Source organism: Delphinus delphis, chromosome 1, assembly GCF_949987515.2.
Source record: "Delphinus delphis chromosome 1, mDelDel1.2, whole genome shotgun sequence".
NCBI classification, from domain to species: domain Eukaryota; kingdom Metazoa; phylum Chordata; class Mammalia; order Artiodactyla; family Delphinidae; genus Delphinus; species Delphinus delphis.
The window spans coordinates 107,015,149-107,086,147 of NC_082683.1; the positions used below are offsets into that span (position 1 = coordinate 107,015,149).

Sequence of the window (70,999 nt, forward strand, 5' to 3'; positions counted from 1 at the left end):
CAGATAAAGACAGTCATGGGCATGCAAATGCACCCTGGTATAGGAGGGAGACCAGTCATTAGATCGTATGCATCCAACCAAAGCAAAAATGAAACTTATAAAGAAAAGGGAAGAGGAATAAATGTCTGGGACCAGTGTTTTTTGTTTGCTTGTTTGTTTTTTTCCTCTCTAACTGATAAGCTGCTTGACAGGAAGCAATCCATAGGCATTCTGGCTGGTCTTCTCTGGATTCAGTTAAGTAGGTCACCACTGAAAACAATTATAATTATTGGAAGACTTTCCAAACATCTTGAGAATATAGCTGCTGAACATATGCAATATGGTATCTCTGGGTAATGCCCACATTGTCCTTCTGTTGTACCTCCCACTTAGTTGAGTCAGTAGGGCACCACTCCCCTTGTTAGAGTAACAGGTAGATGTACAGAAAGTTTGTTGTGATGGCAAGACTATGAAGAAAAAGGCTCTTTCCCTGAGTTGGAAAAATACACTGGAATATAAATTAGCCCACCTATTGCAGTAAAAATAAGAACATAAAGAGATGCCTTCAGCTTCTGACAAAGGTGGAGTGACAGAAATCAGATTTACCTTCCTGCCTAAATCTCACTCTCCCCTTTTCCCCACCCCTAAAGGGAAAAAAAAGGATAAAAGACATGAAATACTGGTTTTCAAGACACTGGAAATCAGGCAGCAAAGGACAGCAACCCCTGAGAGATGAGAAACAAACAAGATGAGTCCTGCCATTGGCCCAGCTTACTGCTTTCAGAGAGTTTCCAGGCTGGGCCCCAGGAGGGGGATCTGAGGTCTATTCCTTGGACTGTGGGGATGAAGCTGAGTGTCGGTGGAGAGCAAGGCAGCTAGAGTTCACGGGACAAAGATCCAGTGATAAGAGAGAGAGGGAGAGAGAGAATGCAGGGATATGACAGGGTCTCCCTCAAGTACTCAGCAGAGTAATGAGCAGGGTATACTTATGAAGAAACTGCCTGAGGCTAAGGAAAGAAACTTTTAAAAAGATCATGGAACAATGCCTGGTGCTTACTCAGGACAGGCAATTGTACTTGCTCTCCCCAGCCAGACTGGACTACACATAATTCATCGGCTATTGGGAAGAACACCCAGGAAACTCTTGTTTCAGTGGTGGGAATAATCAGCCCTGGACTGACCTACCTAAAAAATCATCAAAGCAAGATCCAAAGGGATCAAACTGTTTACAAGGCACTTAACTGTACCCCAGAACAAAACTCAAGAAGTTTTATAGGAATACCAAAATAGCCAGTGCCCAAGAAGGGAAACTTTGACAATGTCTGGTATCCAATCAAAGAATGCCAGGCATGCAAAGAGGCAGGAAAATATGATGCATAAGGAGGAGACTAATCAGTCAATCAAAACTGAACCACAACTGACATGATGTAAAAATCAGCAGAGAGGACTTCAAACAGTTATCATGACTGTTACATATGTCCAAAAAGTTAACTAGAAATATGGAACATGGCCAAAATTAAACTCTAGAGATGAAAACTATAACATCTAAGACAATAAATTCACCAGGTTGAACAGCAGATTAGACATTGCAGGAAAAAAAAAAGATTAGGGAACACAAAGCCATGAACAACTGACAAGATCCAAAATGAAACTCACTGTCAAAAAAAATGTTTTTAATGAACATAGTGTCATTGAGTGGTAGGGCAACATTAAAAGACTTGATACACGCGTGACTGATGTCCCTGAAAATACATAGGGAGAAGAAACAATCTTTGAAGAAACAATATCAGAAAATTCCAGTCATAGTAAAGATTATAAACCCACCAATCCAATGAGCCAAATGAACAAAATGAATGAGCACAAGAAACATGAAAAAACCACATCTAGTCACATCATAATTAAATTGCTCAAATCCATTGAAAAAGAATAAAATCCCCAAAGGGACCAGAGGAAAAAGATAGGGTACATACAGAAACAAAAATAAATGTCAGATTTCTCATCAGAAGCAATGAAAGTGAGAAGACAGTGGAACAACCTCTTTAAAGGACTGAAGGCAAAAAAGGCAAGGTGGAATTTTATGACTCCCCCCCACAAAGTCTTTCCAAAATGAAGGTGAATAATGACATTTACAGACATACAAATGCTGAAACACATCATAACCAGCAGACCCACATCACAAGAAATGTTAAAGGAGTCCTCCAGGAAGAACAACACGGACACCAGACGGAAATCTGGACGTGCACAAGGGATGAAGGAAAACAGAAATGGTATCAGCATGGGAAAAATATAAGATTTTTTCTTATTTAAATCTCTTTAGAAATGTGGGACAGATTTTTTTTAAATAACGATGGATTGTGGGGTTTATAACATATGCAAAGTAAAATGCATGACAACAATAGCCATAAAATCAGGCAGAAGAGAAATGTGAAGAGATACAGTTACTAGTTGCACTCTTTCAGGAAATTCTGGACTCCCAGTGACTTGTCCTGGCAATCTCTTCTTCGATGCTCTTGGCTTAGGCTCTCCTCTTACGCACCAGACACATACAGGAGTCCTAGTGGCGGAGCCTTTTCCGGAAAGTATGTTCCGTGTAGGAAAAAACCACAATGCCTTTGAGTATTTCCTAAAAAGGAGTAGCCTTTCGATTAACCGTGACACGCTAACCCATGCGCCACAGAGACAAAGAAACATTATTTTCCCCGCTTCCCCCGGGATGAACAATCACTCCTTCCGCTCTGGGCGGAGCCTCTCGCCTTTTCCAGGACAGCAGCGCCGGCTCCAAAGCCTCGGACAACAGGAGAGGTGGAGTCCACGCAGCGCGTTCGTCCCGTGGGAAAGCCGTGCGTCGGGCGATTCTGAAGGCAGAAGGGGAGCCGAACGTCCCCGCCGCAGATGCCAGTGCCCCGGAGACGCCCCCGGGCCTGAGCCGAGTGGGGCCCAAGGGAAGCTGAGTGCCCGAGGGGCTCGTAATGGTTCTTTCTGTTCTTTGCTCCGCCTTCATCCGATCTTCTGCGCGGGGGGCGCTGCCCTCCCTCCGCTCGGCCGCGATCGGTGGGGCGGGAGCCTGAACCAGGGGGTGGGGAGGGTTGGTCCAAAGGGGCAAACGCAAGAGGCGGGAAAGAAGCCAGCGAGGTGGGGACGAGGACAATGAGACTTCCCAGAAAGCACGTGCCGGATTTAGGGAGATGAGAATTGGTTTTTGGTTTTCTTTTGTTCTATCATCCTGTATCAGAATTGAAAGGAAAAGAGGGGAAACCGGTGCTCGGGCATGAGAGAGAGAATAGGAATACCTGCAATTTCCAAGAATAAAGCGGCGCAGTGACTGGAATCCTTTTACGTCATATGACATACATCAAGGGTAGTTGTTGTCACTTGGAATATAGCGCGCCGTGATCGTATAGTGATTAGTACTCTGCGTTGTGGCCGCAGCAACCTCGGTTCAAATCCGAGTCACGGCATTACCTTTACACCTGGCGTCTGCTTTCCCTTTTCTTACACCTGGTAGTGGTCTACACTGGGTTCTCAGACATGTGACCGCTAATTTTTATCCAAAAAGGAAATTATTTAGGTGTATTAACAGAACGAAACGCACAAATCATTAACGAATAGCTATTTGATGTGAAATCATCATGAGGATTACGACATAGAAAATTTTTACCAACCAAGTATGGATGAAACACTTTGATGCATGGATGAAGCCCTTTGACACACTTTCCAGGTGATGCCTAGCCACCTGCTGCTACTTGAAACTATTCTGATGTCCACCCCTCAGGTTAAGCTTGTTCTTTCTTCAAATTCACATAAACGAATATATACTTTTTACTATCTAGGTATTATCAAGCAGAGATTCTGAAGTCGAGTTTCTCACTAGTAGGGGAATCACAGAGGTCAGCACATCATGAAGGCAATGGACAAGACTTTGCCCTGGAGAAAGCACCTTCAAGGTCGTGGTACTTCTCCTGCTAGGTAACTCTAAGTACATACCCCACAGGCCACCATCTTTCACTCAGGGTCATCATCCTCCCCTCCACCTGAACCGAACCACTCTCCACAAAGAAATTCTAGCGAAGATCTCCCAATCCCCCCGCCCCTCCCCACACACGCAGAACATACGCGCCCGCCCACCAGACTGACCGCCTTTCGGCAGCAGCTCCAGAATCAGACACCCGCAGCCACTGTGCTGTCTCATCTACTGTTGCCTCTGCTGGCTTGGTCCACCCTGCTCCCCCTCCTCTTGCCTTACAGTGGACATAACATTTATCCTAACAGGTCTTCTGAGTGAGTGTCCAAGGGAGAAGGGAAAACGTGCCCATTGCCTGGTAGAGACCACGGGGATTCAAAACAACTGCAGCTGGAGAAGTTGGGGCATTTACCTAGATCACCATCCTATTGATATTCTGGTGTTGATTTTAACACCTACCTTCTGCTTATGTCGCAGATAACAGCTTTCCCTTGTGGTAGTGAGATGAATTGGAAACTCAAATTACTCAGGGAAATGAATGTGAATGAATGGATTGAAAGAGAATATTTAAAAAACATATTCCGCCCTCCCTCAACTGACGAGTGCATGGAGATGGCAAAGGCCTGGGAGGCCCAGCATGTCCGCTGATGCTGGGCCAGTCATTGGATCTGAACCTGTTGCTACTCGGAACACCTGGAGCCTGGGTCTCTGTCTCTGAGAGATGCTTTGGAGGATCCATCTGCATGGCAGCGACCGACCACACCACCCGGTTTCCTTTTTCTGAGGCTAAGCCGGGATCTTCCTGGATCACAAAGGTAGATATTTTAATGACCAAAAGTTATAAGAAAATATTATTGACATTTTTACTCATCAGGGAAATAAGCATTAACACTATAAGGAGGTATCATTACACACCCTCCAGCATGGCTGTAACTTAAAAGAATTCGTGCTCCAAATGCTGACACAAGTGTGGAGCAATTGCATCTGTAGTGTAGCTGGTTTGAAATCATTCTAAAATACTGTTGGCACTTTCTAATAAAGTTCATCTTGTACCTACTCCATGACCCAGCAGTTGCAACACTTCTATGAATGCACAAGTATACAAAAAGATTGATATGGAATATTCATCAAAACACCAAGAATATTCATCAAGAACACTAATTAACACCACCCCCCACCAAAATTACTCCAATAATACCAAAATTAATAAGTGATATACATAATATGAATATGTTTAATGAACAAAATGTTGCATGAAACAAAAGTCAGTTACCAAAAATGTACATTCATTCATCTGAATTTCAAGAGCAGGCAATAGTAATCTATTGCAATAAACTTCAGAATAGTAATTAACTAAGTGATCTAGTGTAGGAATTGCCTAGAAAGGGGCTCAAGTGACATTTTTAGGATGATGGCAATTTTCTATAACTTGATCTGGGTGGCGATTACATTTGCCAAATTTCAACAAACTGTGCCTATGCCCTAAAGATTTGTGCTTTTTACACTATGTGAACTATAGTTCAATGATTTACTGTTCCCATAAAAATCAGTGCATGGTGGATGAAGGCAGGTTGGTGTAGACCATGACAACTAGTTTGCATTTTATTGTAAACTCATTAAAAACTCGTTCTCCTTTAGTGTAAAAAATCCCACTGATATTTGAAATATCTTTACCAGAAAAGAGGGCAATCACCATGTCATTTTGTTAGTGCAAGCTATAGACAAGGTTCCTTGAGAGGCGGTATTTCAACTTTGAGGATATGTTCTGCTCAACAGTGAGACAAGGAACCATCCTAGGTTTCACTTTGACTGGCGCCCGCGGGTTTGTGCACTGTGGGATTTACTCCTCACAGCATCGTGCTCTGTGGCCAGTGCCAAACTCTGCTCTCCAACCACTGCTAAGGGGCATAGCTGGTGCTGGCATTAAAAGCAAATGGATGGAATATTATTCAGCCATAAAAAAGGAGATATTGCCATTTGTAGCAGCATGGATGACCTAGGGATTATCATACTAAGTGAAGTAAGCCAGACAAAGACAAACATCATATGATATCGCTTATATGTGGAATCTAAACAAAACAAAACAAAAACGATACAAATGAACTTATATAAAAAACAGAGGTAGACCCACAGAGGTAGAAAACAAACTTACGGTTACCAAAGGGGAAAGGGGGGGAGGGATAAATAGGAGTTTGGGATATACACAGTGCTATATATAAAATAGATAACCAACAAGGACCTACTGTATAACACAGGGACCTATACTCCATATTTTGGAATAACCTATAAGGAAAAAGAATATGAAAAAAATAGATATGTATGTATAATTGAATCACTTTGCTGTACACCTGAAATGAACACAACAGTGTAAATCGACTATAGTCAATTAAAAAAAAAAAGCAAATGGAAAGACAGGTCATAGACACTAACTTGCTATAGCTTGGATTTGAACTGAGGTTGCTGCAGCCACTATGCAGTGTTATCCACTATACAATCACAATGCACCACAGGCCTGCAGGTGACTTTCTTGACATAAATATATTCACACTGCTTTTGCTGTTTTCTTCTTGGACACCTACAGATGTTCGTGCTTTTCTCTCTTTCATGCTCTTCTCCGATTCTCCCTCCCCATTCTGCTACTTAATAAAAACAACTCTCGTCTCAGAATCTGGCCCGAACCTCCTCACAGGCTTCCTGGGAGGTCTCGCTGTCTCATCCATGCCTCTGCTTGCTTTCGCTGCTTTTCACCTTTTCTCTTTGGACCTGATCTCTTTCCCGCTGCTGCCATACCGAGCACACCTACTAAACCTGCGGGGCAGATGGTCGGGTGAAGTCGGAGCAAGCCGGGAGCCGTTACAGAGCCCACCGGGCGTTCAGCTTCCCTTGGGCCCCACTCGGCTCAGGCCCCGGCCGTCTCCGGGGCGCTGGCATCGGCGGGTGTGGAGCAATGCGCAGTGGGGACGCTTGGCTGCCCTTCTGCCTTCGGAATCGTCCAACGCACGGCTTCCCCATGGGACAAACACGCTGCGTGGACTCCACCTCTCCTGTTGTCCGAGGCTTGGAGCCGGCGCCGCTGTCCTGGGAAAGGCGAGAGTCTCCGCCTAGCTTGGTAGGCATGCTTGCTCTCTGTGGGCCTGAGGACAAGGGACTCCTCGTGTCTCTGTGGCGCAATCGGTTAGCGCGTTCGGCTGTTAACCGAAAGGTTGGTGGTTCAAGCCCACCCAGGGACGCGTCTCACCCTTTTAGAATGTAAAGAATGTACCAAGATTTCTAGTCTGCGCATCCTCTCCCATGCTCCACTACTAGGCTCCTGCCCCCTGACACAGGAGGACCTAAGTCCAGATAATCACTGAGCCTCAGAGAGGATCTCTGGAGGAAAGCACTGGGAATCCCGGAATTCACGAAAGAGTAGACTCATCATCTTTACCCTGTAAACTCCTTTCACCAATGAAGTTTCTTACACTGTTTGTACTAGTCTTTATTTAACCCTTTCCATATACTTTTGCAATTAATTTGGTACTATGCTTTTCCTATTACACGTAATGCTACAGTCATCATTCTTGTACACATGGCTATAGGGTAGAATCTTGGAAGAGCAATTATTCTATCATAGCTTATACATGGTTTTGCATATAATTCCATTTTCTCGCCTTTGTTGGCTTACTAGTTATAACTCTTTCTCTTGTTATTTCATTGATTGCTTTAGGCTTTAGAGCAGACATCTGTAACTTACCACAGGCTGCCTTCAAGCTTTTGTTGTCATGCATTTTACTTAGCATATGTTATGAACCACAAATCCAAGGTTATTACTTTTCCTTAAACTCTCCCATGTTTTTAAAGAGATTTAATTGATAATAAAAAATCATATATTTTCCCATGCAGATACTATGTCTCTTGTCCTTTCATTCCTTTGCTTTTTTTATTTAAATTTTTTTTATTGAAGTGTGGTTGATTTACAATGTTGTGTTAATTTCTGCTGTACAGTAAAGTGATTCATTTTATATATATATACATATATATGTATATATACAAATATATATATATATATACTTTTTCATATTCTTTTCCATTATGGTTTATCTCAGGATATTGAATATAGGTCCCTGTGCTATAGAGTAGGACTTCATTCCTCTGTGTACATCCAGAATTCCATCTGATGTGAACTCTCTTCTTCTTGGAGGACTCCTTTAACATTTCTTGCATTATGGATTTGCTGGTGATGAAGTCTTTCAGCATTTGTATGTCTGTAAATGTTGTCATTCACCTTCATTTTTCAAAGAGCTTTTTTTGGTGGGGGGAAGGCATAGAATTCCACCTTGACTTTATTTTTCCTTCAGTCCTTTAAAAATGTTGCTTCACTGTCTTCTCAGTTCCACTGCTTTTGATGAGAAATGTGACATAATCTTTTTGTTTTCTGTATGTACTGTGTCTTTTCTCTCTGGCTGCACTGGGGAATTTCATTTTCTTTTTCAATGGATTTGAGCAGTTTAATTATAATGTGATTAGGTATGGTTTTCTTTATGTTCCTTGTGTTCAGGGTTCATTTGGCTCCCTGGACTGGCAGGTTTATAATTTTCATTATGATTGGAATATTTTCTGTCATGTTTCTTCAAAATTGTTTCTTCAAAAAATTTCTCCTAGTATTTTCAGAGACTCCAAACACTCCTATATTAGGCCTTTTAAAGTTGCTCTACGATTCAATTATGCTATGTTCAGTAAAAAAAAAAAAAAAAAAAAATTTAACTGGAGTTTCATTTTGGATATTTTCAGTTGTTCAAGGCTTTGTGTTCCCTAATCTTTTTTCCTGCAATGTCTAATCTGTTGTTGATTCACACATGTTATAGTTTTCATCTCTAAAGTTTGCTTTTTGCCATTTTTGTATGTTCCACACTTCTAATGAACTCTTTGGACATATGTAACATAGTCATGATAACTGTTTAAACTCCTCTCTGCTGATTTTTACATCGTTTCAGTTCTGGTGCAATTTTGATTGATTACATTCTTCCTTTCGCATCATATTTTCCTGGCTCTTTGCATGCCCTGCATTTTTTTGCTTGGATGCTGGACATTGTCAAAATTTCCCTTCTGGATACTAACTACTTTGGTATTCCTATGAATTATCTTGAGTTTTGTTTTGGAGTACAGTTAGGTGACTTGTAAGTGGTTTGATCTCTTTGGATCTTGCTTTATGATTTTTTAGGTAGGTCAGTCTAGGGCTGATTATTCTAGGGCTGAGTGTTCTTCCCAAAGGCTCATGAATTATATGAGTAGTCTAGTTTGGCTGGTGGTGGTGAGTACAATTACCTGTCCTGTGTGAACACCGGCACTGTTCCATGATCTTTTCAAAAATTTCTTTTCTTGGTCTCAGGCATTTCTTCACAAGCATGCTCTTGTCAGAACTCTGCTTAGTACTTGAGGGAGACTTTCATATTCTTGGATTCTCTCTCTCTCTCTCTCATCACTGGACCTTTGTTCTGTGAACTCTAGATGCTTTGCCCTCCACCAACACTCAGCTTCATCTCCACAATCTAAGGAGTTGGTCTCAGATAGCCCTCCTCATGCCCAACCTGGAAACTCTCTGAAAGCATTAATGTGGGCCAATGGCAGGACTCAGCTTGTTTCTCATCTCTCAGAGATTGCTGTCCTCTGTTGCCTGATTTTCTGTGTCTAGAAAACTGACATTATGTATTTGCCTCTTTTTCCCCTTTGGGGGCAGGCAAGAAGGGGAGGGTGAAATTTCAGGCAGGAGGGTAAATCTGGTTTTTGTCATTCCACCTTTGTCAGAGGCTGAAGGCATCTCCTTATGTGTTCCTACTTTGATTTCAGTAGCAGGTGTGCCAATTTGTATTCCTATTTTTCCAGCTCCATGCAAGAGCTTTTTTCTTCATATTCTTGCCATCACAACAAACTTTGTATACATCTATATGATACTCTAACAAGGGGAGTGGCGCCCTCCTGATTCAACTAAGCCCAAGGTACAACAAAAGTCCAGTGTGGACATTACTCAGAGATACCTTATTGCACATGTTCAGCAGCTAAACTTGCAAGATGTTTAGAAAGTCTTCCAATAGTTGTAATTATTTTTGGTGGTGACCTACTTATTCAGGTGCAGAGAAGACTGACCAGAATGACTTCCAATTGCTTCATACTAAACAGTTTATGGATAGGAGGGGGAAAAAACACTGGTCTCAGACATTTATTCTTCTTCCCTTTTCTTCATGAATATATTTTTGCCATCTTGGATGCACACATCTAATGATTGGTCACCCTCTTATTCAAGGCTGTGTTAGCATGCTAATGACTGTCTCTATATGATTCCTTGACAGTGTTTGGCTGTTTCTGCAAAAATTATCCAATTTGAGACAAATCATCGTGACAAACAGGATTCTGCACCTGACAATCCATCTTGTGCAGACCTGGATGCCAAGAGTTACTGGTCGACCTTCCCTGGGTTCTTCTGTTGAATCTCATGAGGCTTTTACACACTAAATCTAGTTCTTGGACATTCTCTCTACTCTCTTAGTGTGTGTCTTTGTCTGTCTTTCTCTGTCCCTCATACTCTAGGCCTCCACCAACATACCTACTTTCTTCTCCTTTTCAGGACATTGCACTAGATTGCCTTCAATCACTGAGCACTTATTAGGCACTTACTAGATGCCAGGCCTTGCTATGGGGGGAGGGGGAGAGAGATGCTGCATCATGAGCCAACTCAAGGTCTCTGCTCTGTGGAGCCCACATCTGGAAGCATCGAAAAAGGCAATGCAGCGGGAACATAATTGGTTTCTGGCAGTTTTTCCCAGGCTTATCTGCCCACCTTGGCCTAGGCGCTCTAGAAGTGATAGAGACAAGAGAAGCATAATGAAGAACAGTAAGATGGATGACTTCAGGCCTAGAGGTAGGTAACCTAGAACCAGAAACATTGTTTTATTAAATAAACAAGCACTTTAGGAAAACAGGAGGCTTTCAGTGACAGCTCCCTACTTCCTGGAGCAGATATTCCATGTGTTCTACAATTCTTGCAATTACATTGATGGCCACAGTCACCAACCTCCCATAAACGTTACCTGAGCCTCCTCTCAACCTGTTCACATATGGCCATTCTTTAATCTATAAAAATGCGAGGTAGCGTCATAGTAGAACAGTGTTTGTCATTTCTATCTCAATTATACAGGCAAAGACCACAAATCAATTAATTTAATATCAATCAAAGAACTTAAAGATAAAAATAGACCTTAAAATCAAAAGTTGAGATGACACATAATAGAGAAATGCATGTTGGAATCATACAGTAAATGATACCCCAAATTGTAAGTGGAATAATTAAGTTACTCTGATTTCTAGACTTATAATAGTAAATCTCCATTTAAAATATATTATATGGTATATTTAATTTACTGGAAAACATGATTTTAAATTTCATAAACTTAAATATTTATTGGATTAAAATTTTCTTGTTAAACAAGTAAAACCAGTATAAAAATTTAGGCAGTTCAATGTTACTAGAATTTTGAAGAGAAAATAAATCCAGGAAAAAAAAAAAAATCCAGGACTTGTGAAACTAGAATACTATGCTACCCATATGTTCCATATTATTGTAATATTTGTAAAACAACATAAAGTAGTTTTTAGACTGAAATTATTAAACTGTTTTGATGCATACAAGGAGTCATCTCTAGAAATATAACATTTTCTGTACAATCATATGTTAATTATTAGAATTCTCTAGAGTGTTAAAAGTATTCGAGATTTATCCTTACTATCAACTTGAATTTTTTTTCTTGTACCTAGCACACTGGATACATACTAATTTATCTCTATGATACAGTAAAGCTAAACTTTTTGGTTTTTCTTCGGAGTTACATTTCAGAAAGAAAGTTCAGTAAAAAGCACCTTGGATGCTATCCACTGGAATCCTTAAAGTATAGAGGCTCTATGAGAGCCCCACTTTGGGAAGTGACACAGTGGAATGAATACATAACTACAAAATCAGGATGCCAGCAAAAGGACACTTCCCTGACCGGGAATTGAACCCAGGTCATGGCGGTGAAAGCACCGAATCCTAACTATTAGACCACCAGGGAGCCACACAAAACGGCCAACTTAGTGTCTTCAGGTGGAAACTGTGAAAGTAAAAATTAAATTCCTGAGATGCCTAGAGCAGGAAAGGAGGCGATTCCCAGCGGCCCGCGGCTGAAGGCAGCTGTGAAAGGCTCCCAGCCCTTGCACCGCTGCTCATCACTTTTCACCTCTCCTGTTCTGGGTGACGCTTTGGGCTCTGAGGCCAGGCCGCAAGGTAAGTGGCTGGGTTCCATCCTGGTCTAGCTTTAGCGCTGTGTGCGGCAGAGCCAAGGTCATGCTCTCTTTCTGAACCTCGGTTTCCTTATGTGTCAGGTGCTGACTTGGCTCTCAGCGGCTGATGAGCGATTCCGTCTACTTCCTCATCTCTGAGCTCACTACAGGGGCTCTCCTGATAATGGCACGTGTAAGGACTCCTTTACGTGCCCCTACCAGCTGCAATTCTGGAGCCTGAAATTCGTCTACGTGTCTTTGGGTCGAGCACCCGGTGCGGAGTTGGGTCGGTCTCTCTTGTTCTGTCACGCAAATCAACGTGTTCCGCAAGCGTGCTGAGGTGGGGTAAGCAAGTGAACTTCACAGGGATAAACTTCTTGTTTCCAGAGACAAAATACGTGTCAGCGTGTAGAGGAGATTTAGGCGCCACATGAGAAGGTGAGGGGATTTCCGAATGTAAAGATAACCTTAACTTGGCTTTGTCCTGGGCCCTTCTTGGTCTGTCTGTGGCCTTGTCTTCAAAGTGACACAGAGCAGACAAAGGAGGGATGGTTGCTAGTGCTGAGCAGGCTTTCAGGCAATAAGGGAACTCCTCCTGTATTTCGGGGGGATAAAAGTACAGCTGCACGCGCTACCTCAATCCATCCCACTCGCCCCGTTTTTTGGCGTTTAAACGTGAATGTTAGTTTCAGAAAAGAATCGACGTGTTTCCGCCTGGTTTCGAACCAGGGACCTTTCGCGTGTTAGGCGAACGTGATAACCACTACACTACGGAAACAGCTCTTTCTCAGGCCCCTTATGACACATCCAAGAACTGTATCTCCTGCCACGACTGGCCACAAATATTTTCGACAGCAGAAGACCCTGGGAGCACAGGCGAGCCCTCAGGTAAGGAGACTGCAGCTCCCGAGAGGCCCTCGTTTAGGGTTCCTCGCCTCCCCCGAAGCGAGGTCCCTGGGGCCCTCACAGCTTCACTTCCCAATCCCGCATCCAACACACAGCTATGCACCGAGTGCAGGGATCGCCCCCGCGGACTCTCCAGCTCCCGGAAGCCCCAGGAGCCGGGGGTTAGGTGAGCCTGAGCCCCAGGCGACCTCGCATCCCAGCAGCGTGGACACCACCACTCCAAGGCTGCGGACCCGCGCCTCGGTGGCCCTTTTCACGGCGCAGGCGGTCAGTGCTCTGGGCTCTCGGAAATGATCGATGCTTCGAATCCACCCGGGAACCATAGGACCCGCCCGACCCGCCCTCCCCTCCCTCCCCTCTGCTCCTTCCTCGAAAGCCCTTTCGTAGCAGCCCTTCTCCGGCGTCTCCCGGCAAACGGGCTTCCTCAGGTTCCTGCCGCTGTGGCTTATTCTAGTCGTCTAGCTGAAGTCCAGTACTTTAATCACACTTTCACGTTTAGCAGGAACCGTAGCAAAGGCTGACGTCTCAGGTCATTTGGCTGTTGGAAAAACATCAAGCATCAACGCAGGCCGAGCTGCGCTTCCCGGCCTGTATTGACTTCGTTTGAAGACCAGGCCCAGCAGAAAGCCGCGGAGGACGCAGGCGCGGTCCACACCCATCTCACGACTGTTCATTCCTCCCTCGTCGTACGTGACATTCTTCTTGAGCAACAGTTTTGTTTTACCTTTTACAATGTCTGAAACGTCTTTTATTTGCCTTTTACAATTTTCCGGTTCAACAGGTCATGGAGAGCGAATTTTAACCTAGGAAGACGAAGAGGTAAAGGCGGTTTTCCCAGAAAGCCGGTGTCTGGAGGGGGTTTCGTGTTCACCTCACAGCACACGGCCAGCAGGCAGACGACTTTCTTTTTGCTGAAAAACTTTACTGCAACGTTGTCTGTCTGTGTGTCTGTGTCTCCCTGTCTGGTTTCCTTTAAAAGTAAAGCTTTACAAGTGTGGGGAAGCTTGTGCCATTTTCTCCAGTCGTTGTTTTCCTTCTTTCTCGTTGTGGCGGTCACCGCGCTTCCTTCACACGTGAGGTTCAAGTGCTGCGACCCCGAGGAAGGCGCGGGCAGCATGCGCACTGACCCCCAAGCCGCGGGGCTCTGCCTTGTCGCGCGTCGACTCCAAGTGCCGTCGAGGGTGCGACCGGACTGCAGCATCCTCGCCAGCGCTGGAGGGCTGAGTCCCCAAAGAGGCGGACTTGAAAATAGCTTTAGATCAGGACATTTCATGAGATTTTCCCCCTTTTCCCTCCCCTCCAGGTTCCAGTTTTCACCTCCCACGCGCAGCCAGAGGAACGGATTCGGTCTTTCGGTCGCGTCCGGCGCGCTGCCGTCCCACGTGGACAGGACGAGGGGGCGGTCGTCCTTTCCCCGACAGGGGCGGAGGGACAGCGGGCCCCCGAGGGACCACAAACACACACCCGCGCCGCTGGGGCCCGCAAACCCGGTCAGGCGGCCCCTGGAGCCTCCCTGCAGCCGCAAGGGAAGGCGCGGGGCTCCAGAGCCGGCGAGAGGAGCACGCTGAGGGCACCCGGCCCCGGCCCTGGCCTCGAGGACGGGCCCGGAAGAGGAATGCAGCCCAGGAAAAAGCGCAAGGGTCGCCCACCACCACCCCCCATCCGAAGTTCAGGGTGAGGGAGCCGAGCGTTACACTGATTTCCCCGCCTTTATCATGAGAGTCGTTTGCCCAAGTCCAGAGTCGTGAAAAGGAGGGACTGTGTAGGCCAAAGTCCACCTGGACTGAGAAGCAAACACGAAGTCCTAACTAACTGCATGTAGGGTCTGAGGAAAACGCTGCGTGAGAGACAACTCTTGGTCGGAGCCTTAGGACCTGGAGTTGGCGTCATCTAAGGCGGGAGAACGGCAGGCGCCGCAGGTAGTGAGGGGAAGACCCGGAATCCAGGTCTGGGGAGAGGTCATGCTCTCTTTCTGAACCTCAGATTCTTTATGAGTCAGGGGCAGACTTGGTTCTCAGCGGGGGATGAGCGGGTCCATCTACTTCCTGATCTCTGACCTGACGCTGGAGGGTCTCCTGATAATGGCACGTTTACCGGCTCCGTTTCCTCCGCGGCCAGCTCAGTTCGCAGAGCCTGACATTCTTCATCTTTGGGTCTTTGGCTCGAGCCCCCGGTGCAGAGTTGAATTCGTTCTCTTTTGTTCTGTCACGCAAATCAAATTGTTCCTCACATGTGCTGGGGTGAGGGAAAGCCAAGTGTGCTTCACAGGGATGTACTACTACCTGGTTTTCAGAGACATAATACGTGTCAGCGTGTAGCGGAGATTTAGGCGCCAGAGGAGGAGGTGAGGGGATTTCCGAATGTAAAGGTACCCCGAAGTCCGTCTTGTCCTGCGCGCTCCTTGGATTAACTGGCTGTGGCTTGGTCTACAATATGACCAAGCAGAGAAAGGAGGGCTGGTTCCTAGTGCAGATTAGGCTTTCAGGTAGTAACGAAACTCCTCCCAAGTATCTTGGGCGAAGGAAAATGCAGGTCCGCCCGCTGCCACACACCTTCTGCCCCCCTTTTTAGTTTGTTGAATGGGAATATAAATGTCAGGGAAAAGAAATATGTTCCCACCCGCGTATGAGGCGAATGTGATAACCGCTACACTATGGAAACAATCGCCTATGTGTGGGTTCAAACCTATGTCCGTGAAAAGCTCAGGTCCTGCCACTACTATCCTAGTCACCAACCTTGTAAACTAAAGAATGAACCTGGAACCACCAGTGCTCTCTCAGCGGAGGAAACTGCGGCTCCCGAGAGGCTCAGCTTTAGGGTTCCTCACCCCACCTCCCTGCCCCATTTTACAGATGAGGTAGCTGAGGTAACTCAGACACTGGAAAGTTAAGTACATTTGCCCAAGGTCACACAGCTAGAAGCCACATTGCTAGTATTCCAACCCAGGCATGTGTCTCCATTTGATTCATATAGTATTTGAGGGAGAACCCAGAGGCCTAACTAGTCCACCATCTAGTTCCCACAGCCCCGCAGGCTGTCTTTGTCTAGTTCTGGGCCTGCCGTGTACATTTCTGCCCTTCTCCTTGCACAGATTTGCTCTTTATTCTATCAGCCTGGGCTTCCCCACTTCACACACTTTCCCACACAGCTTCCTCCTTACCCAAGCCTTGCAGCCGGTCTCATCTTCTCTGCCAGCTCCCCCTCCTCAAACAGCACTTCCTCCTCCAGCACAGATTCAATGAGGTCTTTGTACTCTTCACACTCTGGGGAAACAGAGACGCTGCCTCAGGGGAAAGCTGGACAGGCTGCTGGGTCACTGTCTTCAAGGGAGGAGGCAGGGTCCATCCCGGGGACTGATGTAACCTCGGTAGCAGGCTCTACGCAGGGACTTCCACATCTGATTCCTCAGCCTCCCCATGTTAGAGCTGAGGAAAGAGAAGCTCACAGGCAGGTATAATAACTTTCTCAAGATGATTCAACTGGAATGAAGCAAAGTCAGAATTCACATACCCTGAGTTCTGACTCCAAAGCTTTACCAAGCCTTGCAGCCTCTTAAGTAGAATATTAACCTGGGGCATGGAGTAGGAATTTCCCGTGTTTTGGGGAAGGCTCCAAGGACTGTAGGGCTGACAGTTGTCCCACACTGAGAGTTTCCGTAATCCCCCAATATTTCAAAGATTTAAAAAAAATATATTTATTCATTTATTTTTGGCTGTGTTGGGTCTTCGTCACTGTGTGCGGGGTTTCTCTAGTTGTAGTGAGCGGGAGCTACGCTTCATTGCGCGGGCTTCTCATTGCGGTGGCTTCTCTCATTGCTGAACATGGGCTCTAGGCCAGCGGGCTCAGTAGTTGTGACACACGAGCTTAGTTGCTCTGCAGCATGTGGGATCTTCCTGGACGAGCGCTCGAACCTGTTCTTAACCACTGCGCCACCAGGGAAGTCCCTCAAAGATTTTAAAGTTTATCTGGAGACAAACTCTGTAAAAATGTGTATGAAGGGAAAAAGTCTGAAAGACACATGCTCAAAAGCTAACGGTGCTGTGTGTTAGTCTGGAGGCAGAACAAATACACAGTGTTTGCCGAGGCCTTGTTCTAGTAGATTTTAGAGAATTATCATCCTGTAATCATCACCACTACCTGAGGAGGTAGACACTAGTCCTATTACCATTACAGATGTGGAAATTGAGGCAGAGAGAAGATAAACAACTTGGGTTTAAATCCAGGAAGTCTGGCGCCAGGGTACATGCTCTTAATCACTGCACTGTGTTACCTTTACAAGAAGACGTTGGATGATATCTTTCTTCTGCAGTTTCAAAAAAAGCTGCGTTATGATTATAATAACTGATACTAAAAAACCTAACATTCCCAAACCCCAAAGCTTGTCTTTTCAAATCGTTGACAAGTAGGCTTTAATTTCTACTTTTCAGCCCATGTTAGTAAGTTGGATAGCAAATTTTATCCCCCATTGGTTTATTGAAAAATAATGGTAGAAATTTGAAAGCAAACTCAATTTCAGGGTCAGTAAGAATCCTCCCCTTATATCCCTGTCCCTCTCGTGCCCTCGCTCCCCTGTTCCTCAGTCACTACAGCTCCATCCCTCCACTCTCTGTTATTGATGTTCTCATCTCCAGATATCTGTGGTTCACTTGGGAACAGAGAGCTTTAAACTCCTTTAAGGTAGGTGGGGTCTCCTATCACTTCTTTCTCCCTGAGTGCAGCTAGAACTGTGCTTTGCAAATGGATGCTCATAAAAGTTTGAATTAAATCCTGACATGTTTAAGCCAACAAGGATCTGACACGTATTCCTGGCAGAGAAAAGAAAGTTTAGCGCCTGAACCGAGATCTCAGCCTCTATTCCTCCATACACTCCCACTGCAAACTTTACTCCTTTGTGCCTCAGTGTTTCCATCCTCTGCAAAATGAGGGTAAACTACCCACTTCCACCATTCTAGGAGTATAGTAAGGATGAGATTTATTTGATTTGATTGGATGATGAAGAGAAAAGAAAGTCTGGAGGGTGTTTAGGTGCTTAGAGGGAAGATGGACAATCATTTATCACTTTGGTGACTGTGAACACATAGGACTTACTGTATTTCTGCAGCTGTTTGGCCAGGGAGTAGGCAGTAGCTTGGGACATGAGGAATTTCTCTGTGAGGTCTTGAAAGTCCTGTTTGCTTTTTTCCAGCTGGGAGCGCAAGTACTGGTTGGTTTCCAGGATGCTCATTTCACTTCTCTCACCAGAGAAAGTGGTGAGAGATACTGCCATGCTGAAGCTTATGGTGGAAGAAGTAGAGCCAAAACCTGGGGAGAAGAAACCCAAACAAATAATAAATTAAAAACAAGTGATGGATTCTGGTGATGGCCGCACTCCCTGGTAAATTACTAAAATCACTGAAGCATACAATTATATTGGGTGAGTTTTATAGTATGTAAATTATACCTCAATAAGATTTCATTAAGTGAAAAAATGTATTTAAACAGGTGCAAAGAATGCAAATGTAATTCATTACTTAGTTCAGGCCAGACTTTGTCAGCATTCCACAACTGAGAATCCTTAACCACAAAAATAAGGCACAAGATGCCAAAGCTCAGAGGTCAGGCTCTGACAAGAGTGCCCGAGGGAGGACCCAGTGTGCAGGTAACCGTGCGGCGTCACAGTAACAGAAATGGAAGTTGGCGCTGTCATGGAACCTTGGGAGCCCCTGTCTTCTAGTTGCCTAGGCCACACTGAGACTCAAGGACACCGGGTCTGTTCTGAAGGTCACCCCTGATGCGGACACCCGCTCAGCAGCTACTCTCAGTATCTTGTACTGAAACCACAGGTCTGTCTCTTTCAAAACTTTAATACAATTTTGTACTGTTTATTCTTGCAAGCATAGAAAACACCAAGGAATCGAGATTTTCCCAAATTCTTTCATTGTCTTAAGGACTGTCATGAAGACACTTTTCTTACAGAAAAATTGAAAACTTTTAGTTATACTAAGGGGGTAAATACACAGTCAAAATTATATTATTATTTTTAAAGGAATAAAAATGAAGTATTAGCCTAACTATCAAGGAAAGGAACAAAAATGTGCAACTTCAAAGAAAGCAGAGAAAAGAAAATAATAAAGCAAAAAATTTTTAAATGATGAATCGAATGGTTGCAAAATGTTGTGAATATACTAAAAATCACTTAACTACATACTGTAAAATGGTGACTTTTTGGTATATGTAAATTATATCTGAAAGCTCTAATAAAAAGAAGGAGTCAGTAAAGACAAAAGCAGTAGAATGAAATACACTTTAAAATCTGGTTCTTTTGAGAAAAAAATAATGAAATATAGTAAAATTGGCAACTTTCTGGAAAATTTAATCAAAGAAAAAGGAGAGAAAAAGAAACTTTAAAAAGGAAAAGGGATAAAATAAATATGAAAACAACTTAAATTATAAATGAATACTACATGTCAACCCTTACACAAATTTTAAAATTTCAAAAAAAGCAAAAGGAAAATTGAAAACTTTTAGATAGTCTTGGTGCTCTTCTTTGATTCTCTAGTTTTCTCCACACCATTTTAATATTGTGGGAAAAAAATCCTGAGTATAATACTGTGCTCCGTGTGTGCATAATTAATTTATAAGTATTACCAGCCAGATTGTGTCTTATTTACCTTCTTGCTGGAGACCAATGTTATGGTGGCTTCTTTTCACTCACTAGGGAAGCATGTAGGCTTCTCATTAAACTTGAAATCAGGTTTGACCTCCCTGCCTCCAGTCTCCCCCTCTTCTTCTCCTGTAGGTTGCTTTGTGTTTTAATCTGTATATAAGATGTCGTGCTTGTCACTTGTAAATGTCGTCCTAGCGCCACAGGGTTTCTTTCCAACTTGTCAAAGTCACTGAAATACTTTTTTTATGTTTCTTTGAAACACGCAGTGGCCATCTAATTTGGAATGACTTGGAAATGACCGCTGTTCCTTATGCCCAGAGCAGTTTTCATAGAACTCTGACTGATAGCTTGTGTTGACCCAAAGCTATTGACCTGTGGTTGTATTCTCAGCCAGAGCACAGTAAACATCAAGATCATGGGTCTATGGTTGTTGGTGGTGGCCACAGCACTTCTGAGCAGTGGGATCTAGTGACATAGAAGCTGAGGTTTTAAAGAGGGGCACAGACAGGCAGGACAGAAAGTGATCTCCTGACCTCTGCTTACTTCCTAGGTATCAATGCGTCCCTGGTTTTGTGAGCCTGAGACTAGGGCAACTCCCCTGAAATATCTCTCTCTTCTCGTCAGCTGCCTAGCTTTTCCAGGCTGATGGCCTACACATGTGGGACCACGGCCACCTCCATAAGTTCTACTGAACATTCATGACAAAGTGAAGGAAAGAGGACAGACTACCCAACCCGCTCGCCACCCTGCTTCTAGCCTGTAGTGTTGGTGTGTGAGATGTCGAAATTGTATATGACTTCCATCCCTTTAAATGTATTTTAGCTTATTTTATGTCTTAGTGTCTAGTCTCCTGGAGAATGTTCTCAGTGCACTTGAGAGAAATTCTATTCTGCTCTTGTTGGGTGGAGTGTCTATAGGTGTCTGTTAGGTCATATTATTTAAATCTTCTGTCTCCTTCTGCTCTTCTGCCTGGTTGTTCTATCCACTGCTGAAAGTGTGGTATTGAAGTCTCCAATAATTATTGTTGAATTGTCTGTTTCTCCCTTTGATTCCGTCAGTTTCTTCTTCATGTATTGTGGGATGCTGTTAGATGCACTGTGTTTAAATCTATTACATCATCCTGATGGATTAATCCTTTTATTGTTATAAAATATCCCTCTTTATCTCTGGTGACATTTTATTGTTGTAAAGTCTCCTATCTATTTTGTCTGGTGTTAGTATAGCCACTCCAGCTTCTTTATGGCTATTATTTGCAGAATTATATTACATTACATGGCAAAAGGCACTTTGCAGAGGTAATACAGTTGACCTTAAAATGGGGAGATTATCCAGGTGGACTGATCTAATCACAGGAACCCTTTAAATCTGGGTCAAGAGGTCAGAACTAGGGAGTTGGAGAGAGTCCAAGCTTGTGAGGGATTCAGTGAGGCTTTGCTGGCTTTGAAGGTTGGGGGAGCCACAGGCAAAGAAACAAATTCCTCAGTCCTACAGCTTCATAATTACTGCTACCTACATACATTCACTGACAACTTTAAAAATGCATTTAGAATGCGTGCTGTACAGATTCAGACGGATTCCCACTGCCTCTGACCACCCTTGTCTTCTTTCAGGTTACTGCATCTGTTGAAATTCGGGGACACAACTGCCAGGGCTTTGTTCAGCCTCTTCTCTTCTCTCACGTGTGTATGGCTCTCTGGAGCCAATGACACTGTTGAGGGCTGGGTGCTGAGCACAGGCTCCTGGTGTGCTTGGAAGCCACAGGCTCCTGATACATCTAGACTCTGAACACCACTCACCTGGAAAGCCCAGTACCTTCCTCAAGCTTCCTGTCAGCAATAAATAGATTAGTACATTCAAGCCTTGCCCTTCTGTGCACCCCTGAGGCCATGGCCTCTAACATCTCAGCCACTTTTGGATGGATATGTCCCACCCCAGGGCTACTCTCCTTCCTGGAGGTTCACTTCCTTCATCCCTACAGCACATTGAGAAGATACTGGTGACCAGCCCAAGGGCCAGCTTGCAAATCAGGGTTAAACAGTGACCTGAGGATGCTTTGTCTAGATCAGCCAGAGGTGTAGGTGAATATGCCAAGGAGATTAGTTCCAAATGTTCTACACTACAGAAACACCCCAGAACCGACTTCCCATGGAATATACAACCTGGAGCAGCGGTTGTTTCACCTCAGGCCAAGCACTAATCCCTCCAGGATCACAACCTGGCCCCCAAGGCTGCCAAGCTACTGTTTAGACAAACTCTTGAATATCTTTTATTCCAAAATCACAGCTGGGTTCTCCACAGTTTCTTCAGTTGACAGCATCATTGCTCCTGGCTGCTAGATCTCTACATGGAACAGACTTACCTGTGCAATAAACAGTCCAGCAGAGGTAGTAAAAAGGGTGACTCTTCTAATCTTGCATGCACAATGAAGATTCCCACACATGCTCTGCAGAGGCAGAAAATAAACTGTGGCAGAGTGAATGGCAAACACATACCTTGGCCAGGAGTCAACACTGGGTACTGCACATGAAACCACAGATACTGCCATTGAACTACCGATGTTCTAAATTCAAGGTTGGGTGCAAGCTCATAACACTCCCAATAGTTCACGTTCTGCAACCACCATATCTGGACTTGGGGACACCACAGCTCCCAACTACACTGACAGCCCTTGTGGTTTGGGAGCGTGGTGTGGAAAGAACCAACTGGACCAGAACTGCAACTAGGATCCAGTTCCTCCTCAAGGGTACAAATTCCCACCTGGGGTCTGGAATCCAAAGCTGTACCTGTACAAAGGCCAGGGTGCTCCAATGACACCTCTGAGACTTGACTGCTAAGAATTCCCCAAGCCTAAGTTCCATAACATTCCTCTAGCGAGTTTCCCTAGAGGGATCCTTAGGGGCCTCCATCCCAGCTGCCAGAGAACTGAGTTGAATGAATTCAGAAGTCAGAAGTTCAGACACATCAGAGGACTGCTGTTGGTCAGTTACTCCTTTGATTAGTGTGGTCCAGATGCTTTCAGGACCTTGGCTGATAGCTGAAAAGCAAACATTCGAGTGGTGCAAACCTTTGGAATTTTGTCTTCCAAAAAAGGAGGCGGGGGACGGGAGGCTCCCAGAGTGAGACCCAGTATCATAAAGGACGACGGATGTGGGAACGGGGACGGCCTGGGTGGAAAGGCTTTCTAGGAAGGCCCCAGGGCTCTGAACGAAACTCCGGGTCTTTCCCCTAAAACCTGCGGCAATGGCAGCTTTCCCGCCTTAGTTGGTGATCCGTATGCTCATGCCAAACACACATCTCTTTTACGCCGGTCTTTCTCTCACACCACACTTCCAATTTGTCAGAAAATCGTATTTTTTCTTTGATTAATTGAGCACTTTGATCCACACATATTTTTCTTGGTCTGATTTTGGCCCTCGACTCTCCTGAGAGAGGCGTAGAGATCGATTCAACTCGCGACCCTCGGTCAGCCCAGGGTTCAGGGTTTGAGACCTTTAACCTCGGGAGTGTGGGGCCGGGCCGCGCTTGAGACTTTTCTTGGCTCCGCCGGTCCAAATCGGCCTCTTCCGGGCCTGTCCTCGAGGGCCGGGGGCAGGGCCGGGCCGCCTCCGCGGGGCCCCTCTCGCCGGGTCGGGAGCCCCGCACCTCGCGTGGCGCCGAAGGAGAAGCTTCGGGCGTCGTGGGTTCATTGGCCAGCGGCCCGCGAGACGCAGGGGCGCGGTGCGCGCGGGCGCACACGACGACTTTGTGGTTCTCGGGCACCTGCTGCCCTTCCGGCTCCTCTCGTTCTCCCTCGCGGGCAGTAACGTCCGGACAGGAAGACACAGGTAGTAGAAGGGCAGCCTCTCCTTTAAGTCCTGTCCACTCAGGATCCAAAAACGGTCTTGAAGAGACAGAGGGAGAGGTGGAAACAGATTAAGGGAAAAGAGGAAATGCTATGCGAATTCCTCATCTAAACGCACCGTGAAGATGAGGTCAGCGTCCGCAGGGACCGAGTCGTGCCGGCTCTGGTGAAGGTGAGTCGAGTTCCCCTGAGCAGTTGTCGCCAACGCAGACAACCGTGGCCAGGCGGCCAGCGAATAAGCAGCCCCTCCGCTTCCCCAGATGGGCAGCACTTGAACTTGTAGCACTTGAACGTCTCTCCGTTGGCTTTTGATGGATTCCAAGGATGCAACAGGTTTCTTTTTAATGCACTTAGCGTAAGACCACTTTAAAAGTTTTAGCAAAGAAAACGATTGCCCAGAGATTTCAAAGTGAGGATTTTTGGGTGTGGGGAAACTAGACAAAACAACCATATACTGCCGAGAATGTCACACACTCAGGGGCACCTCAGCCGGCTAGGTGTGACCCCCAGATTGGGCCCATTTTACTTTCAACGCATTGTTTGTGGAACTCACTGAAATATGCGTTATATGTCGGAGGGGGACGACTGTAATGCGGTTTTGTGGTAAGACAGCGAGAGAGATCAAGCTCTACACTGAATACAACAAAGCAAAGTGGGAATTTATAGCCAAGAAGCACGGTGAGGGTTAGTGAATGGAACATTACTAAGAGGAAACATCAGGAGTAAGGGGAGATTATGGCTAAACCAAGCTAAGGGATTCTTGCTGAATGCCGGCCAAAGTGATCAAGCATCAGCTGGGGTACCGGGGTGGAGCAGGAGGAGACTATCATGGCAGGGGTCTGTTTAAAATGACTTAGCAGGATTCTTGCTAAAATTGGACAATGCAAACACAAACCCTGAAGTCTGAGAATCAAGACCTAGTTGAGAAGAGAGTTCAGAGGAGCCTGACCTACAGTTTGGTCCAGGAGAGAATATGTGTCAACAATCAGAGCTCTCATACATGTTGATGTAACTATAAAGTGGTACAACCACTTTGGCAACTTTAGGCAGTTTCTTATAAAATTAAATCTCCACCCTGCCTCTTAGGTTCCATCAACTACTTCCTTAAGTATTCAACCAACAGAAATGGAAGTGGGGCGAGGGGGCTGGGGGGGGAATGTGCTCACAAAGACACGTATAATAAGAATGTTCATAGAAGCTTATTCATAAGAGCCCAAACTGGAAACAACCCAAATGTCCAATAGCGGGAGAATGATAAAGAAATTGGAAAATATCTCTGCAATGGACTGCTCAGGAATAATACTATTTCTTCAGTCTTGTCTGTGCAATAGAGAAATCAGCCTTGCAAAATTCAGTAAATCTCCATTTTGGGGAATCAAAAGCAGTGTCCTGGGGATGGGACAAAAATTCAACCACTGTCCCGCAATTGCTGACATGACTGCCTTACTCTCGTCCCAGCTGCCTTCCAAAACAAGGAAATCCCTGCAGTATACAGCATAGGCGCCTGCACCGTGCTGCAGCGATAATAATCAAACGTGGAAGGAAAGGAGGAAAGCTCTACCACCTGGGTAGAGCTGTGTGACTAGCCAAGGCAGCTGAGACCCCTCTGTGGGAGAGCAGGACTGGCTGAGGCTCTTATTCCCTTGGTGAAGGTGTCGGGATCTAATGAGGAAGCAAAGTCAGCTGCACAGCCGGCCCCACCCTGGAGTACCCGCGGCTGAATTGACATTCAACTGTATCTCAGCAGAGGGAAAAAGGCATTCAGAATTGTTATTAGATGTGAGATCTTATGAAATCTGTTTATCGCTACAGGGAAATAAAGCAGATGATATTATGGTATAATGGTTATTCTCTAACCTGTGCTGCCCTGTAGTGTAGCCAATAGTCACATGAGAGTATTTAAATTTAAATTAATTACATATTATGAAGTAAAAAAAGAAATATTCAATATCTCCTCACTAGTGGCAGGCATTTCAAGCACTCAGTTGCCACGTGTGTCTAGTGGCCACTGTATTAGATAATGCAGATCAAGGTCATTCATCTAGCGAGTCAGTACACATAAGATTTTTAAATTTCAAGGTCCTGACTTCTCACTCAACATTATATTCATTCTAGTCCATTTGGTTCATCCCTAGTACCAGTAGCTTCTGGGTCTATACTGATCTCTATGTGGTCTCTGAGCTCTGATTAAGAGGAGGAACTTAATGGTTCCCAGGCTGGAAAAGAAGAAGCATTCCATACCCTAAGGGCTACTATAGGGCAGTGGTAAACCAGGCACAACCAGGGTTTTCTCACATCGGTCACTCCAGCCCCAGTGCTGCTCTAGATTGCCCTAAAGGCCGCCCCTGCCCAGACCTCCAAGGAATGTTTGTGCAAACTCATGAGCTTTGCTTATTAACTCTGCTATAAGCCATAATAACACCTGTTTTCTTTTTATTTAATTTTAGAATTACATCCTGCTTGTGGCAATTCATAGTGGTATTTCAGTTGTGGTAATGAGAGGTAATTAATTTTAAAAATAAATTTTCCAAATAAAAATGTGAATCAAAGCATGAAAAATGTCAGGTAATCAATGATAAAGGTACATGGATATGGCTAAATATGAAAGTGATCTGTTCATTAATGAACTTAGGAAACCATGCTTTTGTCTGATTTCTATGGGATGTGCTCCCTACCTCTTTTCCCTCGAGGAGCGCTTCCTCTCGCCTGAAGTCAAGGAGGCAGGAATGCTTAGCTGTTCCCTCTAAACTTGAACACAGAAGGCACTGTCACCTTTTTCTGGGAGCCCCTCTGGGAACTCCCTAGTTCAGATCAGGAAAATCAAGGCCCGTAAAGTCATCTGGTTGGAGATGTGATTGCATCCTCTCCAGAGGCATAGAGTCTGTTTCTTTGGGAAGACTAAATGGTTCTGTTTAGTCTCTCTCTTCTTCTTCATTGCATTAATTGGTTCTGAGTGTTTTGTAGGCCTTCCTTTCAATCTTCTTTTTCTCTTTGAAATCTTGGAGGTTGAACAAGAAGGAGGGGATGCAAATCTCACTGAAGTTTTCTCAGTTACCCGTGAGCATGATGGCCAAGGGGAAGGGCTCTGGAGGCAAAGTGCCTGGGTCTGAGTGCTGGCTCTCACTGTCACGGGGGTGAGACCCTGAAAAGGTTAGCTCAGCTTTTCAATGCCTCAGTGTTCTCCTCTGCAACAAGGGGGTGGTGATATCCTACATTATCTTTTAGGGTTGTTATGTGGACTTAATAAGTTCTTGCACAGTAAAGCCCCGAGGAACAGTGCTGGTCACACAGTGAAGCTCCGAGAAATCTGGTATTATTTCCACTTCTACCTGTATCACTGCTGACTTTCAACATTCCCCAGATAAATTAGTGTTTAATGGTTTACCTGATCTCTTCTGCCCCATATTAGTGACCTGCATCTGGAAAAGTGGTTGGTTTTGATGTTGATCTAAGTGGTGATCTAACTGCAATGGGGGACTGGATCCAAATTCATCAATTTCTTGGACCTTGGACAGGCATGATGACTGTTTAGCTCATGGTAGACAATATTTTGCACATGCTTCCAGCAAGAATTTTCAATATACAGTTGGTTAAGTATTATAAGAAAAGTCCAAGTATGTACCAGTGACCCAGTCTTTTTGGTTGCTTTTGTTTGTTTGTTTGTTTTGTTTGTAAGAAATCAAAGGAGGGAAATACAATTTATCTGGAAGTTGTAGAAGATTTCCTCTCTCGGTTATGGTGCAGTGCTTGTAGCAAAGCAGCAGTGACCGTGAAAACAACCAAATGCAGGCTGGCTTAAAGAAATTCTGTTTGAGGTCGTTGGAGAAATACCTATGCACCTAGGACCCCCAGGAATAGCGAGAGAGAGAGAGAGAGAGAGAGAGAGAGAGAGAGAGAGAGAGAGAGAGAGAGAGAAAGAGAGAGAGAAAGAAGCTTATTGGAATGAAACTGATTCTCTACCTTTTCCTCTTAGCGCATTTGCCAGTTCTTGGCAAGGCACAAGTGACAGGGAAGCTGGGGACAGGGCAGCTGCTGAGGGTCAGGGACAACAGCAACACTCTAAGTAGTGTCAGAAATCTGGTAAAAAAAAAAAAAAAGGAGGGGGAGGAGGGCCAGGAAGAAAGGAGGGGTGGAGGAGGGGAGGGAAGGGGAAAGGGAGGAGGAGAAGATGGGGCAGGAAGAAGGGAAGGGAGATGAGAAGAAGAAGAAGAAAGAAAGTAATGTGGGCTGTCCACGTATTCAGACTTAAGGAGCCAATATCCTGGAGTGGCTTGATGAGTCTGTTGGATGCTTTCTTCAGGATTTCCCCTTAAGATATTTGCAAATTAAGCCATGTGCATGTATGACGCTATGAGGGCAAGCAGAGTGTGGCTGAAAGAGAGTGGAATTTCCACCAGTATCATGGTACGAAGGAGATAAAAATGGAAGTTCAGAATTCCTCAAGGGGCAGGACCCAAGGAAGCACCTCAGGGTCTCAGGTGGGAGCCCTAGCCGTCTAGAGCATGGCACTGTGAGAAAACTAGCCCTGGGCTGAGACTTCCCTGCAAATCAGCTCAGTCAAGGACTGGATTGAGGTGATCTTCCCCTCTGCTGCCTGCTGGGGGAGAGGGTGCACAATCTTCAGAGAAAGATAACATCATGACTCTATCATTTTTCACACAACAGGTTCATCCTTCAGTCACAATATTCTAGGAGTATAAAGGAACAGAAGCCAGGAAACGTGGAAGTTGACTCAACAGATGATTGAGATATTGAAGTTAACAGGTAGGAACCTAAAGTGATATGTTTTAACTGTTCAGAAAATAGATGACAAGATCAGTCTTTTTCACCAACGGTAGAGAATCTATTTTAAAGAACCAGTGGAAATTCCAGGAGCTGGGGCGTCAGCGGGGGCGACTCCTGCCCTCAGGTGCTTAGTTGTGGAACTGGAGACACTGCGTTGGATGCGGGATCCCGAAGTTAAGCGAGGGCCTCTCAGGAGTTCAGTCTTTTCGCTTGAGGGGTCGCTGGTGCTTCCCGGTTTATTGTTCGCTTTAAAACGTTGGTGATCATGATACTGGTGGCAGGACCTATGGTTTTCATGGGTGCAGCTGATAGCCCTCAGCACCGTTTCCGTAGTGTAGTGGTTATCACGTTCGCCTCACACGCGAAAGGTCCCCGGTTCGAAACCGGGCGGAAACAAATGTTCTTCCTTTCTGAAACTTTTACCTTCCCTTTCAAAAAAGCGAAACGGCCGAAAGGCAGGGGCTGAGGCAGCGGGCGCAGCTGCATTTTCCATCCCCAAGGGACAGGCCAGGAGTTCCGTTGCTGCCTGAGAGCCTGCTCAGCGCCAGGAGCCAGCCCTCCTTTCTCCGCTCTGAGTCACTGCGGAGTCCAGGCCACAGCCAGCTGACCCAAGTGCGCAAAGGACAAGGCTGACTTCGGCTCATTTTTACATCCGGAAATCCCCTCACCTCCGAAGCAGGCGCCTAAATCTCCTGTACACGCTGACACCTATCATGTCTGAAAACCAAGGAGTTCATTCCTGCGAAGCACCCTTGGCTTTCCCACACCTCAGCACACGCGCGGAGCACGTTGCGTGACAGGCCAAAAGAGCACGAACCCGACGCCGCCCCGGGTGCTCGACCAAAAGACACGTAGATGAAGAACGTCACGCTCCACGAACTGAGCGGGTCAGGGAGGCAAAGGAGCCGGTAACGTGCAGTTATCAGGGGAGCCCCCAGAGCAGGGTCACAGATCAAGAAGTAGACGGATCCACTCATCACCCGCTGAGAGCCCAAATGGGCCCCTAATTTAAAAGGAAACTGAGGTTCAGAAAGAGAGCATGTCCTTGCGTCGGCCGCACGTAGAGCTAAAGTTAGACTAGGATGAAACCCAGCCAGTTACCTTGTGGCCTGACCTCAGAGTCCAGTCGCCCAGGTCGGGAGAGCTGAAGGGTGATGGGCAGCGGGGCAGCGACTTGGGCGCCGCGCACTACCGCGTTCAGCCTAAGGGGCGCTGGGAATCGCCTTCTTTTCTGCTCGGCCCTTCTCAGAAATTCAACCTTTACTGTCACAATTTTCAAGTGGAGAGGCCAAATTTGAGAATCTGTCTCCTGCGCGGCTCCCTGGTGGTCTAGTGCCTAGGATTCGGCGCTTTCACCACCGCGGCCGGGTTCGATTCCCGCTCAGGGAAACCTCCTTTCGTGGAAGAAGAATCCGACTCTCTTTTCCTCCTTCATCTCAGAAACCTGATGGTTTCACAGAGTTTTCATCCAAAGACAACCTGCGATTTGAGTTCCAAAAACTCATTAAGACATTTGAAACATACAGAACACTTGAAATACAAACATATATTCTGGACCTAACCGCGCAGAGTTAACATTTTCCCACGTTTGCTTTCTCACTCTCTCTCCATATATATGAACTGCGACGCCTTTGGAGTAACCTGGAATCCGTTCTCTCCAGGCTTGTAGAGAAGCTTCAGGCGGTGTTTGATTCGGCTGTCCCCCAAGTGCAGGCCAGGCACGTTCGCTAGTAAGAATCCCCCCGGACCGGCTGCCCTCTGGTCTCCTCCCGGTTGCCTTGGCGGGCAGTGGGGTCTTGGGTCAGCCTGAGCGCTGGAACCGCCTACCTGGGGAAAGGCCCTTCAGGGAAGTGCAGCTGCCCCTTGGCTGTTGCCCGGCTCCCTGGGCCCTGCAGGGGGCAGAAAGGTGAAGGATCTTCCGTGTGGTGGGAGGATGAAGGGAGCAGGTGGGAACTGCGTTAAAGGGAGGGGGAAAGTTCTCAAGAGCTTCCCAGAATTGTCTGCACGAGTAGACAATTTTGTGTGCATCACAAGAGTTTAAGAACTTCTGTCTAAACACTACTTTATGTTGTCTTCCGGATTTCTAATGATGTGGAAAGCATTGCTGGCACAGTATTCTAGCGTGTACACGTCTTGGATTTATTTTCTCTTCAAAATGCTTATGGCACTGAACGGCCTAAATTTCCTCTTCTGGTTTTACTGATCCAATAAGCAAAGTTTAATTCCAATAGCGATTGAAGTTCGTAAAATTTAGGACTATGTGTTCCAGTAAAATACATGTGCCCTAGAATATCTTTTAAATAAAGATTACGTCGCAGAATTCTGTAAAATCATAGCGACTTAATTATGTCAGTTACAATTTGGGAGTAAACCGTTTTAGGCGTCACCCAATATATGATTCTAACATGCATTTTTCTATTAGGATTCGGTTCGAGTTGCCATTTTAAGATCTATTGTTCCCTTTAAGTTCTCTGGCTGATATTAAATTGAGTTAATTAATGTATAATCTTTGCTCGGAGAGTATCTAATTAAGACAGGAAAAACAAAACACTGTCCAACTCGGTATAATGCAGCCGCATATTTTTATAGACTGCAGAGTGGTCAAAGTTTCACAGGTTAGGAGGAGTTGTGGGCATCTTTAGGGGATGATGGTGAACGCAGCCATCACGTCCCCTGAGGAAGAGTAAAACCCATGGCATAAGTGCTCCAGGAAGTAAGCAGCTGTCACTGGAGACCTGCTGTGTTCCTGAGGTGTTTGTTTACTATTATTATTTTTTAAATTCCTGGTTCTTGGTCACCTGCCTGCTAGAAATGAAGTCATCCATTTTCCCATTCCTTCCTATGCTTCCCGTGTTTCACTCACTGCTCCTGCCCTTAGGCTCTGGCAGGTGGACGAGCCTGACTGTGTTCCCACTGGACTGCCCCATTTGGATGCCTCAGGTGCAGGTGCAGTGGCGCAGGGACTTTGGGTTTGTTCACAATTCAACATCTCTCCTGGAAAGGGGCCTGGCACCTCATAAGCACCGAATTAAGTGCTTGGCAATTGAAGGCATTCTAATGCAAGGTCCTGACACGCTGAAGAGCAGAAGACAGTGGGTAAGATTGGGGGCAGCCTAGAGTATGAGGGACAGAGAGAGACAGAGAGACACAGGCACACCAAGACAGAGAGTGAGTGAGAGCAAGGGGGGTGGGGAGAAAATGTCCTATCAGATTTAGCATGTAAAAGCTGAAGAGCTCGGATTTTTGCTCATGAGCTTCAACAGAACAACCATGGGAAGGGAAGGGAAGGCAAAAACACTAAGAACCCAGGTCTGCACAAGATGCATTACCAGGAGCAAGATCCTGTGGTTCCAACAGTTTGTCTCAAATAGGATAATTTTTGTACAAATAGCCCAACATTGTCCAGGAATCATACAGAGACAGTCACGGTCATGTTCATGCACGCTGGTGATATAGCAGGGAGGGCAGTCATTAGATTGTGTGCATCCAACGAAAGCAAAAATACAATTCAGAAGATAAGGGAAGAGGAAGAAATGTCTGGGACCAGCGGCTTCTCCCCACTCCAGTCCATAAGCTGCTTGGCAGGAAGATATCTGGGGTCATTCTCGCCAGTCTACTCTGGACCCCATTAAGTAGGTCACCACCGGAAACAATTACAGTTGTTGGAAGACCTTCTAAACATCTTGGTAGTTTAGGTGCTGAACGTATGCAATAGGGTATCTCTGGGCAGTGCCCACATCGTCCTTCTACTGTACCTCTGGTTTACGTGAGTCAGGAGGGCAGCACTCTGCTTGTGAGCGTGTCAGTTAGCGATGCAGAAACTTTGTTGTGATGGCAAGAGTATGAAGAAAAGGCTCTTACTCTGCGTTAGAAAAATACATTGGGATACAAATCAGCCCACCTCCTATTTAAGTCAAGCTAGGAACACATAAAGAATGCCTTCAGCTTCTGGCAAAGGCGGAGTGATAGAAATCAGATTTACCTCCTGCCTGAAATCTCAGCGCCGCCCAAACCACCATCCCCAAGAAATGAAAAAGATAAAAGACATGAAATACCAGTTTTCCAGACACTGTAAACCAGGCAGCAAAGAACAGCAACCCCAGAGAGATGAGACACAAACAAGGTGAGGCCTGCCACTGGCCCAGCTTACCGCTTTCAGAGAGTTTCCAGGCTGGGTGGGCACCAGGAGGGGCATCTGAGGCCAACTCCTTGGATGGTGGAGATGAAGCTGAGTGTTGGTAGGACAGCAAGGAAGCGAGAGTTCACAGAACAAAGATCCAGTGATAAGAGAGATAGACAGAGAATCCAGGGTTATGAAAGTGTCTCCCTGGAGCACTCCGCAGAGTAATGATTAGGGTATGCTTCTGAAGAAACGGCCTGAGGCCAAGGAAAGAAACTATTAAAAAGATAATGGAAGAGTGCCTGGTGCTCACACAGGACAGGCAATTGTACTCGCTTCCCCCAGCCAGACTGGACTTGGACTACTCATAATTCGTGGGTCATTGGGAAGGACATTCAGGAAACTCTTGTTTCAGTAGAGGGAATAATGAGCCCTAGAATGACCGACCCCCAAAATCATGAAAGCAAGATCCAAAGGGATCCAACTGTTTACAAGTCGCTTAACTGTACCCCAGAACAAAACTCAAGAAGATTTAGAGGAATACCACAATAGCCAGTGCCCAAGAAGGGAAACTCTGACAATGTCTGGCATCCAATCAAAGAATGCCAGGCATGCAAAGAGGCAGGAAAACTTGAGGTGTGAGGAGGAGACTAATCAATCAAAACTGAGCCACAACTGACCTGATGTTAAAATTAGCAGAGAGGACGTTAAGACAGTTATTATGACTGTGTCGCATATGTCGCAAGAGTTAAGTAGAAATGTAGAACACATACAAATGGCCAGAATCAAACTGTAGACATGGAAATGATAACATCTGATATTATGTAATTCACCAGATAGAATTAATAGCAGATTAGACATTGAAGGGGGAATTTAAAAAAAAAGAAAAAAAAAAGGATCAGGGAACGTAAAGCCATGAACGACTGACGGTATCCTAAAATGAAACTACATACAAAAAAAGTTTTTTAATGAACATAGCATCACTGACTGGTGAGGTATGTTTAAAAGGCCCAATATAGGAGTAAGTTGGAGTCCCTGAAAAGACCAGAAGAGAAGGAACAATTTTTAAAGACACATTGACAGAAAAGTTTCCAAAGAGCCAAATGAACACTATGAGTGCAAGAAACATGAAGCAAAACACACTTAGCCACATCATAATTAAACTGCGCATGACTCCATTGAAATAGAACAATATCTTCAAAGCAGAGGGAAAAGACACAGTATATACATAAAACAAAAATAAAGACTATGTCAGATTTCTCATCAGGAGCAGTGAGAAGACAGTGGAGCAACATCTTTAAAGAACATGGAATTCTATGCCTCCTCCCCAAGAAATGTCTTTCAAAAATGAAAGTGAATAATGACATCTACAGACAAACAAATGCTGAAAGAATTCGTCACCCGCTGACCCACACTATAAGGAATGTTAAAGGAGTCCACTGACACCAGATGGAAATCTGGAGGTACACAAAGGGGCAAAGGACAACAAAAAAGGTATCTGCCTGGGAAAATACGTAAGATTTTTCTTATTATTTAAGTCTCTTTAGAAACATGGGACCGATTTTTCTAAAGTAATAACGGTGGATTGTGGGGTTTAGGACACATGCAAAGTAAGATGCATGATGACAATAGCACAATGGCCGGCAGGGAAGAAATGCGAAGAGGTGTGGCATCGCTTGAAGGCAGACTGTGGTAAGTTACAGAAGGCTGTTATAAAGCCTCAAGCAGTCGCTAAAATAAGAAAAGAAAGAGTGAGACCTAATAAGCCAGCAAAGGAGCAGAACTGGAAGCATATACGAACCATGTCAGCACTATGTGATCGAGCAACTGCTTCTCCAGGACTCTTCCCTCTAAGAAGACCTTATACAAGGGGCCAAAGATACCTGTACAAGAAGGATGACTGCAGCATTATTTGTAACCGTGAAATCGTAGAACCAACTTAATTTCAAAAGTATATGGAAAGGGTTAAATAAATACTAGTACGTGCAAACAACGGACGGAAGAAAGTCCATCGTGAAAAGGAATTCATAAACTAACGATGATAGCCGTACTCTTTCTAGGATTTCCAGACGACCTCTTCCGATCGCACCTTATGTCCTCGTGTTGTGAACACGACACGGGGGACAGGAGGGTAGTAGTGGAGGACCCTTTTTCGACCTTTACAGGAAAGGATGTGCAGAGCAGAAAGAACCACGAAGACTTTACTTTCTAAAAGAGGCGAGAGAAAGGCGTCCCTGGGTGGGCTCGAACCACCAACCTTTCGGTTAACAGCCGAACGCGCTAACCGATTGCGCCACAGAGACACACGTGCAACTCCTCGCTGTCACCCCTGTAGTGATCAAACACCGCATCCGCGCCAGGCGGAGTCACTCGCCTTTCGCAGGACAGCGACGCCGGCTCCAAAGCCTAGGACAACCGCAGACGTGGAGTCGATGCAGCGCGTTCTTCCCGTGGAAAAGCCGAGCGTCGGGCGATTCCGAAGGCAGAAGGGCAGCCGAGTGTCCCCGCCGCAGATGCCAGCGCCCCGGAAACGCCCCCGGACCTGAGCCGAGGGGTCCCCGAGGGAAGATGAAGGCCAGGTTTGGCTCCGTGACGACTCCCCATTCGCTCCGCGCGCGCCGCCCGCCCTCCGTTCGGCCGCGGTCGCCGGGGCGCGAGCCGGAACCAGGGCCTGCGGAGGGTTGGTCCAAAGGGGCAAACGCGAAGACGCGGGAAAGAAGCCGGCGAGGTGGGCACGAGGACAGCTTGACTTCCCAGGAGGCCTGTGCAGAGGCACGTGCCGGATTTGGGGAGATGAGAATTGGGGTTTGGTTTGGTTTGGTTTGGTTTGATCATCATGTACCAGAATTGAGAGGAAGGGAGTGGAAAACGGAGAGCGGGCATGAGACAAGACTATGAATACCGACATTTGTCCAGGCACAGCGCAGTAATTGGAATGATTTTACGTCAACATCGTAAGAGCAAGAATTCTTGCCGCCGCGGGGACAGTGGCGCGCCGTGATCGTATAGTGGTTAGTACTCTGCGTTGTGGCCGCAGCAACCTCGGTTCGAATCCGAGTCATGGCAACCTCCTCTGTCTCACGTCTCACGTGGCACGGCAGCTCCCGTTTTACTTTGTCTTGAAACTTGCACCGGCCTGGGGGCCAGAGAGCACTGCTTTCCCCAGGCCACCTGGCGGCAGGAGGTCAGGAGAAGGGAAGGAAACCCCACCCAGGCCACTCACCTCGTGTCTGAGCAGAAGGAAACCCAGGGCAGTGGTTTCTCTTCGGTCCTGCTCCAAAATAGGGAAGCCCGGCAAGGAGCCTCTTTTGCTGTAACTGGTGAAAAATGTTGTTTCTGTGTTACTCAAAATCTGCAGGATCTTAAAGACCAGATAAAAAATTTTATCAGATAGGCGACTCTCCCTGCCTAGACCTGTTTTGCTGGTTTAATCTTGGCTCCTGGGAATCTCTGCTCCGAGGACTTTTTCAATCCTTGGCTATTGTTCCCTTTAGAGTCACCGAAGTAACCTCTCTAGTGCCTTTCTATACTCTCAAGGATTTTAAGTGCCTGTCGGCAGCCACTCAAAAGACAAATGGTATCCAACAGGATTGGACAACTGGAAGACCTTAACAGTCACCGCAGAAATGATGATAACGGTGACTACAGCACCCTCCGCCCTGACGACACAGCTAGTGGACACCAGCGAATATGTGTGATTCTTCTGCCTGACTGCATCAATGCTGGTACCCGAGAGTACCGTTAGACTGAGAGCATGACCAAAAGCGGAGAGTTGGTAAAAATCAGACACAAATGGAGATCACACTTGAAACTTCCCTGAGCAGACAAACCCGTTTAGTCATATAAGGAAGAGCTCATTTAGCTTATTTTGCAAAACAAGTGAAACTCACCTTGGGCCACTTCTTGTTTATGCCTCTGAAAATCATAAACAAAGCCTAAAACTGTTCGCCAAAATTGATGGGAGGTAACCACTTTTAACCAATTCCCTATCACGAGGAAAACTCTAATGTTATAACCTGTCACTGCGAAGGACAAAACAGCCACCGCCCCCTCATGAGATAAGTTGCTTTCTAACAGTGTAGCACCTCTGAGCCTCCTTCCATATTCCGTTGGAGTGCTCCCAGTTCCTGAACGGTAAAGCTTTTTGTGCACAGTAAACCTTCACTAATTACTGTTTTGGTGATCACCGGTGGTTTAACGTCTGCTATATCTGAACTTTGACGGTGCCTCGACATTTTCATCCACCAGATTGGACCAACAAGGGAACTCCACATCATGCTGCTGTTGTCCCATTGCCTGGACTTAGTGACTACCCAGTCAGTCACGCAGAACCATTAAAATCATTGCCATTGTCCTCTGTTTTATTTGTTAACAGTCACTGTCCAGACTCCTTTCACTTTACCTTTGCCTCTTCTAGAATGTCATGGAAATGGGATCATAGCGCACACACTCTTGCCTGCACACCTCTTCATCTTTGCACAACGTCTCTGACTTTATCGATTGTTGAGTAAAGCAGATGTCATTCCTCGTTCATTGCTGAGTTGTATTCCATGGCAGTAACATAGCACAGTCTGTTTACCATTCACTCGATAATGAGCATTTGAGCTGTATCCAGTATTGGCTATTGTGAATAAAGCTGCTTTGAAGAGTCTTTCCAAAGAGATCTTGTGGACGTAGGTTTTCATTTCTCTCGGTGAAGAATAGCTGGTACCAGGGCGTAGTATACGCTCCACTTCATAAAAACCACCAAAGCCTTTTCCAAAGCAGTTGTACCTTTTTATGTTACCACCAACAATATGACGGTTGTGGTTATTCCACATCTTTGCCAAGATTGTTGGTGTTTCCTCTCCTTATGATTTTAGCCGCGCTACTAAGAGTAGTGGTATCTCAACATGGTTTTAATGTCCGCTTCTGTGACAGCTAAAATTATTGAGGACTCCTGGTATGCTTCTTTGGCCATGTGCATATCTTCCTTTCTGAAGTATCTGTGCATATTTTTTAACCCATCTGAAAAAAAGTGGGGTTTTTGATCTTTGAAAAACTTGTTACTGGGCTGGAGGAGCTCATTATACTTTATAATGACAGGCGGTGAGGGTTGTCAGCTATGTGTTGTGAATATTTTCTCCCTGTCTCTAGCTTGCGTTTCCATTTTAGTGGCCTCCTTGGATGAGAAGATACGGCTAACGTTGATGAACTCTAATTTATCATTTGTCTTTGTTTTATACATTCTTTGGGTCCTGGTTGGTAAATCTTTGCCTACCACCAAATCATGAAGAATACTCAAAATGCCTTACACCTTTAACTTTTATGTCTTGGTCTATGATGCACTTCAGATTGACTTTTGTCTCTAGTGTGAGATAGAAATACAGCTGCCCCCCTCCCAATATGGAACCTATTTCCTTTCCGCATTGAACTGCTTTTCTTGAAAACTCATTCACTAATTGAGCTATGGGTCGGTTTCAAGTCTCTGAACTCAGTCCATTTTCCAGTTGTGTACCCTGATGCAACTTGCACCCTGCTGGTCTATGTTGGGGGGAGCGGTCACAGTAACTCGTAACGTCAGGTAGTGCAAGTCTCCCCATTCCGTTCTTTTCCACACAGAGCGATACATTTTGCAACATGTAATAACTCAGGTTACCATCCCCCAGGTCAAGATATGCATGCCATCACATCATACTTCTCATTTCCTTGGGGGACACAGGCCCTCCCTCCCATGTACTGGCTGCCCCCTTGTGGCCCAAGAGCCTCTATTTTACTCTCTGGAGATAACAAACGCCCAGTTGCCTGCAGGGCAGCTGAACCAAGCCAGAAAGATCTACAAGACTCGAAACAGTCGGGATTTTCGGATGCAGGGCCGGGGGCGGGGGGTGGTGGTGAGGGGGCGGCGGGAAGTTAGCTCACTTTTCAGGCCTTTGGTCTTAGCGAAAGTTTCCTTTAGTCATTCCTAACCATGGAAAGTACAAAGCTTTGTGCTGCTTAACATTTCCTCTTCTTTCTAGGCAGAGAGAGTCCCACGGAACATACCTAATTTGCGAAATTGTTCGCTGGGTGTGATGTTGAAAACTGGAGGCTGAGGGAGAGCTCTATCATGTTTTGTTTTGTGTGAATAAAAGAAAATGAGGAAGAAGCGGAGATACAGAGAGGGGAATAATAGGCTGGATGCTGAAAAGCGATCGTAGGGTCAGGCCCTGGATGTCAGATTTTGGAGAAAGAGAAGACATTGATGAGCATATCCAGGGAAGGACTTCGTGGAAAGAGCAGACACTTAAGGCTATTTTATGACGTTTTCCATTCGTTTATATGTACTTCTCCTTTCCCATTGTTGTAGGTAAGGCACAGGTGAGCTTGATTCATTCGTTGCTTTTTGGAATGCATGCTTAAACAAAAGTGACTTCCACACTTCAAATATTTATCTGTGAACCTCCTCTTAGGCGCCACCACCTGTGCATTAAAAGTAAAATGGGTCCAACCTGGGGACTCTACCTGGGAAAGTGCAATTAATATTAAGGGGGTGGGTGAGAGAGAAATGAGACAGTCTCAACAGTGGTTGCTTCCCTTACTGCAGTGGTTTTCATATATGCTCCACACCCGATCGATCAATCCTTTCCTCAAGTCCTTTCCTCCTTTTCTCAAGCAGTTGAGAAAAAGAATTCAGTGAGTTGCATCCTGGAAATGCATGGATTTCATGGCTAGGGAAGTTCAAGTATTCCCAAGTGGGAAGATTGGGGACTGCCTACTCACTGGTACCCGGGCCATCGTTGTCTGCTGTGTCTACTTGGTCTGGACTGGACAAGGGGACTCCACTCGCCTTCGCCAGCCAGGGGGAGGACGCGGTTCCAGAGGCGGTCAACTTCATGGTGACTCCAGATCCTGAGGCCTCATAGGATTTTTCTTCACTTTCCCTCTCATGTCTCTTCTGCCTGCCCAATAAGAGAGGATTCACTGCCTTTCTCTCTGTCAGGACCCATTAGGGTGTCCCTTGTGGACAGGACTGAAGTGGGCCTCTGGTTCCCCCTAGGTGTCCCTCCTGGCTTGGGCGTCTCCGGAGCCTAGGCTGGCCCAATACGGAACCCCCGGCTGGTGGGACCGCGGGGAGCCCAGAAGGCTACACTAGCGGTGGTGGAGGTGTGAGCCCCAGGTGGCAGGCGCCAGTCAAACCCTATTCTTCCCCGTGCACCTCCTCCTCGGGGATGCACGGGGCAGCTGGAATAAAGCGGCCCCTAAAACTTCTCTGCCGACTGAATCCAAAGAGGCATGAAGTCCCAGAAGCAGGGAGAGGAACCTCACTGAGCAGACTCAGACTTCTTCCCGGCTGCCTCTCCTGGGCAGGCTCAAAAGAAGCTGATGTCGAGGATGGAGCCAAAGAAAAGGCTTCATGGCAGAAAACCCTGCGATCTCGAGAGACATGAAAGTCTTAAATCCTAACGTCTAGGTGAGCAGGGGGCCAAGTTGAAATCCACCCCTGTGCCCTGAACAGGAGAGTCATCTGCATGAGTTCAGAGGCCAGGAACAGGAGCGAATGTGCACATCTCTGGTTCTCAAACGGGGGCGATTTGGGCTCCCACCCTCACCCCTGGACCCCTCTGTGACACTGGGCCTTGTCTGGACACATTTTTTTATTGTTAAGACTGGGGGAAGGGGGACGGAGAGTTTCCACTTGGCATCCAGTCAGTAGAAGCCAGGGGTGTCACTAAACATGCTTCGGTCCTCAGGCGGAGCCCTCCCCCACAAAAAATGATCCCGTCCAAAATACCAACACTGTGGAGGTTGAGAAACCCCGGTGTAGATCAATGTCCGCACACTTGAGAGACGAGAAAACATGAATTCCTGACTACTGGGATGTGGGGTCTGAGGAAAACCGTGGCATCAGAGAGAACTCCAAGATCGCTGACCTGGGTATAGAGAACGATGGAGTTGGCATGGACTAAGGCGGGCAAACTGCAGGTGCACCAGGTTGTAAGGGGGAAGATCTGTTATCAAATGGCACTCGGGTCCTCTGGCCCATCGCACAGCAAAGCCAATCAACGGACACCAGGTAGTGGTAAGGAAAGTACAGCGTTTATTGCAGGGTGCCTGAGCAAGGAGAACGGGCAGCTAAAGCTCAAAAGACCCAAAATCCTGGATGGCTTTCAGGACAGTGTATTTAAAGGCAGTGTGAGGGAGAGGGTCTCAGGGTGCGTGATCAGCTTCCACACAGTTCTCTGGCTGGTTGATGGTGAGGTAACAAGGTGAAGTTTCAGGGATCAACATCATCAATCTTCTGGCTCTAACTGGTCTGGGGTCTATGTGCTTGTGGTCAGCGGTTTCCATCTGGTGGGGAATCTGGGTTCTGTAAAAACCACTTGGGAATGTGCATCAAAGAGTGTTATCTATGTCCTTCAGGGAGGGACTACAGGTCCCGTGGCTCTGCTATATGACTGATATATTGTGAAAATTCTTACCAGTTCTCCTGCCCGACTGCTGTTCTTTGTTTCTGCATGTTTTCATTCCTTTAATCATTAATTCTTGGGTCAGACTTTTTGCAACTCAGGGAAGGCTCAGGAGACTGAAGTTTTTCTTTACGGAGAGCTGGGGACACGATGGGATGGGTTAACCGACAAAGCCCATCCGGGGATTGCTCGGCTTTAGATCCGGAATCCAATTTAGCGCCTTGGAGCCTGGCTTAAAAGGGTTTTCCATCCAAGCCGTCTCCGTTGCTGCATCTGCCTGAGTCCTTTTGGAAAATGGAGATGCCGGCTCTCGGTGCGTGGCCCCTTCTCACCCCGGGCACATTCCCTCCCGCCTCCTCCCGGCCACCGTGCCCCTCGCACGCTCCCCGGGCCTCGCTGACCTTCTCTCCACACGCGGCCACCTCACAAAGACGCGTCACAAGGCTAGTTCTCAAGACTAGGTGCGGCCGGGATGAGGCAACTCGCTCGGGACTTGCGGACCCGGCAGGCCCCGCGGGCGTTCGGGCTCCTTTTTTGGAGGAAGCACGGAGGGAACGGCCTTAGGGAACGATTTCTGCAACGACGGATGACCCCTCCGGAAGACTCAAGGCCTTCCAGAGCAAAGGGAAAAGGTCACTGTAGTCAGCAGCACGAGAAAAGCCATCCACCAGCAGCTCCCTGGTGGTCCCGTGGCTAGGATTCGGCGCTTTCACCGCCGCGACCGGCTCGGGTTCGACTCCCGGTCAGGGAAACCTTTTGGGCAGCTTTCCATCCCCTGAATTGTGTTGCGGCGTGTGCCCCACACCGAGGAAAACCAGAGTGGCCGATTCCCAGGGCACCTAGGTCGTTCTCATCTCCAGGGCAGCCCTACCCCACCCGCGCCCGCACAGCGCCACATCCCCTCATCTCCACCGCACAAGTGGCTTTCCAGGGCCTCCGAGCATCTTGCTCAGGTTTACACAGCCCTGCAGAGGTTCAACTCCCTGTGGGGTTCAAACCCACGCCCGTTGCCAGCCGGGGCGCAGGTCATGTTGAGTTCTGAATAACCGAGAGAGGCCAAGCCGAGTCTTGGTGTTAGTATCAATAGATGCCCTGGATGAAATGCTTATTAGGCGCTCGGCAGAGGTGCCTGGAGGCGATATCCACGAGGGTTGAGAGGAAGGTGAGCGCTGGGTCGGATCCTGGTGGTTGTTCCACTTGTAGATTAAGCGGCGTAGGGAGTTAACATCATTTAACTGACGTAACAAAGGCAGCAGGTGAAGTATGCGCAGAATGGAAAATTGTAACACTGCTGCCGTAAGCAGAAGGTAGGAGTAAAAATCAACACCGCTACGTCAAAACGATGCTACCCACCACAATCAAGTCCCACCGTTTCTACAATGGCTGTTGCATTTATACCCTGCACACTCTCCCAGGCACTGGGTGCGTTTTGCCTTTTCCCTTCGACGCTCACTCCGAAGACCTGTTGGGATAAATGTTGCGTCCACTGTAAGGCAACAGGAGAGAGAGCGAGAGCGTGGCAGGTGCTGCGGACGGAGCCTCAGAGGCAGCAGGTGGCGTGTGTAGATGATGAGACAGCGCAATGGCTGCGGGTCGGTGGGTTGGGCGCCACTGCTGAAAGGCGGTCAGTCTTGTAGGCCGGGAAGTGGGATCTTCTGTGTGTTGGGTAGGCGGGAGTGGGCGATCGGTGGCTTTTCGGAGATCGGTTTTTAAGAACAGCGAGGGGAGGGGAGGGCAGGGTGTTGACCGTGCCTGCGGGGTGCATGCTCATAGTTACCGGGCACGGGAGAGACTGTGGTCACGAAGGTAGTTTTCCCAGGACGAGGCTCGTCTACTGCACTGGGGCGTGCTGATGTAGGGATTTGTGCTAATGAGAGATTGCGTTCGTGCTCTCCCCTGATACCTCTCGGTTCATGACAGACGACGTCTCTTCCGTGGTGTCTCGCTGCGCTCCGCTCCCCGGGCGCAGGGCGAGAGGCGCAGCCCCAGCCAGCGCTCCACAGCTTGGGAAATCGGGTCTGCACCCGCATCTTCCGGGCTTTCCTGTTTCGTGACCTAAGTGTATGGATGGGTCCTATTCTTGAGCCACGCCTCCTGTCTGTTCACAGGTGCTGGACGTGCCTTCTCCTCTAGCCCGCTTCCGGCCACACGCGTGTGTGTGCGCGCGCCGGGACCCGCCCACTGGGCCCCGCTCTGGTCTGGGCAGTTCCCGCAGGCTGGCCGACAGGCATCTGTAGGAGAAAGGCCACGCGGCCGCGGTGTTGCGAAAGCGTGGGTACGTTGCCCGAAGGTCTCGCGCTCCACAGTCCCCTGGGGGCCAGATCGGAAAGAGGCAACCCTTCCAGGAACAAGGAGGCCCGAGGCCTGCCTTCGCAAGGAGGCTCCCGGAGCCGGCGCGCAGTATCCTTGCCTGGGCTAGCCAGCCCTTCTGGCCTTCCACCCGGCCTCGCCTTCCTCCTTCTCCTCTTCCGCCCCAGCCGTGTTCCTGCGGAGAGTTAGCGCTCCCTCCACCCGCCCCTCGGCGCCCCCCGCCCTCCGCACCCCACCCCACCCCACCTCATCCCACCCCAGCCCTCAGAAATGATCTAGCTGCCTCTCCGGTGCTTACGGCGGGAGTTGGATCAGTGTTTTCCTGCAACGGGAGGAGGGAGAACCTGCGGCTGCAGGAGGCAACCCGTTCCCTTGCTGGTTCTCTGGGCTCAGCCCATCGAGGGGACTAGCTCAGGGGCCTGGGTCTCGCGCGGCCCGAGGAGCCGGCCAAGTTGGCGTCTCTCCCACTGCTCCTCAACGGGAACAGCAGGAATATCCTGTGGGGTCCACTCTTACCCAGAAGAGGCACCCGGGAAATCATCCAACACAAGGCCGGACGCTGCGTGATGGACCACTTGGGAGCAACGCTTCCGTCGGTCTGTCCTTCCCTCCTAGGGCTTTGGGGAGCGGAGAAATCATCTAGGACGACGCGCTCTTCAGCGTCCTGTCTGAGACAAAAGAGGGAAGGAGGGTGTCTTCCAAGAAGGCAGCAGCGCCGAAGCCTGTGGTCGCAGAGAGGCCTGTGGATCAAGGGCGCCCTCTCTCGACCAGTGTTATCCAGCTGCTGCGGAAAACTCACCTGGCTGAGGCCCCCTCCTCCGCCTCCTCCCCATCTTCCGCCTCCTCTGCCCGCCCCTCCTTCGCCTTCCCCTCCTCCTCCCCCCCTTCCTCTTCCCTCGTCTTGTTTTCTATCCTGGGGTTCCTTGAGTGCCTACCTTCCTTTGTGCCAGAGGACCTCTCACCTCCGCCGGAGGGCTGCAAAACATACAAACAAACAAAGAAACAAAACCAAAAACATATCCTGTTGAGGGCAATTTCTTAAAGTCTTCTTGGGAATTAACTAAATGGGCACACTTGCCATTTGCCTCCCTTTACCGCCGTCCCCTCTAGTGAAAACTAAGAACGACACAAGTTGCCCTCAACAGGATTTTTTTTTTTTTTTTTGCAGCCATCCAATACCGTGAAGAGAGCATGTTTTTGAAGCTCCAAGTGTGTCTGCTGGATCTCTGCGGCTTGGAATACTTGAAACTGAAACCATTGTTACTATTATCCTTTCTCCTATCCTATTCTTGGGCTATATCGCACTTGGAGTGGGGATGAAGAAATGAAGGTCACTGAAGGACTGTAGCTGTGACGGGAGGGGCCTCAGCGGCCCAGGGAGGGGGACGTTTCTGGGGAGGAAATCGTGCGGAGATGCAGGAAGTTGCGGAGTGGGGCCTCTGACCTTGGTACGCCTGAGTTTACCGGTCTTGGTATAATTCAGGACAAGGAACGACCTGTCTATGCCAAGGATATTGCCCATGGAAAAGGGGAGAGGCAACCGAAGAAAAGCAAGCATTGGCCTGGAATCAAACCCGGTTCTACCGCATGGGAGGTGAGAATTCTACCCTTGAGCCACCAACGTTTCCACCTGTGCAGCTCGACTAGGATTCCTCTGGAAGAGGCTCGGGAAGGACTTTGAAAAGAGTTCTGAAAACAACAGGCCTCTTTGGTAGACATGCAGAACAAACTAAAAAACGAACAAACAAGAAAATACCCAGAGCAAAAGCTTGCATAGGAGGCTTACGTCAGGCAATACCATCAAGCTGTGACTTTCACATCAAAATACTGCGGGCTTCATTTCCTCACTGACGATGCAGTCATTCTCTTTGCTCCCCCCCCCCCCATCGCTTGGTGCCTCCCAAACCTGTCGAGGCAGAGGGTGGTGTGTGATGCTGACAGGGAACTCACTGGTGTGTTGAGTTTTAGCATTTGTGACTCTGAGACGCATAGGGGGCATGGATTTGTGATTTAGGAGTTGTGAGTGGAAAGTGCAGGTTTGTAGTTTAGAAAGGGGTGTGGGAATACATGTAGATCTGGTCGATGTAGTTGGTAAATGAAAGCATGATGGCCAGAGCTGGCGTGTGTCTTTGGTGTTGGGCAGAGGGCAGATAGAGCCAAAGGTCTTCAGGGTCAAGGAGATGGTTGTTTTCCTTGTTGAGTTCAAGTTTCTGACTCAGCCTCCACCTAGCTTGGCTTCTCAGCAAGAGAAGCATGACTGCACGTCTGCAGCTCCTATCTTTCAGAAAGGCATAATGGTTCCTAAGTCCCAACATGTGGGGGAGCCCCCCTGCCAGGTTCCTTTCTTCAGTGTAATTTCCCCCAGGAAAAATTGGGAAAGAAATCTCTCTGTATTTCAATTTCATCAAAGGACCAATATGTTAACCTCGACACTATTCTAAAAATTAGTCTGCTCCTTATATAACCAAAACACCAAAGCCTATGTCCCACATGCATCTCAGAGTCACGAATGCTAAAACTCAGCACAACACAGAGTCCCGTTTGGGAGATTAGATTCTCCCATATAATCAAACATTGGTTGCAAACAATAGTAATTAACCTTTTAATGATTATGATATATCACATCCTTCCAAATGCTTTGAACACCTTAAAAAGCAGACGCATACTATTGTTATAACGGTTACAAAAATGACTCACTATTCTTGTACAAAACAACGGTGTGTTTCTTCGTTACCTCTCTTTTGATTCTGGCCCTTTCCTTCTTCTCATTCCAGTCTAATTCTGCTTCTGTTTCTTATTTCTTGCCTGGATGAGAATTTCACTTGCTTAACCTAGCAAGTTGGATTATTTTCTCAGACTCTCTAAGGTAAGAGTTTGAGGTTGAGAGTTGCAGGTATAGGGTCATAAACAAGGGATCTGGATGAATTTCCGATGTTTTTTCGGCAGGGGTCTGTTGTACGGTTAGAAAGAGCCTTTTTCAGAGTTGTGGTGTGAGCTGACGAAGCCGATATTTTGATATTTTCATTTGAATGTTCCCACTTCATGCTGTTGCCTGCTTGTAGGCCTTTTTCGCAAGGCTTTGTTCCGAGTGCCTGTCGGTCTGTGAGCTCTGTCTTTCAAAGACAACGCTGTAGGCCCATTTTGGAACCTCTTTGTTTTGCCGCCGCGGGTCCCTCGGTCGCCCTGGAGATGCTTTCTGGAGAGCCGTCAGAGGCTTGCACGGAAAGGGGCATTGGTGGTTCAGTGGTAGAATTCTCGCCTCCCATGCGGGAGACCCGGGTTCGATTCCCGGCCAGTGCAGAGTGTCTCCTCTTGATCCCTTTTCCGGCCCAGACTTTTCACCCTTGGTTTTTGCCTGCTGCACACACAAGTCCAATGACGTCGTAGTTCTGGCCACAAGGAGTACGAAGATGAGAATTAACACCCGAAGGCAGTCCTGAGCGGAAGACGTTAAGGAGCGTCTGAATGGGGACTTTGCAGAGCCCTGGGGCTGTGAGGGAGTACGATACGGCAGCAACCACCTCGCTGGCCAGTCGGTACCTTTCTACCTGCAAGTGTCCTCCACCTCCTACTCATCCTCCTTCTCCTGGCCCACTTCCTCCCCTCCTTATCCCCCTCTTCCCTTCCCCTCTCCTTCTCCTTCTCCTTCCCTTTCCCCTCTCTCTCCCTCCCCCTCTTCCCCTCCCCCTCCTCTTTCTCCTTCGCCATCTGTAATGTTCCCTCATTGGGATTTCACTTCTAATATCCCTTATTCGTTATGAACTTGAGCACCATTACATATTTGTTAACCATTTGGATTTTCTCTTATAGGTTCTCCCCCACCCCCATCCCCACCCTCAAGACCTTGGTGATTTTCCTACAGGTCTTTTTTTCTTGTTTTGTAAGAATTTATTAAATATCTTCAGTACCAGTTGATTATGCTGACTGCAAGGACATTCGCTCAAGTTGTGACGTGTCTTTTTTACTCTTTAGTCTGTGGTTTGATGAACAGAGATGCTTGATGTAGTCCAATTGATCAGTCTTCGTTAAGAACTGGTCTTTTTTTCCTACATTTTATGATATATTCTTATTAGTTATCCATTATACATATTAGTGTATGTATGTCAATCCCAATCGCCCAATTCATCACACCACCACCCCACCCCCTGCCGCTTTCCCCCCTTGCTGTCCATACGTTTGTTCTCTACAGCCGTGTCTCTATTTCTGCCCTGCAAACCGGTTCATCTGTACCATTTTTCTAGGTTCCACATATATGCGTTAATATACGATATTTGTTTTTCTCTTTCTGACTTACTTCACTCTGTATGACAGTGTCTAGATCCACCCACGTCTCTACAAATGACCCAGTTTCGTTCCTTTTTATGGCTGAGTAATATTCCATTGTATATATCCATTCTTTATCCATTCATCTGTCCATGGGCATTTAGGTTGCTTCCATGACCTGGCTATTGTAGATAGAGCTGCAGTGAACACTGGGGTGCATGTGTCTTTTTGAATTATGGTTTTCTCTGGGTTTATGCCCAGTAGTGGGATTGCTGGGTCATGTGGTAATTCTATTTTTAGTTTTTTAAGGAAACTCCATACTGAAGAATTGGTCTTTTTATCTTATTTTTAAACTCCTTGCTTACCCCTGAGATCATGGAAATACCCTGCTATATAACACCAACTAAAATCATTTTAGGTTTCATTTCACATTGAAAAGATTTTGGTTACTGTGGAGGTAGGAGTCACCTTTCATTCCCCTGTCCCCTCCGCAGTGCATGTGATTGAACTGTGTGGTATAATTGTTGAACATTTAAAATGTTTTTAATATCTTTGTTTCTTGAATCCTCAATTTAATCCAATTGAATCCTCCAATTTAATCTGATTTTAAAATATTTGTATATACCAAATAAACTCAATTCTCTTAATAATTCTAGTAATTCACCTTTCATCCATGTAAATAATTATAGTAGTCATTTTTCATTTTCACTTCTTATACCTTTTCTCTTTTCTTGCCTTTCCTCACTGGCTAAGATCTCCATCACAATGGTGAAAAGATGTGGTCAGAGTGAGGCCTATTTGTCTGATTCCTGAGGGTTCCTGATTGGTAACGGGGGTGGGGGGCTGGGAGCCAGGGGTTTATTACCCACTATAATGTTTGCTGAAGGTTTCTTGTTTGTTTTTGTTTCGGAAGCTACCCTTAGCAGATTAGTGCTGTTCTCTTCTAGCCTATTATGCTAAAGGGTTTTTTTTTCAAAGTTAAATCAATGGTGAATTTTTTCAAATACCTCTTCTGTTTTAGTGATTATGATTTCCCTTCTCTACGTTGTTAATGTGGTGAGTTAGATTAATTTATTCTCTAATGATAATCAACTGTTTTCCCAGGATAAGACCTATTTTTCACAATTAAAAAATGTATTGCTGGATTCAGTATTTTTTTTAACATTGCAGCAATAAGACAGGTCTGTAATTTATATTTTTCACATTGCCTTTGTGGGGGGGTTGTTGGCTTCAACATAAACTCATAAAAAAAAGTTGGAGAAATGTGCCATCTTTTAATTCTTTTAGAATTTGTTTGCTTTGGAGTCATTTCTTCTAATGAACTTTTTTTTGGTCCTGGAGCTTTCTTTGAAGGAAGATTTAAAAATTCTGATTTAAAAAATGTAATGCTTGTAGGACTAGTCCATTTTATTTCCCTAAACTCACTATTGGAATATGTTCATTTCCTCTAAATTTTTAATCAGTTGTCATATATGTGTTTATGATATTCATTTATCATTTCCTTATGTCTTCGAGTTCAGTAGTAATGGCTTCCTTCTTTCCTCTCTTTTTTTTAAATCTATGTATATTTCTTTTTATTTAGAATTTCCACAAACCGTGAAATTGGGGTTTGAGATAACTTTTTTAGCTCTCAAGGATTTTGGAGACCTCTGCTGACATTTAAGAGCCGTACAATGCCTAAGAAGAGGCACTGGAAGTATTTAAGAAAACACTCTCCTGTGTCAGTCCCACATTCGCCTCCCACTCTGGGCTATTATTTCTTTAAAATATTTGTAAAAATTTAAAAAATTTCAAAACTACGAAAAGTACAAAAAATAAATATGCACCCCTCACCTAATTTTAAGTGATGTTATCCTTTTGCCATGTTCTTTTAAGAATTTTCATAAGAACTAAAAATATTGCAGATGTTGCTGAACTTCTCCTCACCTCCTTAATCACTTTACCCCATTCTCCCATTTCCCTTCTAGAAATAACCATCCTCCTGATGCTGGTGTGACATTTCTTTACATGTTTTGGTACATGACAATAAATGATTAAAGACATATATAATATATCCATCTATTTTTTTGTTTTAAGAATTTATATGAACACCATCATACTATGTCATCTTTTGTCACTTGATTTTTTTCACTCAACTTTGTTTTTCAGTTTTATCCATATTGATAGATAGAACTAGTTCATTCATCTTAATAGCTGTAGAACAGTCCACGGAAAGTATAAACCAGAGTTTATGTATCCTTTCCCCTCAGAGGACCATTGGGTAGTTTACATGTTTTTATAAGTACATGCAGTGCTTCAGTGAACCTTCTTGCACATGTCTTCAGAAGCACACGTGTGGGGGGCCTTCTTGCCTCTTAACAGTTTTATCAGTTTTGGTAGTCTTTTCAAAGAGGCAACCACTTAGTTTTTCGCTTCTGTAAATTTACTTCTAATTCTTAAATTCCTGGTTTTCTACATAATTTCTGCACTTATCTGCTTCTGTTGTTGTTGTTATCCTTTTTTGTAACTTTTTGAAGTGGAGATTTAGCTCACTAGCGATCAGTCCTGATTTTCATAATTTACATTTAAATCTGTGTATTGTCCTCTAAAGACCGGTTTAGCTGCACCTTGTGTGTATACACAGTATTTTCCATTTTGTTTGATTCAGAATATTTTCTAATTTTCATTTTCATGTCTGCTTTGATACAAGTGTCGACAAAAATTCTATTAACAATCAAGTTAAGAAGAAAAAAGAGGATTTTATTGGAGTCAAACTGAGGATTATAACCTGGCAGAGAGACTCTCAGAAGCTCTGAGAACTGTTCTGCCTGTTAGAAGTGGAAGGCACAGTCATGTACATTACTGAGACAAAAGGTCATACATCCAAATGACATACTGACATTTTACATAAAGTTCACCAAAGATACATAGTCCAGGTAAGCATGTACAAAGCAAGCAGGAAGTCACTTGACCACTTACGAAGTTGGGAAAGAATGCTAATCTTTTAAGAAGTTACATTGCTAGTGTCTGAAGAAATGAGGGCGGGGGCGGGGGTGGGGTGAGGGGACAATCTCTGCAGTCAATGGGGCCTTTACATCTCTGAGGAGGTCTGGTTATAGTATAATGCAGATGCACTTTTCACATGTAAGTGGGGAGAGAGGAGGCCCAAGAGGACAGAGAGAGAGAGAGAGAGTTTTATGCTTAAATTTTCTCAACCTGCTTTAAAATATAAATTTCATGTCATCACAAGGATTGATAGAATTGTTGTTAAAATTCCAGATGCATGAGATTTCGTTCTTATGTGTTAAAACTGAATTCTAGATGCTAATTGCTTCTCTTGATATGTTATTTGTGGATACCTCTACAGCCCTAGGATGAATATATTTTCCTCTGAATATAGTCTCCTCTGATAGACTCCTGGGGTTCGTTAGCAGCTGGGAAACAACACACCAAGTTGATGTCTTATGGTTTCCCAGACTACCCAGGCTACGAGTACTCAAGGCTAAATCCGCTAGAGGTTGAGTCCGTGGCTACTATTTCTCATGAACTTTAAAACTTCCTTATTCTTTACACTGTTTGTGGCACCAAGGCTGCCTGGTCCAAAGAGCCCTGGGATTTGAAGGGGCAGGACTAGATCGGATGACCCTTACCCCTGAGGGCTTAAGACTTTGGGGTCCCACCTTAATGTAGGGAGGACCTCCTATAAGGCTTCTCAAGTTAGCCTGGGATTAAAACTTGGCTTCTGTGTTCCTTGTGCCCAAACAGAAGATGAAATAAGCTATCTTGGCAATTCACCTCAGACTGTAAGCAGCTTTGAGGCTTCTTTTCCTTTTTTTTGCACTGGCATTGCACTGGCACCTGCAAGCGTTAGTGGCACGCTTGCCATCTACCTTGAGTCTATGCTTTTTAAAGCTACTGATGAAGCTTTAAAAAACAGAGGAACGGGGCTTCCCCGGTGGCGCAGTGGTTGGGGGGGTCCGCCTGCCGATGCAGGGGACGTGGGTTCGTGCCCCGGTCCAGGAGGGTCCCGCGTGCCGCAGAGCGGCTGGCCCCGTGGGCTGTGGCCACTGGGCCTGCGCGTCCTGAGCCTGTGCTCCGCAGCGGGACAGGCCGCAGCGGTGGGAGGCCCGCATACCGCAAAAATAAACAAACAAACAAAAAATAAACAAACAACAACAAAAAGCCCTCTTCATTGAAATTGAAGTAGACTGTATTCTCTTACTTTGAAAACTATACCTTTATAATCACCAAGGATGAATTTAGAATTCCTGGACTTCTTGGAGTGACACACCAGAGAAATGAAGCATAGTGAGGCCCTCCACCACTGCTTGCCTACTGACCTGCTGGAACCAGGTTTTGTCCTGCACCTCCAACACGTCCATGCTACATCCACTAGCTCTCCCTAAAAGCAGCCTCTTGACACTGCACTGCCCACAAGCTCTAGGTCTGAGTACAAAAGGAAACACACACACACACACACACACACACACACACACACAAGTGACTTTTGCCCTCAGTTTGACAATGCCAAGAAGAAAGATCCAAAAATTTTACACATGAACTAAAAGACACTTGGGCAAGGGATTCTGGGATTCTTTGCACATTTTGGGAACGTCTCCTTGGTTCCATACAATCTTTGCCTAATGGAAGAAGGCACGGCCAGAAGAGGGCCACAGTGGGGCCCATGGCAGATCTCTTCTGCCCTGACTCCAACCACAATATTGGCTAGACCAGCATGTGAACAATGGTAGCATTAACATTCCCCAAGCAACAGTGGTGTTGCCAACCATTTTATTGGGAGGCTGTGACCTAAGAACAGAAGAAAACAAAGAGATCAGAATAGAGCACTGGGTGGAAAAATCTCTGTTTCAGCTAATCCGGGGTATTGTGCCAGTTGTCCACAGCCCTTGAACTGAGATGGTAACGAGCTACGGCAATTCGCCCCCCCGGGGGTTTGATTGCTGGCAAAGTTTTGTAAAAGGTATTTAACATCAACAGATTGGCTACAGAGTGGATAAAAGAACAGTCTGTGTCCTACAGAATTGCCAATGATATATGGTAAGAATACTCTCCACACACTGTTTTTCATAATAAAATGGCAGAACCAATTTATTATTCAACAAGTATGTAAGGTTTAAATGTATATTAATATTTTCCAACAATGAAAACGCACTTGTTAAAAAAGAGACAATTCTGATGATTCAAATGATGTTACTGATAAAAATAAGAGGTCACCATTACTGAACATTCGTGGCACTGTTACACACAATTCCTTATTTGAAGCTCAGAACTACCCAAGGAAATGTTTAACCTGTGGTGGAGATGAGAGGTCCCCTGACACAAGGAAAGGTAGGCACTCAGGTAAGGTAGAAAACAAAGAAGGGGGAAGACGAAGGGGGTGAGGAGGAGGGGAAGACGAAAGAGGAGGAGGGGGAGGGGTCGGGAGGAGAAAGGGGAGGAGGGGGAAGAGGAGAAAGAGGAGGAGGGGAGGAGGGGAAGAGGGGAGGAGGAGGAGGGGAAGGAGGAAGGGGAGGTGGAGAGGAGGGGGAAGAGGAGGCCTCAGCCAGGTGAGTTTTCCGCAGCAGCCGGATAACCCTGGTCGAGAGAGGGCGCCCTTGATCCACAGGCCTCTCTGCGACCACAGGCTTCGGCGCTGCTGCCTTCTTGGAAGACACCCTCCTTCCCTCTTTTGTCTCAGACAGGACGCTGAAGAGCGCGTCGTCCTAGATGATTTCTCCGCTCCCCAAAGCCCTAGGAGGGAACGACAGACCGACGGAAGCGTTGCTCCCAAGTGGTCCATCACGCAGCGTCCGGCCTTGTGTTGGATGATTTCCCGGGTGCCTCTTCTGGGTAAGAGTGGACCCCACAGGATATTCCTGCTGTTCCCGTTGAGGAGCAGTGGGAGAGACGCCAACTTGGCCGGCTCCTCGGGCCGCGCGAGACCCAGGCCCCTGAGCTAGTCCCCTCGATGGGCTGAGCCCAGAGAACCAGCAAGGGAACGGGTTGCCTCCTGCAGCCGCAGGTTCTCCCTCCTCCCGTTGCAGGAAAACACTGATCCAACTCCCGCCGTAAGCACCGGAGAGGCAGCTAGATCATTTCTGAGGGCTGGTGGGGGGGTGGGGGCGGGGAGCGCCGGGGGCGGTGGAGGGAGCGCTAACTCTCCGCAGGAACACGGCTGGGGTGGAAGAGGAGAAGGAGGAAGGCGAGGCCGGGTGGAAGGCCAGAAGGGCTGGCTAGCCCAGGCAAGGATACTGCGCACCGGCTCCGGGAGCCTCCTTGCGAAGGCAGGCCTCGGGCCTCCTTGTTCCTGGAAGGGTTGCCTCTTTCCGATCTGGCCCCCAGGGGACTGTGGAGCGCGAGACCTTCGGGCAACGTACCCACGCTTTCGCAACACCGCGGCCGCGTGGCCTTTCTCCTACAGATGCCTGTCGGCCAGCCTGCGGGAACTGCCCAGACCAGAGCGGGGCCCAGTGGGCGGGTCCCGGCGCGCGCACACACACGCGTGTGGCCGGAAGCGGGCTAGAGGAGAAGGCACGTCCAGCACCTGTGAACAGACAGGAGGCGTGGCTCAAGAATAGGACCCATCCATACACTTAGGTCACGAAACAGGAAAGCCCGGAAGATGCGGGTGCAGACCCGATTTCCCAAGCTGTGGAGCGCTGGCTGGGGCTGCGCCTCTCGCCCTGCGCCCGGGGAGCGGAGCGCAGCGAGACACCACGGAAGAGACGTCGTCTGTCATGAACCGAGAGGTATCGGGGAGAGCACGAACGCAATCTCTCATTAGCACAAATCCCTACATCAGCACGCCCCAGTGCAGTAGACGAGCCTCGTCCTGGGAAAACTACCTTCGTGACCACAGTCTCTCCCGTGCCCGGTAACTATGAGCATGCACCCCGCAGGCACGGTCAACACCCTGCCCTCCCCCCCCCCCTCGCTGTTCTTAAAAACCGACCTCCGAAAAGCCACCGATCGCCCACTCCCGCCTACCCAACACACAGGAGATCCCACTTCCCGGCCTACAAGACTGACCGCCTTTCAGCAGTGGCGCCCAACCCACCGACCCGCAGCCATTGCGCTGTCTCATCATCTACACACGCCACCTGCTGCCTCTGAGGCTCCGTCCGCAGCACCTGCCACGCTCTCGCTCTCTCTCCTGTTGCCTTACAGTGGACGCAACATTTATCCCAACAGGTCTTCGGAGTGAGCGTCGAAGGGAAAAGGCAAAACGCACCCAGTGCCTGGGAGAGTGTGCAGGGTATAAATGCAACAGCCATTGTAGAAACGGTGGGACTTGATTGTGGTGGGTAGCATCGTTTTGACGTAGCGGTGTTGATTTTTACTCCTACCTTCTGCTTACGGCAGCAGTGTTACAATTTTCCATTCTGCGCATACTTCACCTGCTGCCTTTGTTACGTCAGTTAAATGATGTTAACTCCCTACGCCGCTTAATCTACAAGTGGAACAACCACCAGGATCCGACCCAGCGCTCACCTTCCTCTCAACCCTCGTGGATATCGCCTCCAGGCACCTCTGCCGAGCGCCTAATAAGCATTTCATCCAGGGCATCTATTGATACTAACACCAAGACTCGGCTTGGCCTCTCTCGGTTATTCAGAACTCGACCTACGCCCCGGGTGGCAACGGGCGTGGGTTTGAACCCCACAGGGAGTTGAACCTCTGCAGGGCTGTGTAAACCTGAGCAAGATGCTCGGAGGCCCTGGAAAGCCACTTGTGCGGTGGAGATGAGGGGATGTGGCGCTGTGCGGGCGCGGGTGGGGTAGGGCTGCCCTGGAGATGAGAACGACCTAGGTGCCCTGGGAATCGGCCACTCTGGTTTTCCTCGGTGTGGGGCACACGCCGCAACACAATTCAGGGGATGGAAAGCTGCCCAAAAGGTTTCCCTGACCGGGAGTCGAACCCGAGCCGGTCGCGGCGGTGAAAGCGCCGAATCCTAGCCACGGGACCACCAGGGAGCTGCTGGTGGATGGCTTTTCTCGTGCTGCTGACTACAGTGACCTTTTCCCTTTGCTCTGGAAGGCCTTGAGTCTTCCGGAGGGGTCATCCGTCGTTGCAGAAATCGTTCCCTAAGGCCGTTCCCTCCGTGCTTCCTCCAAAAAAGGAGCCCGAACGCCCGCGGGGCCTGCCGGGTCCGCAAGTCCCGAGCGAGTTGCCTCATCCCGGCCGCACCTAGCCTTGAGAACTAGCCTTGTGACGCGTCTTTGTGAGGTGGCCGCGTGTGGAGAGAAGGTCAGCGAGGCCCGGGGAGCGTGCGAGGGGCACGGTGGCCGGGAGGAGGCGGGAGGGAATGTGCCCGGGGTGAGAAGGGGCCACGCACCGAGAGCCGGCATCTCCATTTTCCAAAAGGACTCAGGCAGATGCAGCAACGGAGACGGCTTGGATGGAAAACCCTTTTAAGCCAGGCTCCAAGGCGCTAAATTGGATTCCGGATCTAAAGCCGAGCAATCCCCGGATGGGCTTTGTCGGTTAACCCATCCCATCGTGTCCCCAGCTCTCCGTAAAGAAAAACTTCAGTCTCCTGAGCCTTCCCTGAGTTGCAAAAAGTCTGACCCAAGAATTAATGATTAAAGGAATGAAAACATGCAGAAACAAAGAACAGCAGTCGGGCAGGAGAACTGGTAAGAATTTTCACAATATATCAGTCATATAGCAGAGCCACGGGACCTGTAGTCCCTCCCTGAAGGACATAGATAACACTCTTTGATGCACATTCCCAAGTGGTTTTTACAGAACCCAGATTCCCCACCAGATGGAAACTGCTGACCACAAGCACATAGACCCCAGACCAGTTAGAGCCAGAAGATTGATGATGTTGATTCCTGAAACTTCACCTTGTTACCTCACCATCAACCAGCCAGAGAACTGTGTGGAAGCTGATCACGCACCCTGAGACCCTCTCCCTCACACTGCCTTTAAATACACTGCCATCCAGGATTTTGGGTCTTTTGAGCTTTGCCCGTTCTCCTTGCTCGGGCACCCTGCAATAAAAGCTGTACTTTCCTTACCACTACCTGGTGTCCGTTGATTGGCTTTGCTGTGCGATGGGCCAGAGGACCCGAGTGCCATTTGATAACAGATCTTCCCCCTTACAACCTGGTGCACCTGCAGTTTTCCCGCCTTAGTCCATGCCAACTCCATCGTTCTCTATACCCAGGTCAGCGATCTTGGAGTTCTCTCTGATGCCACGGTTTTCCTCAGACCCCACATCCCAGTAGTCAGGAATTCATGTTTTCTCGTCTCTCAAGTGTGTGGACATTGATCTGCACGGGGGTTTCTCAACCTGTGCAGTGTTGATATTTTGGACGGGATTATTTTTTGTGGGGGAGGGCTCCGCCTGAGGACCGAAGCATGTTTAGTGACACCCCTGGCTTCTACTGACTGGATGCCAAGTGGAAACTCTCCGTCCCCCTTCCCCCAGTCTGAACAATAAAAAATGTGTCCAGACAAGGCCCAGTGTCACAGAGGGGGCCAGGGATGAGGGTGGGAGCCCAAATCGCCCCTGTTTGAGAACCAGAGATATGCACAGTCGCTCCTGTTCCTGGCCTCTGAACTCATGCAGATGACTCTCCTGATCAGGGCACAGGGGTGGATTTCAACTTGGCCCCCTGCTCATCTAGACGTTAGGATTTAAGACTTTCATGTCTCTGGAGATCGCGGGGTTTTCTGCCATGAAGCCTTTTCTTTGGTTCCATCCTCGACATCAGCTTCTTTTGAGCCTGCCCAGGAGAGGCAGCCGGGAAGAAGTCTGAGTCTGCTCAGTGAGGTTCCTCTCCCTGCTTCTGGGACTTCATGCCTCTTTGGATTCAGTCGGCAGAGAAGTTTTAGGGGCCGCTTTATTCCAGCTGCCCCGTGCATCCCCGAGGAGGAGGTGCACGGGGAAGAATAGGGTTTGACTGTGGCGCCTGCCACCTGGGGCTCGCACCTCCACCACCGCTAGTGTAGCCTTCTGGGCTCCCCACGGTCCCACCAGCCGGGGGTTCCGTACTGGGCCAGCCTGAGCTCCGGAGACGCCCAAGCCAGGAGGGACACCTAGGGGGAACCAGAGGCCCACTTCAGTCCTGTCCAGAAGGGATCCCCAAAAGGGTCCTGACAGAGAGAAAGGCAGTGAATCCTCTCTTATTGGGCAGGCAGAAGAGACATGAGAGGGAAAGTGAAGAAAAATCCTATGAGGCCTCAGGATCTGGAGTCACCATGAAGTTGACCGCCTCTGGAACCGCGTCCTCCCCCTGGCTGGCGAAGGCGAGTGGAGTCCCCTTGTCCAGTCCAGTCCAAGTGGACACAGCAGACAACGATGGCCCGGGTACCAGTGAGTAGGCAGTCCCCAATCTTCCCACTTGGGAATACTTGAACTTCCCTAGCCATGAAATCCATGCATTTCCAGGATGCAACTCACTGAATTCTTTTTCTCAACTGCTTGAGAAAAGGAGGAAAGGACTTGAGGAAAGGATTGATCGATCGGGTGTGGAGCATATATGAAAACCACTGCAGTAAGGGAAGCAACCACTGTTGAGACTGTCTCATTTCTCTCTCACCCACCCCCTTAATATTAATTGCACTTTCCCAGGTAGAGTCCCCAGGTTGGACCCATTTTACTTTTAATGCACAGGTGATGGCACCTAAGAGGAGTCTAGGAGGTTCACAGATGAATATTTGAAGTATGGAAGTCACTTTTGTTTAAGCATGCATTCCAAAAAGCAACGAATGAATCAAGCTCACCTGTGCCTTACCTACAACGATGGGAAAGGAGAAGTACATATAAACGAATGGAAAACGTCATAAAATAGCCTTAAGTGTCTCCTCTTTCCAACGAAGTCCTTCTCTGGATATGCTCATCAATGTCTTCTCTTTCTCCAAAATCTGACATCCAGGGCCTGACCCTACGATCGCTTTTCAGGATCCAGCCTATTATTCCCCTCTCTGTATCTCCGCTTCTTCCTCATTTTCTTTTATTCACACAAAACAAAACATGATAGAGCTCTCCCTCAGCCTCCAGTTTTCAACATCACACCCAGCGAACAATTTCGCAAATTAGGTATGCTCCGTGGGACTCTCTCTGCCTAGAAAGAAGAGGAAATGTTAAGCAGCACAAAGCTTTGTACTTTCCACGGTTAGGAATGACTAAAGGAAACTTTCGCTAAGACCAAAGGCCTGAAAAGTGAGCTAACTTCCCGCCGCCCCCTCACCACCACCCCCCGCCCCCGGCCCTGCATCCGAAAATCCCGACTGTTTCGAGTCTTGTAGATCTTTCTGGCTTGGTTCAGCTGCCCTGCAGGCAACTGGGCGTTTGTTATCTCCAGAGAGTAAAATAGAGGCTCTTGGGCCACAAGGGGGCAGCCAGTACAGGGGAGGGAGAGCCTGTGTCCCCCAAGGAAATGAGAAGTATGATGTGATGGCATGCATATCTTGACCTGGGGGATGGTAACCTGAGTTATTACATGTTGCAAAATGTATCGCTCTGTGTGGAAAAGAACGGAATGGGGAGACTTGCACTACCTGACGTTACGAGTTACTGTGACCGCTCCCCCCAACATAGACCAGCAGGGTGCAAGTTGCCTCAGGGTACACAACTGGAAAATGGACTGAGTTCAGAGACTTGAAACCGACCCATAGCTCAATTAGTGAATGAGTTTTCAAGAAAAGCAGTTCAATGGGGAAAGGAAATAGGTTCCATATTGGGAGGGGGGGCAGCTGTATTTCTATCTCACACTCACACAAAAGTCAATCTGAAGTGCATCATAGACCAAGACATAAAAGTTAAAGGTGTAAGGCATTTTGAGGATACTTCGTGATTTGGTGGTAGGCAAAGATTTACTAACCAGGACCCAAAGAATGTATAAAACAAAGACAAATGATAAATTAGAGTTCATCAACGTTAGCCGTATCTTCTCATCCAAGGAGGCCACTAAAATGGAAACGCAAGCTAGAGACAGGGAGAAAATATTCACAACACATAGCTGACAACCCTCACCGCCTGTCATTATAAAGTATAATGAGCTCCTCCAGCCCAGTAACAAGTTTTTCAAAGATCAAAAACCCCACTTTTTTTCAGATGGGTTAAAAAATATGCACAGATACTTCAGAAAGGAAGATATGCACATGGCCAAAGAAGCATACCAGGAGTCCTCAATAATTGTAGCTGTCACAGAAACGGACATTAAAACCATGTTGAGATACCACTACTCTTAGTAGCGCGGCTAAAATCATAAGGAGAGGAAACACCAACAATCTTGGCAAAGATGTGGAATAACCACAACCGTCATATTGTTGGTGGTAACATAAAATGGTACAACTGCTTTGGAAAAGGCTTTGGTGGTTTTTATGAAGTGGAGCGTATACTACGCCCTGGTACCAGCTATTCTTCACCGAGAGAAATGAAAACCTACGTCCACAAGATCTCTTTGGAAAGACTCTTCAAAGCAGCTTTATTCACAATAGCCAATACTGGATACAGCTCAAATGCTCATTATCGAGTGAATGGTAAACAGACTGTGCTATGTTACTGCCATGGAATACAACTCAGCAATGAACGAGGAATGACATCTGCTTTACTCAACAATCGATAAAGTCAGAGACGTTGTGCAAAGATGAAGAGGTGTGCAGGCAAGAGTGTGTGCACTATGATCCCATTTCCATGACATTCTAGAAGAGGCAAAGGTAAAGTGAAAGGAGTCTGGACAGTGACTGTTAACAAATAAAACAGAGGACAATGGCAATGATTTTAATGATTCTGCGTGACTGACTGGGTAGTCACTAAGCCCCAGCACATGGGACAACAGCAGCATGATGTGGAGTTCCCTTGTTGGTCCAATCTGGTGGATGAAAATGTCGAGGCACCGTCAAAGTTCAGATATAGCAGACGTTAAACCACCGGTGATCACCAAAACAGTAATTAGTGAAGGTTTACTGTGCACAAAAAGCTTTACCGTTCAGGAACTGGGAGCACTCCAACGGAATATGGAAGGAGGCTCAGAGGTGCTACACTGTTAGAAAGCAACTTATCTCATGAGGGGGCGGTGGCTGTTTTGTCCTTCGCAGTGACAGGTTATAACATTAGAGTTTTCCTCGTGATAGGGAATTGGTTAAAATGGTTACCTCCCATCAGTTTTGGCGAATAGTTTTAGGCTTTGTTTATGATTTTCAGAGGCATAAACAAGAAGTGGCCCAAGGTGAGTTTCACTTGTTTTGCAAAATAAGCTAAATGAGCTCTTCCTTATATGACTAAACGGGTTTGTCTGCTCAGGGAAGTTTCAAGTGTGATCTCCATTTGTGTCTGATTTTTACCAACTCTCCGCTTTTGGTCATGCTCTCAGTCTAACGGTACTCTCGGGTACCAGCATTGATGCAGTCAGGCAGAAGAATCACACATATTCGCTGGTGTCCACTAGCTGTGTCGTCAGGGCGGAGGGTGCTGTAGTCACCGTTATCATCATTTCTGCGGTGACTGTTAAGGTCTTCCAGTTGTCCAATCCTGATGGATACCATTTGTCTTTTGAGTGGCTGCCGACAGGCACTTAAAATCCTTGAGAGTACAGAAAGGCACTAGAGAGGTTACTTCGGTGACTCTAAAGGGAACAATAGCCAAGGATTGAAAAAGTCCTCGGAGCAGAGATTCCCAGGAGCCAAGATTAAACCAGCAAAACAGGTCTAGGCAGGGAGAGTCGCCTATCTGATAAAATTTTTTATCTGGTCTTTAAGATCCTGCAGATTTTGAGTAATACAGAAACAACATTTTTCACCAGTTACAGCAAAAGAGGCTCCTTGCTGGGCTTCCCTATTTTGGAGCAGGACCGAAGAGAAACCACTGCCCTGGGTTTCCTTCTGCTCAGACACGAGGTGAGTGGCCTGGGTGGGGTTTCCTTCCCTTCTCCTGACCTCCTGCCGCCAGGTGACCTGGGGAAAGCAGTGCTCTCTGGTCCCCAGGCCGGTGCAAATTTCAAGACAAAGTAAAAGGGGAGCCGCCGTGCCACGTGAGACAGAGGAGGTTGCCATGACTCGGATTCGAACCGAGGTTGCTGCGGCCACAACGCAGAGTACTAACCACTATACGATCACGGCGCGCCACGGTCCCCGCGGCGACAGGAATTCTTGCTGTTACGGTGTTGACGTAAAATCATTCCAATTACTGCGCTGTGCCTGGACAATTGTCGATATTCATAGTCTTCTCTCATGCCCGCTCTCTGTTTTCCATTCCCTTCCTCTCAATTCTGGTACATGATGATCAAACCAAACCAAACCAAAACCCAATTCTCATCTCCCCAAATCCGGCACGTGCCTCTGCACAGGCCTCCTGGGAAGTCAAGCTGTCCTCGTGCCCACCTCGCCGGCTTCTTTCCCGCGTCTTCGCGTTTGCCCCTTTGGACCAACCCCCCGCAGCCCCTGGTTCCGGCTCGCGCCCCAGCGACCGCGGCCGAACGGAGGGCGGGCGGCGCGCGCGGAGCGAATGGGGAGTCGTCACGGAGCCAAACCTGGCCTTCATCTTCCCTCGGGGACCCCTCGGCTCAGGTCCGGGGGCGTTTCCGGGGCGCTGGCATCTGCGGCGGGGACACTCGGCTGCCCTTCTGCCTTCGGAATCGCCCGACGCTCGGCTTTTCCACGGGAAGAACGCGCTGCATCGACTCCACGTCTGCGGTTGTCCTAGGCTTTGGAGCCGGCGTCGCTGTCCTGCGAACGGCGAGTGACTCCGCCTGGCGCGGATGCGGTGTTTGATTTCTAAGGGGTGAGAGAAGGATTTTGTAGGTGTGTCCCTGTGGCGCAATCGGTTAGCGCGTTCGGCTGTTAACCGAAAGGTTGGTGGTTCGAGCCCACCCGGGGACGCCATTCTTCCGCTTCTTTTAGAAAGTAAAGGCTTCATGGGTCTTTCTGCTCTGCACATCCTCTCCCGTGAAGGTCGAAAAAGGCTCCTCCACTACTACCCTCCTGTCCCCCGTGTCGTGTTCACAACACGAGGACATAAGGTGCGATCGGAAGAGGTCGTCTGGAAATCCTAGAAAGAGTACGGCTATCATCGTTAGTTTATGAATTCCTTTTCACGATGGACTTTCTTCCGTCCGTTGTTTGCACGTACTAGTATTTATTTAACCCTTTCCATATACTTTTGAAATTAAGTTGGTTCTACGATTTCACAGTTACAAATAATGCTGCAGTCATCCTTCTTGTACAGGTATCTTTGGCCCCTTGTATAAGGTCTTCTTAGAGGGAAGAGTCCTGGAGAAGCAGTTGCTCGATCACATAGTGCTGACATGGTTCGTATATGCTTCCAGTTCCGCTCCTTTGCTGGCTTATTAGGTCTCACTCTTTCTTTTCTTATTTTAGCGACTGCTTGAGGCTTTATAACAGCCTTCTGTAACTTACCACAGTCTGCCTTCAAGCGATGCCACACCTCTTCGCATTTCTTCCCTGCCGGCCATTGTGCTATTGTCATCATGCATCTTACTTTGCATGTGTCCTAAACCCCACAATCCACCGTTATTACTTTAGAAAAATCGGTCCCATGTTTCTAAAGAGACTTAAATAATAAGAAAAATCTTACATACTTTCCCAGGCAGACACCTTTTCTGTTGTCCTTCGCCCCTTTGTGTACCTCCAGATTTCCATCTGGTGTCAGTGGACTCCTTTAACATTCCTTATAGTGTGGGTCAGCGGGTGACGAATTCTTTCAGCATTTGTTTGTCTGTAGATGTCATTATTCACTTTCATTTTTGAAAGACATTTCTTGGGGAGGAGGCATAGAATTCCATGTTCTTTAAAGATGTTGCTCCACTGTCTTCTCACTGCTCCTGATGAGAAATCTGACATAGTCTTTATTTTTGTTTTATGTATATACTGTGTCTTTTCCCTCTGCTTTGAAGATATTGTTCTATTTTAATGGAGTCATGCGCAGTTTAATTACGATGTGGCTAAGTGTGTTTTGCTTCGTGTTTCTTGCACTCATAGTGTTCATTTGGCTCTTTGGAAATTTTTCTGTCAGTGTTTCTTCAAAAATTGTTCCTTCTCTTCTGGTCTTTCCAGGGACTCCAACTTACTCCTATATTGGGCCTTTTAAAGATACCTTACCAGTCAGTGATGCTATGTTCATTAAAAAACTTTTTTTGTATGTAGTTTCATTTTAGGATACCGTCAGTCGTTCATGGCTTTACGTTCCCTGATCCTTTTTTTTTTTTTTTTTAAATTCCCCCTTCAATGTCTAATCTGCTATTAATTCTATCTGGTGAATTACATAATATCAGATGTTATCATTTCCATGTCTACAGTTTGATTCTGGCCATTTGTATGTGTTCTACATTTCTACTTAACTCTTGCGACATATGCGACACAGTCATAATAACTGTCTTAACGTCCTCTCTGCTAATTTTAACATCAGGTCAGTTGTGGCTCAGTTTTGATTGATTAGTCTCCTCCTCACACCTCAAGTTTTCCTGCCTCTTTGCATGCCTGGCATTCTTTGATTGGATGCCAGACATTGTCAGAGTTTCCCTTCTTGGGCACTGGCTATTGTGGTATTCCTCTATATCTTCTTGAGTTTTGTTCTGGGGTACAGTTAAGCGACTTGTAAACAGTTGGATCCCTTTGGATCTTGCTTTCATGATTTTGGGGGTCGGTCATTCTAGGGCTCATTATTCCCTCTACTGAAACAAGAGTTTCCTGAATGTCCTTCCCAATGACCCCTGAATTATGAGTAGTCCAAGTCCAGTCTGGCTGGGGGAAGCAAGTACAATTGCCTGTCCTGTGGGAGCACCAGGCACTGTTCCATGATCATTTTTTTAAATTAATTTATTTATATTTGGCTGTGCTGGGTCTTCATTTCTGTGCGAGGGCTTTCTCCAATTGCGGCGAGCAGGGGCCACTCTTCATCACGGTGCGTGGGCCTCTCACTGTCACGGCCTCTCTTGTAGAAAAGCACAGGCTCCAGATGCGCAGCCTCAGTAGTTGTGGCTCACAGGCCTAGTTGCTCTGCGGCATGTGGGATCTTCCCAGACCAGGGCTCGAACCCGTATCCCCTGCATCGGCAGGCAGATTCTCAACCACTGCGCCACCAGGGAAGCCCCCATGATCATTTTAATAGTTTCTTTCCTTGGCCTCAGGCCGTTTCTTCAGAAGCATACCCTAATCATTACTCTGAGGAGTGCTCCAGGGAGACACTTTCATAACCCTGGATTCTCTATCTCTCTTATCACTGGATCTTTGTCCTGTGAACTCTCGCTTCCTTGCTGTCCTACCAACACTCAGCTTCATCTCCACCGTCCAAGGAGTTGGCCTCAGATGCCCCTCCTGGTGCCCACCCAGCCTGGAAACTCTCTGAAAGCAGTAAGCTGGGCCAGTGGCAGGCCTCACCTTGTTTGTGGCTCATCTCTCAGGGGTTGCTGTCCTTTGCTGCCTGGTTTACAGTGTCTGGAAAACTGGTATTTCATGTCTTTTATCTTTTTCATTTCTTGGCGGGGGGTGGTTTGGGCGGAGGTCAGATTTCAGGCAGGAGGTAAATCTGATTTCTATCACTCCGCCTTTGCCAGAAGCTGAAGGCATTCTTTATGTGTTCCTAGCTTGACTTCAATAAGAGGTGGGCCGATTTGTATCCCAATGTATTTTTCTAACGCAGAGTAAGAGCCTTTTCTTCATACTCTTGCCATCACAACAAAGTTTCTGCATCGCTAACTGTCATGTCACAAGCAGAGTGCTGCCCTCCTGACTCACGTAAGCCAGAGGTACAGTAGAAGGACGATGTGGGCACTGCCCAGAGATACCCTATTGCATACGTTCAGCACCTAAACTACCAAGATGTTTAGAAGGTCTTCCAACAACTGTAATTGTTTCTGGTGGTGACCTACTTAATGGGGTCCAGAGTAGACTGGTGAGAATGACCCCAGATATCTTCCTGCCAAGCAGCTTATGGACTGGAGCGGGGAGAAGCCACTGGTCCCAGACATTTCTTCCTCTTCCCTTATCTTCTGAATTGTATTTTTGCTTTCGTTGGATGCACACAATCTAATGACTGGCCTCCCTGCTATATCACCAGCGTGCATGAACATGACCGTGACTGTCTCTGTATGATTCCTTGACAGTGTTGGGCTATTTGTACAAAAATTATCCTATTTGAGACAAACTGTTGGAACCACAGGATCTTGCTCCTGGTAATGCATCTTGTGCAGACCTGGGTTCTTAGTGTTTTTGCCTTCCCTTCCCTTCCCATGGTTGTTCTGTTGAAGCTCATGAGCAAAAAACCGAGTTCTTCAGCTTTTACATGCTAAATGTGATAGGACATTTTCTCCCCACCCCCCTTCCTCTCACTCACTCTGTCTTGGTGTGCCTGTGTCTGTCTGTCTCTCTCTGTCCCTCATACTCTAGGCTGTCCCCAATCTTACCCACTGTCTTCTGCTCTTCAGCGTGTCAGGACCTTGCATTAGAATGCCTTCAATCACCAAGCACTTAATTCGGTGCTTATGAGGTGCCAGGCCCCTTTCCAGGAGAGATGTTGAATTGTGAACAAACCCAAAGTCCCTGCGCCACTGCACCTGCACCTGAGGCATCCGAATGGGGCAGCCCAGTGGGAACACAGTCAGGCTCGTCCACCTGCCAGAGCCTAAGGGCAGGAGCAGTGAGTGAAACACGGGAAGCATAGGAAGGAATGGGAAAATGGATGACTTCATTTCTAGCAGGCAGGTGACCAAGAACTAGGAATTAAAAAAAAAATAATAGTAAACAAACACCTCAGGAACACAGCAGGTCTCCAGTGACAGCTCCTTACTTCCTGGAGCACTTATGCCATGGGTTTTACTCTTCCTCAGGTGACATGATGGCTGCGTTCACCATCATCCCCTAAAGATGCCCACAACTCCTCCTACCCTGTGAAACTTTGACCACTCTGCAGTCTATAAAAATATGCGGCTGCATTATACCGAGTTGGACAGTGTTTTGTTTTTCCTGTCTTAATTAGATACTCTCGGGCAAAGATTATACATTAATTAACTCAATTTAATATCAGCCAGAGAACTTAAAGGGAACAATAGATCTTAAAATGGCAACTCAAACCGAATCCTAATAGAAAAATGCATGTTAGAATGATATATTGGGTGACGCCTAAAACGGTTTACCCCCAAATTGTAACTGACATAATTAAGTCGCTATGATTTTACAGAATTCTGCGACATAATCTTTATTTAAAAGATATTCTAGGGCACATGTATTTTACTGGAACACATAGTCCTAAATTTTACGAACTTCAATCGCTATTGAAATTAAAGTTTGCTTATTGGATCAGTAAAACCAGAAGAGGAAACTTAGGCCGTTCAGTGTCACGAGCATTTTGAAGAGAAAATAAATCCAAGACGTGTACATGCTAGAATACTGTGCCAGCAATGCTTTCCACATCATTAGAAATCCGGAAGACAACATAAAGTGGTGTTTAGACAGAAGTTCTTAAGCTCTTGTGATGCATACAAAATTGTCTACCCGTGCAGACAATTCTGGGAAGCTCTTGAGAACTTTCCCCCTCCCTTTAACGCAGTTCCCACCTGCTCCCTTCATCCTCCCACCACACGGAAGATCCTTCACCTTTCAGCCCTCTGCAGGGCCCGGGGAGCCAGGCAACAGCCAAGGGGCAGCTGCACTTCCCTGAAGGGCCTTTCCCCAGGTAGGCGGTTCCAGCGCTCAGGCTGACCCAAGACCCCACTGCCCGCCAAGGCAACCGGGAGGAGACCAGAGGGCAGCCGGTCCGGGGGGATTCCTACTAGCGAACGTGCCTGGCCTGCACTTGGGGGACAGCCGAATCAAACACCGCCTGAAGTTTCTCTACAAGCCTGGAGAGAACGGATTCCAGGTTACTCCAAAGGCGTCGCAGTTCATATATATGGAGAGAGAGTGAGAAAGCAAACGTGGGAAAATGTTAACTCTGCGCGGTTAGGTCCAGAATATACGTTTGTATTTCAAGTGTTCTGTATGTTTCAAATGTCTTAATGAGTTTTTGGAACTCAAATCGCAGGTTGTCTTTGGATGAAAACTCTGTGAAACCATCAGGTTTCTGAGATGAAGGAAGAAAAGAGAGTCGGATTCTTCTTCCACGAAAGGAGGTTTCCCTGAGCGGGAATTGAACCCGGCCGCGGTGGTGAAAGCGCCGAATCCTAGGCACTAGACCACCAGGGAGCCGCGCAGGAGACAGATTCTCAAATTTGGCCTCTCCACTTGAAAATTGTGACAGTAAAGGTTGAATTTCTGAGAAGGGCCGAGCAGAAAAGAAGGCGATTCCCAGCGCCCCTTAGGCTGAACGCGGTAGTGCGCGGCGCCCAAGTCGCTGCCCCGCTGCTCATCACCCTTCAGCTCTCCCGACCTGGGCGACTCTGGACTCTGAGGTCAGGCCACAAGGTAACTGGCTGGGTTTCATCCTAGTCTAACTTTAGCTCTACGTGCGGCCGACTCAAGGACATGCTCTCTTTCTGAACCTCAGTTTCCTTTTAAATTAGGGGCCCATTTGGGCTCTCAGCGGGTGATGAGCGGATCCGTCTACTTCGTGATCTGTGACCCTGCTCTGGGGACTCCCCTGATAACTGCACGTTACCGGCTCCTTTGCCTCCCTGACCCGCTTAGTTCGTGGAGCGTGACATTCTTCATCTACGTGTCTTTTGGTCGAGCACCCGGGGCGGCGTCGGGTTCGTGCTCTTTTGGCCTGTCACGCAACGTGCTCCGCGCGTGTGCTGAGGTGTGGGAAAGCCAAGGGTGCTTCGCAGGAATGAACTCCTTGGTTTTCAGACATGATAGGTGTCAGCGTGTACAGGAGATTTAGGCGCCTGCTTCGGAGGTGAGGGGATTTCCGGATGTAAAAATGAGCCGAAGTCAGCCTTGTCCTTTGCGCACTTGGGTCAGCTGGCTGTGGCCTGGACTCCGCAGTGACTCAGAGCGGAGAAAGGAGGGCTGGCTCCTAGCGCTGAGCAGGCTCTCAGGCAGCAACGGAACTCCTGGCCTGTCCCTTGGGGATGGAAAATGCAGCTGCGCCCGCTGCCTCAGCCCCTGCCTTTCGGCCGTTTCGCTTTTTTGAAAGGGAAGGTAAAAGTTTCAGAAAGGAAGAACATTTGTTTCCGCCCGGTTTCGAACCGGGGACCTTTCGCGTGTGAGGCGAACGTGATAACCACTACACTACGGAAACGGTGCTAAGAGCCATAAGCTGCATCCATGAAAACCTAGGTCCTGCCACCAGTATCCTGGTCACCAACGTTTTAAAGCGCACAATAAACCGGGAAGCACCAGCGACCCCTCAAGCGAGAAGACTGAACTCCTGAGAGGCCCTCGCTTAACTTCGGGATCCCTCATCCAACGCAGTGTCTCCAGTTCCACAACTAAGCACCTGAGGGCAGGAGTCGCCCCCGCTGACGCCCCAGCTCCTGGAATTTCCACTGGTTCTTTAAAATAGATTCTCTACCGTTGGTGAAAAAGACTGACCCTGTCATCTATTTTCTGAACAGTTAAAACATATCACTTTAGGTTCCTACCTGTTAACTTCAATATCTCAATCATCTGTTGAGTCAACTTCCACGTTTCCTGGCTCCTGTTCCTTTATAATCCTAGAATATTGTGACTGAAGGATGAACCTGTTGTGTGAAAAATGATAGAGTCATGATGTTATCTTTCTCTGAAGATTGTGCACCCTCTCCCCCAGCAGGCAGCAGAGGGGAAGATCACCTCAATCCAGTCCTTGACTGAGCTGATTTGCAGGGAAGTCTCAGCCCAGGGCTAGTTTTCTCACAGTGCCATGCTCTAGATGGCTAGGGCTCCCACCTGAGACCCTGAGGTGCTTCCTTGGGTCCTGCCCCTTGAGGAATTCTGAACTTCCATTTTTATCTCCTTCGTACCATGATACTGGTGGAAATTCCACTCTCTTTCAGCCACACTGTGCTTGCCCTCATAGCGTCATACATGCACATGGCTTAATTTGCAAATGTCTTAAGGGGAAATCCTGAAGAAAGCATCCAACACACTCATCAAGCCACTCCAGGATATTGGCTCCTTAAGTCTGAATACGTGGACAGCCCACATTACTTTCTTTCTTCTTCTTCTTCTCATCTCCCTTCCCTTCTTCCTGCCCCATCTTCTCCTCCTCTCTTTCCCCCTCCCCTCCCCTCCTCCACCCCTCCTTTCTTCCTTGCCCTCCTCCTCCTCCTTTTATTTGATTGCCAGATTTGTGACACTACTTAGAGTGTTGCTGTTTTCCCTGACCCTCAGCAGCTGTCCTGTCCCCAGCTTCCCAGTCGCTTGTGCCTTGCGGAGAACTGGCAAATGCGCTAAGAGGAAAAGGTAGAGAATCAGTTTCATTCCAATAAGCTTCTCTCTCTCTCTCTCTCTCTCTCTCTCTCTCTCTCTCTCTCTCTCTCTCCTCTCTCTCTCTTGCTGATCCTGGGGGTCCTAGGTGCATAGGTATTTCTCCAACGACCTCAAACAGAATTTCTTTAAGCCAGCCTGCATTTGGTTGTTTTCAGGGTCAGTGCTGCTTTGCTACAAGCACTGCACTATAACCGAGAGAGGAAATCTTCTACAACTTCCAGATAAATTATATTTCCCTCCTTTATTTCTTACAAACAAAACAAACAAACAAAAGCAACCAAAAAGACTGGGTCACTGGTACACACTTGGACTTTTCTTATAATACTTAACTGACTGTATATTGAAATTTCTTGCCGGAAGCATGTGCAAAATATTGTCTACCGTGAGCTGAACAATCATCATGCCTGTCCAAGGTCCAAGAAACTGATGAAGTTGGATCCAGTCCCCCATTGCAGTTAGATCACCACTTAGATCAACATCAAAACCAAACACTTTTCCAGATGCAGGTCACTAATATGAGGCAGAAGAGATCAGTTAAACCATTAAACACTAATTTATCTGGGGAATGTTGAAAGTCAGCAGTGGTACAGTTAGAAGTGGAAATAATACCAGATTTCTCGGAGCTTCACTGTGTGACCAGCACTGTTCCTCGGGGCTTTACTGTGCAAGAACTTATTAAGTCCACATAACAACCCATCTGGGTTGCCATCAAGTGCTGCCCATCTGGGGAGGCGGAGGGGCTGCTTATTCGCTGGCCGCCTGGCCAAGGTGGTCTGCACTGGCGCCAACTGCTCAGGGGAACTCGACTCACCTTCACCAGCGCCGGCACGACCCGGTCCCTGCGGACGACGACCTCATCTTCAGGGTGCCTTTAGATGAGGAATTCGCATAGGATTTCTTCTTTTCCCTTAATCTGTTTCCACCTCTCCCTCTGTCTCTTCAAGACCGTTTTTGGATCCTGAGTGGACAGGACTTAAAGGAGAGGCTGCCCTTCTACTACCTGTGTCTTCCTGTCCGGACGTTACTGCCCGCGAGGGAGAACGAGAGGAGCCGGAAGGGCAGCGGGAGCCTGAGAACCACAAAGTCGCCGTGTGCGACCGCGCGCACCGCGCCCCTGCGTCTCGCGGGCCGCTGGCCAATGAACCCACGACGCCCGAAGCTTCTCCTCCGC

The 70,999-nt window shown here is 47.3% G+C and overlaps 9 non-coding genes across 9 annotated transcripts; 5 read left to right on the top strand and 4 right to left on the bottom strand.

Annotated features, from left to right (window-relative positions):
• Positions 1-7,096: 7,096 nt before the first annotated feature.
• Positions 7,097-7,170, top strand: TRNAN-GUU (transfer RNA asparagine (anticodon GUU)). The gene has a single exon. It is a non-coding gene; the product is annotated as a tRNA-Asn (tRNA).
• Positions 7,171-12,934: 5,764 nt separating this feature from the next.
• On the bottom strand, positions 12,935-13,007 carry TRNAV-AAC (transfer RNA valine (anticodon AAC)). Its single transcript has one exon. It is a non-coding gene; the product is annotated as a tRNA-Val (tRNA).
• Positions 13,008-28,730: 15,723 nt separating this feature from the next.
• On the top strand, positions 28,731-28,803 carry TRNAV-CAC (transfer RNA valine (anticodon CAC)). The gene has a single exon. It is a non-coding gene; the product is annotated as a tRNA-Val (tRNA).
• A 5,953-nt stretch (positions 28,804-34,756) lies between these two features.
• Positions 34,757-34,830, bottom strand: TRNAN-GUU (transfer RNA asparagine (anticodon GUU)). The gene has a single exon. It is a non-coding gene; the product is annotated as a tRNA-Asn (tRNA).
• Positions 34,831-35,521: 691 nt separating this feature from the next.
• Positions 35,522-35,593, top strand: TRNAH-GUG (transfer RNA histidin (anticodon GUG)). Its single transcript has one exon. It is a non-coding gene; the product is annotated as a tRNA-His (tRNA).
• Positions 35,594-46,495: 10,902 nt separating this feature from the next.
• TRNAG-CCC (transfer RNA glycine (anticodon CCC)) lies at positions 46,496-46,566 on the top strand. The gene has a single exon. It is a non-coding gene; the product is annotated as a tRNA-Gly (tRNA).
• A 14,943-nt stretch (positions 46,567-61,509) lies between these two features.
• Positions 61,510-61,581, bottom strand: TRNAH-GUG (transfer RNA histidin (anticodon GUG)). Its single transcript has one exon. It is a non-coding gene; the product is annotated as a tRNA-His (tRNA).
• A 685-nt stretch (positions 61,582-62,266) lies between these two features.
• On the top strand, positions 62,267-62,340 carry TRNAN-GUU (transfer RNA asparagine (anticodon GUU)). Its single transcript has one exon. It is a non-coding gene; the product is annotated as a tRNA-Asn (tRNA).
• Positions 62,341-68,583: 6,243 nt separating this feature from the next.
• On the bottom strand, positions 68,584-68,656 carry TRNAV-CAC (transfer RNA valine (anticodon CAC)). The gene has a single exon. It is a non-coding gene; the product is annotated as a tRNA-Val (tRNA).
• Positions 68,657-70,999: the final 2,343 nt, after the last annotated feature.